This window comes from Acomys russatus, chromosome 32 (genome assembly GCF_903995435.1).
Source record: "Acomys russatus chromosome 32, mAcoRus1.1, whole genome shotgun sequence".
Taxonomy (NCBI): Eukaryota; Metazoa; Chordata; class Mammalia; order Rodentia; family Muridae; genus Acomys; species Acomys russatus.
In genome coordinates, this window is record NC_067168.1 from 6,506,967 (window position 1) to 6,578,187 (window position 71,221).

A 71,221-nucleotide genomic window follows, 5' to 3' on the forward strand; every position below is an offset into this window, starting at 1 on the left:
TCCAAAGATATGCTGGCTTGGTATTTACAAGTTGAGGAGTGACAGGAAAATATTAAACATCCTTGTTTTCTGTAAGTAAACTATTGTTTCTGTAAGAGCAAGCAGAAGGTCGTGCTTACAGCAGAAATGCAGTTTGTAATGTAACAGTCGTCTGGAGTCTGGGCGCGGAGGTGTTCCCAGTGGCATGATGGTGTGGGCAGTGCAGCATTCACATACCTTCAGAACCAAGGCAGCAGAGAGGAGTCACGGGGCAAGGGACGGGCGCTCAGGCAGAAGCGCCTTGGACTTACTCCACATTGAATGAGGAGTTAAGGTTTGGTCACTGTGCATTCAGAAACCTTTTACTGTTCCAGTTTGTTTTCAGGACTTCAGTGTTCAATTCTGGGACCTAGTTTAAGAAGGTGGGTCAGAGAGAAAACTTATATCTGCTTGGTATATGTCAGTCACTCAACATGACTCAAGCCTGAGTACAGTAAAGAGAGGTATTTAGCATGACATGTGTGGGGCAGTTGCCATTTACAGTAAATGTTTTTACAAATAGGAGGAGTGATTGCATATTCCAGTAACCATCCCTCCTGTTCTTTCTAGTATTTAACCTAAATTATTTTTTTTAACTTATATTACAGGTTCCCCCCCCCGCACCCTTTTATCTTTAAACCAATGCTTTCTTGATTTCCTGTTAAAACCAAAGCATAAACTTTGGGCCAGGCTAAAATCTTTACCATCAGATCTCAAAGGTGATTGCTTTCAGATATATCTGAAGAATTTATCAAGCCTCCTGACTCAGTAGAACACAGTGTCTTGTCTGTCTGGAGCTTCATCTCCAGCCACTGTCCGCGTTGCGGAGCAGAGGCAGGAGCCTATGGCTTGGGTTTCGCTGAGTGCTCAGTAGTTTGGCTCTGTCCTGAGACAGCCTCACCGCTTCCGTCAGCCTGTCAGCCTCTCCGTGACCCATGAATCTTGAAGCCCAGAAGCTGGCATGCACAGAAGTCTGCACCCTGGATGCGCTCCAGTCATTGTCCGGTTCTGCCACACTGGTTCCTCACCCAGCTTTCCTGTCTTGAGCTCAGTTTGTTGTCTCTTGGAGAATGTGTATACTGGCTCATCTACCTCAGGGCCTTCTTGGCTGTCCTGCCTGGGGTGGGGGATGAGTGATTTCCCTCCCTCTCTCCCTACAAAGTCTCACTCTGCAGCCCTGGTGGCTTTCCTGGAACTCTGGACCAGGCTGGCCTTGAACTCACAGAGATCTCTGCCTCCCAGCAGCTGGGATTGAAGGTGTGCACAACCATGTCTGGCCTGAGTCTCTCTCACACTTTTCAATTGTTCCTCCTATATTTTGAGTCCGGAGTCTCACTTCCTGGTTCCTCTGGTAGTTATGCCGTTAGCTCATGCCTGAAACACCCTTACCCCTTTCTGCTAGCCGTCCAACCTACCTAAGCTCTCAGTTTAGGATGCCACTTTCTCCAGAAGCTCCCCTGGTCTCCTAAGTGTCTGTGTGTTGCTGTGAATGACGCCCCACCCTCAACAGAACATGCTATTATAATCCTGCGTTAGCTAAACGCATACAGACATTGGGTCCCACAACAGCAGAGCTGCCCCTGCCACATGTCAGCTGACCTTTGACCTGAAATACTTCCTCCTCCCTCTGCCTCACAAGCCAGGTGCAGCCTCACCGCAGCCTAGAGCAGGGGTGCTGAACCTTCCTGATGCTGTGACACAGTTCCTTGTGTTGTGGTGACCTCCGATCATAAAATTATTTCATTGCTACCTCGTAACTGTAGTTTTGCTGCTATTATGAATTGTAAATGTCTGATATGTAACACACACACCCACATCACCCACCAGGGTTGCTACCCAGAGGCCGAGAACCGCTGATCTTGATTTTGCCCTATGCACTAATTCCGACTGGGGAGAAACTGCCTGTTCCCTTCACCAGTGACCAGACTCATACAGCTTAGCATTTGTGGTGAAAATACTGTCTGTAGACAAATTTTATTACTGACGTTCTGAGCCTTTTTTTTTTTTTTTTTTTTAGCCAGTGGCTTTTGCAGGCTGCATGGCTTTGTGGGTAGTCTGTGCAATCGAATGCCTACATTAAAAGGCTGACCTCTGACTCCCGTCCCCCCCTGTGCCCCCCCCCCCCCCCCCGTGGCCAATGGCTCTTGCTCATGCTCAGCTCCATCAGATGATTTAATGATTTAAGAAAAGGTGTTCTTGATGGTGGAAGGACCTGCTTTCCTCATGTGTGTCTGCTTTCCTCCTCACCTCATGCAGAGGCTCCTGCATTGCTTGCAATTTCTCACCGCTGACTCCTGTACCTGCGTATTTTTCTGCCCTTCTCAGTCTCCCCACCCCCACCCCCACCCTTAAAGCCCTAAGCACTCTGGTCCTGTGTCTTTTCCTTCTGACATCTTAAGCCTGTAAATGCAGCTGCTGCAGGGGGCCAGCCAAGGCCACTTGGGGTCAGAGGCAAAAAGCCTGTGTTGCTTAGATACCAGGCCACATCTGCGGCCTCACTTCTGATGATGGTACCCCTAATTTTTTTTTCTTTTTAATAGCGAAAGTAAGTGAAATGTAATTAGTAAGTTAAAATAAAACACAACCGGCAGTTCTGTGGCTCTTTGTTGCCTTTGTTCTGTGTGCTGCAAGGTTTTCCCAGGAGCCTCTCTGACTCTGGTCGTTAGTTCCTTCTCTGGGTAGCTCAAGGTCACAGTTTCTGCTCTCTGGGGTCAGCATTCTCTGGCCTAACCAGTGGAGTCAGGGAGGGAAGACATCACAGCTTGGAAGACGAGTGGAGGGAAATCGATGCTGCTGGTTTCATTTTCACATCTGTTTTAAAATTCTTGGTTTCTAAATCCTTTTGCTTTTTATAATTAAATTGATGTAGTGATTAGAACTAGTGTTTCCCAAGGAATGGGAGAAGAACCTTCTAGAGTGACCTTAGAGTGTTTTGGCATTAGAACTTATTTTCTCTGCCACCACGTTGCCTTTCTACCTGTCTGGAGATTTTAATAAAGTAGTTGCATGTGCCACACATGGAAATCACTTTAATTACAATCATCTTTACCTTCCTTTCCTCTCCAGAGAGGGAAATAGGACCGAAATGGGAGCCAAAGCACTCATAGGTGAGGAGCCTAATTTTCTGCTCCCTCTTTAACCCTTTGGTTTGCTTAAATATGATGTCTGTGTTTCAGAGGGTGGGTTGCCATTTGCAGTGGTCAGCATACCATGAGCTGGAGCCCCTAGCCGTGCTGCAAGCAGAGGCTGAGCTGGGATGTGGGGAGGGCCTGCTGTGCACTGCCAGTGTGTCCGCTGTATTCTCTATAAACAGTCAAGACGTTTTCTTCTATCTTCAAATCATTGTTTTCCCTTAATATGATAATGTACCTGGCTCATAGGCATCACTCTATAATGTTTTCCAAACCAAGAAAGCAAAGAGAAAACATCTTGTGTTGAGAAACCCTCAGGTGTCTGTTCCGTGGCTGTGCGGTGCCCAGCACAGCAGGGAGTGTGCACGCACAGGCGGTGTTTGCTCTGATGACACTGCGGTCCTGCAAAGGAGTACATTCCCAAAGCGTGAGAGCCATGCTCGGGGATATGAAATGCCACTTGCAGGTTATTATTTGGGGAAGGACAGTGTCATCTACGCTGCCCTGTCTTCTCCCCCGCCCCCCCCCCCCCCCCCGCTCCTTCCCCTCCTTCTCCTTCTCTCTCTCTAATCCCCTCTCTTTATTTTGTCTCCTTGTTCCATCTTCTCTTCCTTTTCTCCCTCCCCCGCACTCCTCTTTTGTCTTCCCATATATATGTTTGAATAGAAGCATTTCATGTATGCAATGGTTAGTAATTGAATACATTCCTTTTAAATTAAGTTAGCATACAGAGTAGTGAATTTTGTTAAAGCATTTTTATGAAGCAGAGTTTCCATATGTAGCCCTGGCTGATCTGGAACTTGCTCTGTAGACCAGGCTGGCCTGGAACTCAGAGATCCACCTGTCTCTGACTCCTGAGCGCTGGGACTAAAGGTGTGCGCCACTGCGCCTGGCTGTATAGCTTTGTCTTACATGTGTGCCATCGTACTGTGTTATTTCTCATCCTCCTTTGAATGTACTCTTTTTTTGCAATGGGAGTACATTAGCTACTGTAAGGTAGTTCAAGAAACTATCCAAGAGTGCCCTAATCCACAGGAGTTGGTGGTATTTTTTTTTTTTTTTACAAAAAAAAAAAAAAAAAAAAGAATTTTCAGATCTTATGCCCACACAGTAATATGAAAATCAGCTAACTATTGTTGATTGACCATATTGAATTTTTCTTAATCCTTTGTATGTAACTTCAGTCAGTAGGGAACTGGTAATGTGATTCTCTCACAGGTACCTTTAATCATAACATATTCAAGTTCTATTACTGCTAGTTTTATTTTCAAAACGATTACTTTGGTGAATTTAAAGTATTCGAGTGTTCAGTTTTTAAACTGTGCACCTTTAACTACTGAAGTCAGATATTACAAATCATTCTTGGGGGTAAAGGTGGCTGAACAGTTATGGTCACTTGCTGTTCGTGCCGGGGCCTAGAGTTTGGTTTCCAGCACCCGTGTCAGGCAGCTCACAACCCCCTCCAAGTTCAATTTCAGGGGATCCAAAACCCTCTTCTGGCCTCTGTAGGCACCTACACATGTGTGTGCACACATACAAAACTGACAAATAATAAAGTAAACCTTTAAAGAAGCCTCTTTAAAGAAGCCTCATTTTTTTTCCCTGAGTTTTCTTTTTTGGGGGGAATGAATATTTAACTTTAGAAAGTGCATTTTCAGTATCATTTGGAAATAAAACTTTGGGAGAGGAATCAGCATAGGTCCTCCTAACATAACAACTGTCAAGCGTTTGACCCACTTACATTTACTTTAAAAACTACTGAGCCTCAGAGAGTTTTAGCTTATATGGATTATATTGATTGATGTTTAGCCTGTCAGAAATTAATTTTAAATAACTTTGAAATTGAGTTTTTAAGATATTTTTTTTCATTACCTGACAACATAAACAACCTCTTTGTGGAAAATGTGCTTTATAAAACAATGACAAAAAAATTAATGCAAGCCAGAAAGCTTGATATTTTTGCCCATCTCTTAAATGCCTGCTTTAACAAAAGACACCTGGGTCCTCTCACTCTGCTGCATTCAGAAGGTTCACATCTTACATATGCAGTCTCTGTGAGAAGGAGATGGGGCAGGAGCCCTTTAGGATTAGGAAAGCAGTGTATATCTTCCTGAAAGGGGTCCAGAGGCTAGGGGTGACTGTACTGCATGTTGAGAGTCCTTCTGCAAAAGGCCGTACGTATTGTGTTTTTAAAGAGGATCCTTCCACTTAACTATTACAAAATCATTTTTCATTTCTTCTTGCCCTGGTTTCCTTCCACTTAGGGTTCTTGACATGTGCCTCAGGGTATGTGTGTACCTTCCTCACATTTGACCTTCATCGGGGACCTGATCACATGAGCATGTCTGTAGTATACCCTACTTAGGCAGGGTAAGATTTACTGTTAATATGTTCCAGTACTGGTCACTGGGTAAGTGCTGTATTACAGAACTGCGATAGAAAATATTTAAATGGAAATCTGAGCAGACAGGAGCAAGTACGAGTCAGGTCGCGATGTATGTGTGTTGGAGGTGCACTTATCAATCCCAGCCCGTGGGACACAGAGGTAGGTGTGTAACTGCGAGTTTGAGGCCAACCAGGGCTACATAGATAAACCCTGTCTAAAAACAAACAAACAAAAGATTCATGTAGCAGTAATAGTTTTTGGTTTTTAATATTCATCTTATTTTATTTTTTAATGTATCCCTTCCCATTGAATATTTTTGCTTTATAATCTTTGGACCTTAAAGTTGGCTGAAAATTGCTTAAAAATACATCCTCGTTTTCATATTCAGGCCTGGTATCTTTCACTGTTGATGTTGGAGGGTGCCTTTGTTTTAATACAGAACTGCTGCAGCATGTCCCTGTGATGTTGCTTTGTGTGACTGCTTAACCCTTGACTCCCTGTGTTACAGGGACTCCTGGTCCTTCTTGCAAGTCGGCCTGCTCTGCGCTGGCTCAGGCCCCAGGGCACTGATTTACAGTTTCTAGTTACTGGCTTTTCTGTTGGTTACATTTGCACTGTCCAGTCCAGTAGTCACCAGCCACATGTTGTCACCAAGACTTGAAAAGTGACTGAGGTAACTGAGGAACTGAATGAATTTTTACCTTATTTTTAATGATTTGTTATTGTTGTTGTTGTTGATTTTTTTTGAAACAGATATCTGTCTCTTGTTGTGTGACAAATTTCCTGGGGATTCAGAAAGAGTATAGGTTAAGGCTTTAAGGCCCGTGTGTGTCTCTCTCTCTCTGTCTGTCTGTCTCTCTCCCCCCCCCCCCCCCCCCCACCCCCCCCCCCGACACACACACACACAGAGAGAGACAGAGACAGGAGAGACAGAGACAGAGAAGAGAGAGTCTACTTACCCTAGTTAGGAAGCCCAGGACAGACCAAAGTACAGTTACCACCAAAGTCCAACTTGGTGAACCAAGTTTTACTATGATCACTCAAAGGGGCAGACATGACTCAGAGACAGCTGCATCACCAAAGCCTACCCTGGAATGAGTAACAGCTCAAAAAACAAAACAAACAAACAAAAAGCCCACTGGAAATGTGGAGCACACAGCAGCTCAGTGTGGAGCATAGGGCACAGGCCACAGGCAGCTCAACAGGTCAAGTCCTTTCAGGTGGCTCAGCTGATCTGAGCCCTTCCAGGCAGTTCACTTACTTCCACTTCTACTAAGTGGCTGGGCCTCTTTTTAAATCTCCTTTGGAGCACTCCTGAGAGTGCTCACTGTTTATACTCTTGGCAGAGGGAGGGGTCCAGTGACTCCCTGGCATTTTCAGGGACTTCCTGAAGTAATTTTGAGTTATTTCCTGTCTTAAGCTTTCCTGTAGGAGGAAATGTTTCAATGTCAAGAAAACTACATTTAACACTCCTCCATAAGGACCCCCATACCAGCGAAATATGTTTTGATGTTGTTGTTTTTAGATAGATTTTAGGGGCTGGAGAGATGGCTCAGTGTCTGCTCTTCTAGAGGTCCTGAGTTCAATTCCTAGCAACCACCTGGTAGCTCACAACCATCTATAATGAGGTCTGGTGCCCTCTTCTGGCCTGCAGGAGTACATGTAGATGGAGCACTGTATGCATAATAATAAATAAATTTAAAAAAATAAATGGATTTTAGTAGCCAAAGACTACCTAGTTATTTCTTTTCTAAAGTTTTAAGTAGCACTTAATTATTGTACATATTTAGAGATTATACTGTAAGAATTGGATAAATGTATTATGATCAAATGGTATTGGGAACCTTCAGACTCTTCTGGTCACTTAGGAATGTATGTAAGTTACTGTGGGTCACAGCCACCCTGCAGTGCTACAGGACACTAGAAGCTATTTTCTCCAGCTGACTGTCCTACAGTGCCTAGTGTCCAATCTGTGTCTGTCCCCTCTCCTGCCTGCTGTTACCTGGTTGACCTGCTGGGAGCACCAGGGAATCAAGGCCGTGACAGACACACGCGCACAGACAATCTGGGATCAGGCAGGACATGCATTCTGATGGAGACGCAGCAGGTCTCTGGAGAGGTGTAGTCACAGGCTGCAGGCATCCCAGAGGAGAGGAAGCTGTGCTTTGTACTTTCTGCACACACTGTCAACAGCCTTACCAGGACCTGGGGAAGGCCTGGCCATGCTCATGGCTGTGAGGCATCGGCCTCCCTGTCAACAGTGCATCCTTAGCAGCTCACCCACTCGTCTCCCTACCTTCCTACTTTTCTTTTTCTATGAGACCAACATTTAAAATCCTACAACTGAAAACACTAAGTAGTTTCCACTCTTCTTGCTGCGTGTGGCTTTGCTTATGGGTCCCATTTTTGTTGATTCTCCATCTTGGCTCTTGTGGATTCTGTTCTTGTAAGTGTGCATGTGTGTGCAGATGCATCTCTTGGATTTCCTGGTTTCTTGTTATTCTGCGTGCATGCATGCCTGTATCTTGCTGAGGATGCAGCCTAGGCCACCCTACATGCAGAGTGTAAACGTTCCATGACTGACTAATTTCTCAGCTACTTGGCATCAGGATCTCATCACCTTTGGAGATACGCCCAGGAATGGAGTTGCCAGCTCATACAGCAGTTCCGAGTTTAAGGTTTTGAGGAACATCTTTCTTGCCGTTTTCTATTAGTGACAGCATTATCTACATTACTACTAAGAATGTTTTTAGCATTCCCTTTTCCCTTGCCCACTATATATTTAACCACTGCCATTCTGATTGACAGGAGATGATTTCTTAGTTCTCTTGGTGACACCGAGAGTTTTTTCATGTGCTTCTTTGTCACTTTTGAGAAATGTCTGGTCAGAGTGTTTGCCCGCTTTTTGAAAAAAAGATTAATAAAAATGATGCATATTTTACAAATGAGCATTGTCTTTGCACAGAGGCTGAGCTGACCTCTGTTTCAGCGGGTTGTAGCACGCGCGCGGAGATGAGGGTTTCCACTCTTTTAAATTGAGAAATCTTGCTTTTTTTTGTTGAGTGTTTGAGTTCTCTGTACTTGGGGCAGCCCCGTGAGAAGTGTTTCCTTCAGTTTGGATGGTTGTCCCTAGCAACAGCTCTTTATGATGCACCCTTGTCTCATTACTGACCTCAGTTTCTTAAAGGCTTATCTTGCTCATCTGTCAGCCTCAGATGTACCAAAGCAGATGTGTTTTACTGTCGAGGTTGCTTTATTGACGCTATTTGCTTTTTTTTAATGTTGAGCAGGGTTTACACAGCTTTTGGGGGGAAGCAGTAAAGGTATAACATGGGAAGTGGGATATGAATGAATTCTTGACAGAGGAATAATGCAGACAAAAGTAGAAGGGTGAGAAGACACTTTATAAAAACAAGTTAGCAACCCTACACTGCTGTTGTGCAGAATAAAGGACACAGTGTGTTGAAGAGACCCTGTACTTGGGAGCTTATTGCTGCACTGTAAGCAAGCTGTCCGCCAGTTGAGCCAAGTAAAGCAAATAGGATATATTCACACGGGGTGATTCTGATTAGCCTCTTTGTAACACGTGTAGAACCGGAGAACGTTATGCTAAGAGAAGTAAGTCACGCACGTGCCCTCATGTCGACAAGGAAGCTAAAAGGCAAATCTCATAGACGTAAGTGCTGGTGAGGCTCCCAAGGGCTAGGAAGAGGAGGAGGGGGAGGGGCAGGGAGAGAATGTTCACAGGCGTTGGGGGGTGGGGCAGGAGGAGTGACTTGTCATGTTCTGTAGTGCAGAGCAGCTGTGGTTCGTGGTTGACAGCAATGAGGAATGTAAAGAAGCTACTAGAGAGGATTTTGAACATCCGTCGTATGGAGAAGTGATATGTGCAAGGTGATGCATAGGATTGCCACCACTGTGTCATCACAGGTTGCATATACGTGCAGAATGTCACACTATACCTTGTAAGTGTTTAGTTCTTCTGTCAGTTAAAAATGTTTTTAAAAGTCTTAAAGTGTTCACAATCAGACTTGCTTTGCATTTCCTGCCTCTCCAGTTCCATTCTCATCAGTAAAGCAAACTAGACGGTAAAACATGGCCGCTTTGCTACACCTGAGGTGAATTTCTACTGAAGTTTACAGAGTGTACAATTAATGGTTTTAAACTTTTAGTACTTGGGCGTGTCCTCGGTATTCCACAGACACTGCTGTGTTATTGCAGAACATTCCTTCTTCCCTGGGAGACTTGCACCATGGCCTTTCCCCTCTGCTCACCACCCTTGATCGCCTGCCTCACTTGTCTCCATCCATAGCTATGCAGACTCGCCTGCTGATGCTTCCGCACAGCGCACGGACAGTGTTTCTGTGACTCATCTGCTGGGTAAAGAGTGGTGCTTGAGGACAGAGTGCTGTTCATGTGGACACTGCACTAGTTATTTTTTCCTAGGAGGAAGACTCAGTGGGTGTGGCATCAGGAGTATGCCTGGAATGACCAGCTGGGATCCAGCCTGAATAGCGGGCCAAAGTTGGATGAGTGCAACCAAAGGTGTAGCTCTTGTGCGCACTCCCCGGAGCAGTCTGAATCCCTGAAGGGCTCAGGAGGGGAAGGGCTGGCTAGGAACTTGTGTTTAAAGAAAGAGAGAGGGCAGCAGGCGTGGTAGCGCACGCCTTTAATCCCAGCACTCGAGAGGCAGAGGCAGGTGGATCGCTGTGGGTTCGAGGCCAGCCTGGTCTACAAAAGCGAGTCCAGGATAGCCAAGACACAGAGAAACCCTGTCTCAAAAAACAACAACAACAACAATAATAATAGAAGAAGAAAGAAAGAGGAGTGTCCAGTTTCAGGATGAATAACGGAATTCTGAGTTAGAATGCCTGTGGACTCATAAACTCACCAAAATGGGATGACCCCCACTGTCTGCTGCGGTACACCGATGAGAACCTCAAGATTTAGAGAAGCTTGGGGGACAGCTCTGTGAGCTTGCTTGGAGGGCTTCCCAGTCAGTTGGAAGCAGTACAGTAGACAGTAGACCTGAGTTATTTTCTGCCCACTCTGATGAAGACAAGGAAAGCTGAGTCAACCATAGCTGCTGGTGCCTTTAGCCAACTGGTCAACCCTGTTGTGTTCCCAGTCTACTTTCTAGTGTTAACTGCACAGCTTACCATTCAGCCCATAGGCGATGTAGTGGGCATCCTTTTAGCTCGGGGTGGATCAGACAGCTACAGCTTTGCCTCCATGTTCACTAGTTTGTATCTAAAGTATGATTAGATAGTGGGACCTAACCTGGGCTGCAGCTTTCCAGAGGAGTCCCCAGTCCCAGTCTTGGCAGCTGGTAAATAAAGGCCAGCCTCTTACATATAGAAAATTCTAGGGCAGCAAAGGGAATATACTAGTCTTGTCTTGAAAAAAAAAAAAAGAAAGAAAGAAGGAAAATGTCCTTCTCTGTCTTATGATGATGCAGGTGGGAAGACTTGGGTTTTATAAAGTTCTTGGGAGATAGCATTACTAGGCCCATAGATAGTTCTATAACTGGTTCCTATGTCCTTCATACCACACTCTATTTATTTTGTGTGAAAAGGTTTATGTCCGCATGTCTATCTGTGCAGTACATGTACACAGTACCCACAGAAGCCAGAAGAGGCTGTTGGCTCCCCAGGACTGGAGTTGTAGATGGTTGTGAGTCACCGTGTGGGTGCTGGGAATACAACCCAGGTTCTCTCCAAGAGCAGCCCGTGCTCTCAAGCACTGATGCATCTCTCCAGCCCCTTTATAAAGCATTTTAAAGGGGTATAGGAGAGGCTTGTATCTCGTCCTGCATGCTGAGCACAGTGGACACCCTTATGTCAGAGTAGCGTCTACCACGCTCAGATGGGAACTCCCTGGAGACTCGTAGCAAAGCCTCACTAAAGGTACTCCATCGCTGTACGCACATAGGCACCATTTCAAAGCAGGTCTGCTGCGCAGGAATTGACCGGTAGATCCTGCCTCCTGCCTCCAGGGGAGCAGCGCCCCGTCTGATACTTCAATAGAATGGAAATTTAAAGTGAAGAGGCATGTGTGTGCCACCAGTGGCTAGTTCCCTGACATTTTTTAGAATCATCATCTTGGTGTTAAGTTGCTCTTTGTATAAAGCGCTCCTCACAAACCTTACACTGTTATTACTTGGATGCTGTAGCTTGTCATCTACAGGTTGCTAGTTTGATGCACTTTCCAATTTTCCTGGTAGACAAGATTAAACCTGTTCTAATTTTAGTGGCAATTAAGAGCTGAGCAGCCTGGGTTGGATCTGTTTTCCACCAGTACAGGCTCAATGGTTTCTAATGTGTGAGTCTCCACTTCTGTAAATAAGAAAAATAACCCTTTACAAGATTATAGAGAAGATTAAATTGAGCAGTTTGTGCGGTATTGTGCGCAGTCCTCAGTGCTCAGTGGTAGCTACGACTGGGATTGTCACTGGTGGGTTTCTGTTACTGATGGCCCCATCCTGAAGCAGAGTCACCAACGGAAGCCACATGCAGGCTTCATAATGAAATCGCCTCGACTCATTAGCAAAGCGTTACAGTCCACAATGATGCAGGATGTGTTTGATGCTGGGACAAGTTAGGCCAGTGTTAATGCCTCCTCATCCTATGAAGTCTAGAACAGCTTTTCTGTATACTTGCTAGACAGCTTTCTGCAGTGAGACAGTTCTCAGGCAGAGGGCCACTTGCCACTGTGAGGCCACTTTAACCTGGGTAGAAGTTAGTTGGTTATAAATGGAAGCTGTGTGTCCCAAGCCATGTTATTCTGTGTGTGGCAGGTAGAGGATGCCTCAGGGTGTGTTCTCTGACTCGCGTTATAAAATCTCTCAGTGATCAAGTCAAAATATTTTCCTGTTCGTTAGCACCTGCACAAGGATTGGAAAAACCCAGCTGTTTTATACCGCCTTAGTTCCTGTGATAACTGATAACGTAGTGGAATCTGGCTGGCTCAGCTGTTGATCACCAAGGCCCGTCTCCTGCAGAATGCTATGAACACAGTTAGGAAACCAACCAGAAGATGGTGTCCTCTTAAATACACAAAACATTTGACATTAAAAAATGGATCTATGACCCTCTCACAGACCAAATTAACTGTTGCTTCAAAGGACTGCTCCCCTTGAAGATGCGTTGTTGTTGTTTTTAAACAACAGTCCACATTTTCAAAGCCAGATAACGAATGAGGATCTGTAACACACCTTTACATAAAGGAGAGACTTGTGTATTTTTTTAAAAATTAGGGGGATTTAGATATAGCTCAGTTGTTAGAACAGCCCAGGCTGGCCTTGAACTCACAGAGATCCGCCTGCCTCTCCCAACCAAGCACTGGGATTAAAGGCATGCACCACCATATCCAGCTCAAAGTGAGTCCAAGACAGCCAAGGCTACACAGAGAAACCCTGTCTCAAAAAACCTAACCAAACCAAACCAACCCCCCCCAAAAAAAACTACTAGAGAAATATTTTTAATATGATACATGGCACCATAGGTCCTTAATCCTAGCACTCAGAAGTCATGGAGGCAGGTGATGAGTTCCAGGCAAGCCTGATCTACATAGTGAGTTCCAGTCCAACCACAGGCTACGTAGAGACCCTGTTTAAAAAAAAAAAAAAAAAAGCAATTTTACACGTGGAGGGATTCCTGTCATTATGTGACTCATTTGGCTCTGCATGGGGCTTTCTGTAATGGAGGACCCTCCACTGCAGAGCGAAAAGACTTCCAAAGCTGCCTCTGAAAACTCCAGCCTCTTCCAAGTAGTACTTTGGGGGGGGGGGATGTTTTAAGACAGGATTTCTCTGTGTAACAGCCCTGGCTGACCTGTATCAAAACGCCCCCCACCCCTCACAGCGCCCCCCCCCCCCCGAATCAGAGTTGGTAAGAAATTAACCAGACAATAGGAAATTTTTATTTTTATTTTTTATAATGCTAGGAATGGTGGTATTTTATTATTACAAACACCTAGGATGTTGCACTATAAAGCTGCTGAGGATTTTTGTTAGAGGGGCCTGAGCCTATAGCTAGACAGCAGAGCACTCTTACTGCATGTTAGACCCCAGAGTCAATCCACAGTAGAGGGAGGGGCTGAGAGGAGGGAAGGGTGTCCCACTCACTAGGGACCAGGTCACTCTGGCTCCTATGCACTGTTATGCAGAGCCCTGGGGCTGCTGTAGATTTATCCCAGTCATTTTTACCTCCTCCTCCTGCTCAGCCCTGTAAGGTGAAAGTTTGCATTTGTCATTATGACTGAGATCGCTCAGACCGCAGTGTGTTTCTGAATCTCAAAGATGAAATTTTATTCCAGGGGTGTTACTTGTTCCATGGGTTTCTTACTCTGAGAAGTAGCCTGAGTGTAGTGCAGCGCAAGGCTCCTGAGAAGAAGCAGAACGGACGCTGCAGGACACTGGCTCCCCACCCAACTGGTCTGGGGTGATGAGGTAAATGAAGCCAGTCAGACCGCCACGGAGCTAAGGGTCGTGGAAGCACCAGTGTTTGGGTGACACAAGCGCTGGGGTCACCTCAGAGGACCACCTCCCCTCCAACACCCACCCTTGTTTACTTTAATTGGACCCCCAAAGCTACCACCATGTAGACTAGATTGAGTGTGTGGGCATATGTTTATTTTAAAAAATGTTTAGCCTTGTTTATTGGTTTTTCTTCTAACAGTTAATGGATTTTTAAGAATTGAGCCTTTTGAGAGAGTTGTGCATTCATGTGCAGCCGTAAGAGAGTGTGCACACATACATGGAGGCCACTGATGTTGGGGCACAGGGAGAGGATGAACAGAAGAGGGAAAATGATGTAATTATATATTAATTTAAATAAGCGAAAGAGATAGTGCACAGATCCTAACTACCCTTTACCTAGTGTCTCAGGGGAAGCGCCTTGCAGACACTGACCTTGGTACAGTCTGGCATGGGTTGGCGCCATCAGTGCAAGCTTGCCTTGATTGCCACATCGTTCGCCTTCACCTCTAACCGTTGGCAACCACTAGGCTCTCCGCCATCTCTCTATAATTTAGTCATCACAGAAATGCCATATAACTGGATTGACCTCTTTGACTCAATTTAAATCTCTGGAGATTCAACTAGATTGCTGGTATATCAATAGATTGGTTTGTTTTTTTTTTGTTTTTTTTTTTTAAAGATTTATTTATTTTATTTATTGCATATGAGCGCTTTATCTGCACAAGAGGGCACCAGATCTCATTATAGATGCTTGTGAGGCACCGTGTGGTTGCTGGGAATTGAACTCAGGACCTCTGGAAAAATAGGCGATGCTTTTAACCACTGAGCCATCTCTCCAGCCCTGCTTTTTTTTTTTTTTTTTAATGTCTTTTATCTTTTGACAGTTTCAAACATGAGTACTGTATATCCTGATTCTTTCCACTCCCAACCCTCTTCTCCAATGACCTCTGGATGTCCCCAACATGTCCCTTTCCCACAGTCATGTCCTCTCCCGTTTTTGTTGTTGTTGTTGTTTTGTTTTGTTTTATCCTCTCTCTCTCTCCCTCCCTCTCTTCCTGTTTCTTCTGTAACTCAGCAAGTCTAGTTACTACTGCCTGCTGAGTGTTGACTGGTGATGTTGACATGGTCCTGCGCAGGTCTTGAGCAGGCAAGCACAGCTACAGAGAGTTTGTCACGTCCGCGCCACATCCAGGAGATCCCTCCACAGGACCCTCCTGGCTTTTACATTACTTTCTTTGGCTCTCCCTCATGGTTCCTGAGCGTTAGGGAGTGATATGTCCTATTTGGGGCTCAGCACTCAGTCACTTATTCTCAACACCATAACCAGTTGCCGCATTAACTGCAGAAAGAAACTTCCCTGGTCAGGGTTAAGAGCAGCGCTTACCTATGGATATAAACATAATCCATTTACCCCCGTTCTCCACCCAGAGGCTTGGGCATTTGACCAGAATCCCTCCTGTGGAGCAGGCCTCAAATGAGAAAGTGGTTGGTTGCCTCCATAACCCTCACGCACTGTGGTATGTAGGCATACCTAGTCAAGCTGGTTGGTGTTCTCCTTCAAGGTTCACTGCTGGACAAAACCATTGATAATGTTTCCTCTCCAGCAGCGCAAAGCACGCTCTGGTGTTACGAAAGCTAGCCAGCAGGGGAGAGATGTTTGGATCAGTTCCAGCTTGACTTCTCTCATATCCAACCAAAGTGTCCTCAGCAATAGTCTTACAGTGCAGCTCTTGGGCAACCAAGTACAACATGGAAATGGCTCGCTTGCATTGTTCAGGGGCCTCCCTGACTAACAGCTCATAGAAAGAAACCTACACCTGTTTTTTGTTTGTTTTGTTTTTGTGTGTTCTGTTTTTAATAACTGCTGAGCAATGTCCCATATAATGGACATATTGCTGTTTAACTGTCCACCTATTAAGTACATAGGTATCTGCATTCAAGGCTTACCATGATAAAAGCTGCTAAGTAGGTGTTTGTGTGAACATATGTTTTCATTTCTCCAAATGTTCAATAAATTCATTTTATTGATAGAGTAGCATGTAATTGTGGGCCTCTACCATAGTTTCTTTAGCTCATAATTTCCAGATAGAATTTTAAGTCAGCTCCTCTCAATATTTCTGCAGTTCTAAGCATTGTCTATATGGTAATCTCTAATTGTAGTATACATCTGCTTTTATTTCTTTAGTATTAATTTCTAGACATTTACATAAATACCAAAAAAAGTTTAAGCACTTAAGTATTTCCTTTCTAAAAAATCCTTTTTAAATTATTTAAGTGTATATACTTTTGGAGCATTTAATGTCCTGAAAAAGAAACTCTGAATACACAGTAGGCGCTTTCCTTTCCGCCCCCACCCCACCCCACCACTGGCAGCTGTGTTTTGTACTTTGTGTCTCTCTAGTCACTTGTCTGTTCTGGAAATTGAATGTAATGGGGCCAAGTGGTAGGTACTTTTTGTGAGTTGTACTAAGTAACATCTGTCATGTCTTTCTGTTCCATCTTGTCACGTCCCATTTTATTGACTCGTTGACTTGTTGGTGGGCTCTGGAGAAGTAGTATATCTCATAGATTCTCATTCTCTCGGGTGAGTATCTAGGATTGCTGGGCGACATGAAATTCTTTCTTGTTCTGAGGACTTGCTGAACTCTTCCATAACACATAAACCTTTACACAGCAGACCTGACAGTGACCTTGAGTATCTGAGCCCTGCAGAGGCAGGTGGATCCCTGGAAGTTTGAATCAGCCTGGTCTTTGTATGAGCTCTGGGCCACTGAACAATATCAAAACCTCACAAGCATCCAATTTCACCATATCTTTGCCAGCACCTGTTATTATCTGACTTTAGTATAGCTTATCATAGTGGCTATTGCATGGGTCTTTTTAAAGAGAGAGGGCTGGAGCTGTCACAGCAACCCTACTTGGTGGTGCCCTTGATGTGACCACCACAGTGACTCGGCTAGTGTTGAAAGTTCCTTGTGAACCCAGTTGACTGCCTATGGGCTTCTGGAAAAAAGGGAGGAGGGGACTTGTGAGATTTTTTTTTTTTTCTTGTTTAAAAAAGAAATGCTATTATAATACATAAGATTTGAATTTAAGACATAAGACGGACAGCTTTCTGTTCTCAAAATAGTTCAGACTTTCCTTTGTGGTCTAAAGAACTAATAGCCAGGGGCTGCTCATCACAGTCTGAGGACTGTGCAGGAGATAGCTGCGCTCTATAATGACTGCTGGGTATATGTCACGTGTGTGAGGCAGGGCAGAATTAGTGAGCATGAGACATAATTCCCACAGTGGTAGAGTTGTGTTTCATTTGGAGAGATGGTTTGAAGAGAAGTGGTCCTCCCTCCTCTTAGCTAGTGAAATTACAGCAAGCAAGGAATTGGGCTAGAACCTGTTGGGATAGAAACCAGCTTGTCCCTGAGCTGCTGTTTAGGCTTTATCAGTGTAATACAATATATGGATACAGTGTGGGTGACTAAGCATCAACAGCTGTAACTGTCGGGGATAAACTGTGCTCATCTGTGCACAATTCCAGTGAGGTGTAAGTTCTTCCAGAGTGAAACCTGGAGTTCACATCTGTATCTCTTATGGAGATTTTGGGGGGTGCATGTGACTGCCCGTGTGAGCCTGGATATGGACATCTGTTAGAGTTCAGAGGCACATTGATTCATGAGCCAGTTACTGAGGCAGACCGCTCCTCAGATACCCATGGAGCTGGTCGTGGGGGGCGGGCTTTCTCAGCCGCCAGAAGGGTGAGCCTGACCGTCTAGGCACAGGTTCCGGGCATCTGTGTTTTCCAGCCTCTGGGTGATCATGAAGCACCACCAGCTTTGAAAAGTTATGCTAGGAAATTGGGAAGTCAGGAGGCCATGTGTGTGTGTACTCACTTGACCAGGCAGTCAGGAGGCCATGTGTGTGTGTACTCACTTGACCAGGCAGTCAGGAGGCCATGTGTGTGTGTACTCACTTGGCCAGGCAGTCAGGAGGCCATGTGTGTGTGTGTACTCACTTGACCAGGCTGGCATGGCCAGGTTCTTTACAGAGACACAAATGCGAATTTAGCCGTTTCACTCTGGGAGAGCTTAGACCTAGTTGGAATTGTGGACAAATGGACAGATAGTTTTATTTTAAGTAACAGCTACATTTTACAAATAAAGCCACCATTTTATCATCGATTGAAATACAATGGACATGGCTGGGCCTAGTGGCATACAACTTTAATCCTAGCACTTAGGAGGCAAAGGTAGACAGATCTCTGAGTGTGAGGCCAGCCTCATCTACAGAGTGAGTTCCAGGATGGCTGGAGCTGCACAGAGAAACCCTGTCTCAAACAAAACAAAACTGTGGAAACGGTGATGGAGTTTGCATCTGAGGCCAAGGGAGGATCCTGGCCTCTTTCTCCTATCTAGTACTGCATTACAGAGGTTTCTGAGGCCTCTGTAACCATCGATCTTAGGGGAACACAGCTGTTTTGGGGGTGGTGTTCATATAGGTATATTATAAAGTAATATTTAAAATTGTATTAATATTGTTTATTCTCATAAAGATGTGTATCTAAGCAATACTGGAACCTGTTAACGTCATCGTAGAACATTCAAGATGGTGCTCCCTTGTAAGGCTGTGTTAGGTTTTAAGAGCAGTAGGCTGTAGAGCAGAAGACCCAGGTCTGTTTTGAGTGCATGACCACTGGCAGCTTAGTAGTCCTCTGGACCTGGACAGTAATGTCCAGATAAATCCATTGCAGCTTAGCAACGGAGCCTGCAAGCGTTTTCCCGAATGGTTGCATGGCTGACTGGTAGCCATGGCTCACTGCTCTTGCCCATCATCAGTGGTAGAGACTGTCACACTGCCTGTCACCAGGCCAGGGAAAGATGAAAATGAAAACATTATTTCTTCTGAAGATTTCTCTCACACCACCACAGTGTCAAAGAACTTGAATCCCCTTGGCTAGAGAGACGGCTCTGGTTAGAAGCACTCACTGTTTTATGGAAGTCCAAGGTTCAGTTCTCTGCACCCATATCAGCGGGCTTACAGCGGCCTTTAACTCTAGTTTTGACACCTGGTGTGAGAGGGCATCTCTGTAAGTGTAGTGCACATAAACTCCAGTCAGACACACAAGCATGCAAAGGCAAAACACCTGGACTTTAACTAATTAATTAAAATAATTTAACATGATAAATTAAGAAACTCATTGTGCATTTACCATTTGCTGGTTGTAAGGAGGAAGAGGCAGGTCAGACATGTGCATCTGCTCATTGCTAAGAATGAGGTGGGCCCTGTCCAGGCCCCATGATTTGAGCATCAATGTTGCCCATGATTCCATCTATAGGGGAGAATAACAGGGCCCTGAGGTTAAGCAAGTTTCACTGCTCACGACCTCATAGGGAATCCCAGTTTACGGCCTCACGAAGTTCACATACATCAGGTGTACAGCTGATCAGTGTCAAGTCTTTGTAACACTGGGGATTATAAATATATATATATATATATATATTTGTAGCACAGTGCGACATGCGCTATTCTAAGCATTTTGCCCACGTTGACTCACTGGGTCACGTCAATGTATATAATTATCCTCGTTTCACACTAAAAGATTAAGGTCATTCCATTGGCAGGACGGGCACTTGAGCGTTGGCTGGCTGGCTTCAGAGTATGTGCACCTCACCTCTGCTCTTCAGTCCTGATTGGCCAGCTCTGGGTTTTAAGAAGGGTGGAGTCCTGTCTGCCTGCGTCCTCGCTAATAAAACATTGTACTGCTTTGCACACAGCGACTCAAGAGAAACGTTAGCTTGAGTCAGCTGCATTTCAGAAGCCTGGGAGCGTGAAAGGCGGCCATGAAGCGCAGAAGCAAACTAGCCGTGGGTGGCTGCATTCCCACACTACTGTGCGGCTTGCATGGCTACACTGCAGCGTTGTGGGCCGTAGTGGGCTATGCGAGAGTGAGTTCTAAGCCCCGCAGCTGTCTGGCAGTCTGATGTTCACTTACCACAAGGAGGAGGATCCTGTGCATCAGTTATTGTTCTACCCCTCCCCCCCCCACACACACACACAGGGTTTCTCTGTGTAGCCCTGGCTGTCCTGGACTCGCTTTGTAGACCAGGCTGGCCTCAAACTCACAGCCATCTGCCTGCCTCTGCCTCCCAAGTGCTGAGATTAAAGGTGTGCGCCACTGTCTTATTCCAAGCAAGAGTGTGTTTGATGAAGCCGAAAGTCATCACCGGTTCTTGGGTTGAAAGTGGAAATGAAGTTGGTACTGTCGAGAGTAAATTTCTATAGCCACAAACTCATCTCTGTTTTCTGAATAAGCCGCCATGTGGAGTCCTTGTTAGAAGACGTGAAAGCTACAGTCCCTGCTAAGAAGCCCCTAGCATGGTATTCTAGGACCATTTTCCCTTCCCTTTCAGAGTGATGGTTTTCTTCCATCTGCGTTTCTTAGATTGTTTGCATATGACTTTTAAAGACCAGAAGTGCATCTTTAAACTTCTCTTTGTCCTGAGTGGAGAAGACCTCAATGTTGAAAGGTGTGTGTGTGTGTGTGTGTGTGTGTTAAGTATATATGTATGTATGTATTTTTAAAGTTGTTTCACATCTTAGATGATGTTTTTGCTGAGCATGTCAGCAAGATGAGAGCAGAGCACTGAAGTAGGGCTCCCTGGGACGTGCATCTGTAGCTGGGATTTTAAGCTGCTCTGTGGGTTAGTGGGTCTCCTCCTTCTTCCCTGTGTAATACCATGTGCTGTGCCATATGTAGTATCATGTTTGTGGACTCTCTGACTCAGAACAATTTGGAAGGATTAGAAGTCTAAAGTGGCACACTGTTAATGTTTCATAATACCTAACTTGAAATAAGCAAGTTCTGTCACAGAGAGGTTGCTGTGTGCTGAGTGAGTGGTCCAGATAGCAGAGCTACGAGAAGCTATGGGGAGGGCACCTGACGCGGCCCTCGGAGGAAGAAGAAAGAGCTGGAAGTGAGAATCAGAGAGCAGAGTACGGAGGAGGGTTACAGATGATTTGTTTGTTATGTTTTGATGATGCAGGGTCTCTCCCTGTAGCCTTCAGTGTCCTGGACTCACTTTGTAGTCCAGGCTGGCCTTGAGTCACGTTACTCTGCCTGCATCGGCCTCTCCCAGTGCTGGAACGAAAGGCATGAGTCACCATGGCCGGCTTCAGAGATGATTCCTTTACGAAGAGAACAACTGGGTGTGTGGAAACTCCTCGACCCCAGCTCCCCTGGAGGCTGAGGCAGGAGGATTATGAGGTTTGAGGCCAGTTTGGGTTACATAGTTAGACCTTGTCTCAAAAACAAACAAACAAACAAACAAATGAACAAACAAACCACCACTACCCAGACCACATACAAAACCAGAGCCAGTGGAGAGGCTGTTAGTTTAGAAAAGTGTCCTCCATCAGGGTTTAAAGGGACCCTCCTAGCCCTTCCCTTTTGTGGGCATGAGGTGGAGTAGTTCAGGGCTTCGTGCATGCCAGCCAAGTGCTCTGTCGATGCAGTATGCCCTCAGGGCCCAAAATAGGGCGGGGGTGAGGGGGCAACCTAACAGGAATGGGAGGTAGAAACTTCTCATTTGAAACCTCTAATGTATTTTAGTACAAAGGAGTGCTGGTTGTGGCATCATTTTAAATGTGTTTGGCCCAAAATTGCCCATTATATCTGAACACTACGGAGGCTTCTCCTTCTTAATAATGGCTTGACCTGTGACCTTGCTTTGAAAACCACTTCTGAGCCTTGCTCTTGTAGTTACTGAACTGAGAGCCGGAATGGGCTGTGCTGTTTTTCTTCATGGTTGTCAGAAAAAAAGGATGTCACTGGGTTGTAAGGAGAGTTATGTTCTTGAGTGAGATTAGAGCATGCGGGGACTCTACAGTAGAAAAAGACTGAGTGTAGATTTGTGTGTGCGGGAGCCATGGCGGCCACTGAGCTAATGGTGTGGGTTATTTTTTTGTAGCCATGATTTAACCCAAGTTTATTATTTATTTAAATGCCAGAATTTCTGAGGGGTTTTATTGTTACCTTACATTCATATTCTAAAGCTTGTTAGTGTGTTTTTCCCCTTATAGGCGTGTATTTAATATTTCTTTTTTTTTATTTTTGAGCAGGTTCTTAACTCTGTAGAGTAGGTTGGCTGGGAACTCACAGAGCATCACTGAGGACCTGATTTCTAAAAAGAATTGCTGTTCTTTCTCTCTCCTTAGAAACTAATATTCTCAGTGTAGAACAGCTCTAAAATTTAGGGGGGGAGTGTGTATGTGTGTGTGTATGTATGTATGTGTGTGTGTGCGTGCATGTGTGTGTGTATGAGTTTATGTGAGTGAGGTGTGTATGTGTGTATGTGTGCATGAGTGTGTGTGTGTGTGTGTGTGTGTGTGTGTGTGTGTGTGAGTGTTGGCAGCCAATATGAAAAGTGTTCCATGTTCATCCCAAGTTGACCATTAAAATGGATGGCCGAGCCCGGGTGCAGGTTGTTAGTGCCAACCTGGCACCTTGCAGGTCATAGGTTTGTTAGCCCAGCTTAGTTGGCTGTTTTTAAGTGAACTTTGACAGTTAAAATAAATAAATAAAACACAATGAGGTGCGGTAACGTGGTAGCCAGTTAACCTTCCATAATTTGTTTTTAAGGCAAAAGGAATTTGAGTAGACTGATTTCACAGAAAAGGAGGCTGCCACCTGTCAGGGTTACCTTTGCACAGCCAGAAACACAGGATTTCCAGAATGTCCTTGGCATGGATGGGTCAGCATGCATCCTGGTTGTATGTTTAGGGTATCAGCTGTGATCTCTATTACAACCCTTTATTGGTTTGTTAAGTCTTGCCTGTCCGGACAGACGCACTGTCCTGGCCCTTTTCCTTGCTTGGCGGCTTTCTTGTTTCCTCCAACAGGTGGGCTGTACCCAGAACATCCTGAGCACACTTCAGGCTTAGCTCCACCCTCTTGTGAACCTCAAGGGTCTTTCCTGTTGTTGCCATCCCAGCCGCACTGCCACACGGCTCCTCAGCAGCCCCGTGGGAAGAGGGAAGCAGGCTGACCTGTTGCAGCATCAGTTTTCATTTTTGAACATGTTTCTGGTAACTCTGCCATACCATTCACCCAGACTTCCTCTGCATTTGAAAGGAGCTAATGAGATCGGTTGAGGGCGAGTTTCCTCGGGAGCAGAGCTCGGGCTCTCTGTGGAGATATGGTTTGCGCCTTTGGGTTCACAGCATTTCATGCTATGGTGGTTCTGACCTTTGAATTCAGGCACAAGCATCCTAAGTTCTGGAAGTGCTTTAGATGGTGCGCTGAATGCTTCTCCCCTCATGTTGCCTTCAGCCATCCTTTTAAATAAAAGGGAGTTTCTTTCTTTCTTTCTTTCTTTCTTTCTTTCTTTCTTTCTTTCTTTCATTCATTCATTCTGGGTTTTGCCTGCATTTATGTCTGTGTGAGAGTGCTAGATCCCCTGGGACTGGAGAGCAACAGATAATTATGGGCTGCCATATTGGGGGGGGGGGTGTTGAACCCAGGTAAATAGAAGGGAGTTTATAAAGGGAAAGCTAGTGGCAGCCAGTTTTCCATAGGGTACTATTTAAAATGTGATACAATAATATACTCACATGATTAGCAACAGTGGTCTAGAATGTTACAGTGGGAAGTGAGGCAACTGAGGCTGTGTGTCCTGGGAAATACGCTGTGGGTAAAATGGGAGTTCTTAGCGCCACCTGGTGGCACTCGCCTGTTACCCTAGCACTTAGGCTGAGTCAAGAAGATCTCCAGTTTGAGGCCAGCCTGGGCTGCTTTTGTCTGTTACAAACAGAAAAGGAGATTCTCTGAGATCTGTTCTAACTTACTAACAGCCCTTGCTTACTGCCCCACCTTCCCCTTGTCCGTGTGTTTATGTGTGCTCTCAAACTCCTGAATAGCTTTAGGGGTACTGTTAGTGTTAGAATTTTAGAAAATGGATTCTGTTATGCCTAGCCATGGCCTTTGGTTTCCGAGAGGCTAGCTGGGTTGAGTGGAGGTCAGAGGCTGCTTAAAGAGGCTGTCACTTTGGTTTCCTGTCAGCAGGGCTTTAATTTCTGGGGATACTGATCCACTCTGGTCATGATTCTCTTGTCAGTTTGTGGGGAGCCAAGCAGAACAAAAAAGGCCATTGTTTGATACACAGAGGACCAAAGCCCCTCCTAGAGGGTCCGGTGCCTGGGTTGGTCCCTGCTAGCACCATGGTACAGAGTGGCTGTGTTCCCACTCGGCCCAGCATACTTGAGAAGTCGTGTCTCTGGGATTTACAGCTTGGAAGCTGGAAGCTGTAGCAGGCTGGCCGGCAGTGTGGTCGGACATCATTGCAAACTGGGTCATGGCCTTCTCATAATTCCAGACCCTTCAGGGTCCTGTGCCTATGCAAGAGCATATCCCAACGGCCTCTCCGCAGTGGGCCAGTCCAGCCTGGCGGGGAAGCCCTTTTGTGCCCCTGCGGCACAGCAGACGAAGGAGGTGAGAATGGAAAGCTCACAGTGCTGGCAGGTCGTCTACAGCCAGGAACACGAGGAGTCGGGAGGAGTCAGGGTGGCCCAAGCAGCTGAGGACAGCACCACTCTGCTCTCTCTGCAAGATGTGCCACGTGACTGCCCTCTGCTGAGCAAGGCCAAATGCCAAGCCTCGGAGCCTTTGTGCCCCTCTGTAGTGAGCACAGTGCCCTTTCTCTTGATGGATGCAGGGTTGGCTCTGGCACTATGACCCCCGCTGTACCCTGGGCTGTTATGTACTGACTCCGAGTGTTTCCACAGTGGCTAATACAGTTGATCCTGACCCTCTCGCTGACTGGCTTCCCTCCCTTCTCACTCCCCACCCCCACTCATGGTGCTTTGGGCGGGGGGGGGGATCACATGTTAAATAAACTGTTGATTTAAAAAAACAGTTGCCAGCTTCTCAAGGCAGCCCTCTCTCACTTTCTTTCTGACAATCTTCCTTGAAGGCTCATTTCGTTCCTTTTGCCCTGGTTTATTCTTCTTGTGAAGATGTATCGCGTTTCATGTATGTATCTGTCATTAATACAGTTGTTCCGTTATCCACTTGGATGTACTTCAAGACCCCCGCAGAATGCCTGTAGCCAGACACTATATGAAACCCTATATATACTATGTCTCTCTCTCCTGCCTCCTCTCCTTCTCTCCCTCCTCCCTTCTCCCATATACACAGCATAACAAACTTTGACCTTTTCACATAAAGCACACTTTAAAAGGCTTATTTTGACATCCCCCAAATTGTGACATTAATAAATAAAGGCTGTGTGAACAGCTGGTCTGATAAGTAGATGTCACTGTTTGTCCTGTTGGTAGCATGTAGCTGGTGGGGACGCCCTGGCCCAGGCAGGTGCTTTGACCCGTGCCGCTCTCCTCGGAGTATTGTACGCTCTAAAACCAGGAATTGCTTTAGCTATTTTCAGTTCAGTGTTTTCAGACTACAGTTGATTGCAGGTCATTGAGACCATTTGGCTTCGTTTTTATTTATAGTATTTCTTTCTCCTCAGCTTTGAATTCTGTTTTCTGAGCTATTGTATCTCTTAGTGTCGTAAGGCCTCAGGGCCCACCTAGTACGTGGCGTAGACAGTAAGTGTAGGTGTGAAATGAAAATAATGAATGGTGTAGATGAGTGAGTGGAGATAAAAGCATGGCGTTGTGGGTGCAGGTGATGTGAGGGAGCCTTGGGTGACAGCCTGTCTTTGTACCTTAGAAGAACAAGCAGCCTCGGCTGAGAAGAACACATAGACGCACCCAGTTGTGGGTGTGTTGGGAGAACATACCTGACATGTCAGAATCAGGCTGGTGAGTCATGGGTTACCCCCTGCATGGGGGCCCATGTCGCAGGAACACCTCTCCCCACTTCCCTTTCACTATATGAATAGCAAGCCGTTCTGTGAAGTATATCCCCCATGACCACTTCCTGTGTCTGTTCTTTCAAAGATGGTTTGTCTGCTTTTTTTTCTCCCCACTCTATTCCTAAGTTTGATTAGGAAAAGCAAACCCAGGAGAAGAAGAGTTGAGAAGAAAGGTGTCCTCAGAACAGATGTGGCTCTCTGGCAAAGTCTCCTGGGTGTGTTTTTGAAGAGAGCCCCCGTGTGCCAGCCTCTGTAGGCCTCCACAGCAGAGTAGTTTAGTCACAGATAAACCAGGACAGACGCTGTCTCCAGATAAACCCGGACAGACGCTGTCTCCAGATAAACCCGCAAGTCTTTTTGTTAGCCCTCTCCTCCTGGATTCAGTAGTCTCAGACTGAAATTTGACCGAACGTTTAATTGAGTTGCTTTTCTCTGGCCACGCACGTTAGCCTAGATTCTCACACTGGTCTCTGTCCTAGGCTGTTGTCGTTAGAATAATGGGTCATTCAGAGCAGTTCCCGGTCTGACTTTTTCCCCCCAAACCACTAATGGCTATCCTGCCTTGCCTACCTCACCTCGCCCACTACACACACACGCGCGCGCACACACACACGCACACAGCCAGTTAGCACTGTAGCATTTAAAGCCTTTTCTCTTCTCTTTGTTTCCAGCTTCCCTGTGGCCTCTACTTAGAACACCGAGCTTCCAGCCTTCTGAAAAGCCTCTTAGTCAAAGTCAGAGTGAACGATTCTTGTTTGGCCATACTTAGAAATAGTTTTGGAAGTTTTCAGAAGAAATGGAAGTTCAGTGATACTATTTGGTGAACAGGGACCAGGGAAGGGTTAGTGACCCATCATGCACAGGACAGCGCTCATTTCTCTCAGAATGTCAGTGGTACCCGTAGGAGCAGTACAGACAGCCGTGGCTGACTGGCAGTGATCCTCATAGAGCTGGTAGCAGACACAGGAGGGCTTAGTACCCACCCCAACAGGGCTTTAAATAAAGCCTGTCCATGATTGTCCAGTTTTCTAGGCAGTTACTTTACTGTTCCCCTCACTTCCTAGATAGTAGGTTAAACAGCTGCCTGCCACATTTTGAGTAAGTAGAGAAATGGGTTTCAGGGCTCTGCCCCACTCATTGGCCGCCTTACACCCGGCCTTTGACGCTCCGTGTGACCCAGCATTAACTAAGTGTGCCCATCAGGTAGTGCGATCTGGATGTAAGATGCCTCGAGGGAAGGAGACTTTGTCCAATAGTCACAGCCTTTGTTTCCGAACCAGGGCTTCCATCCCTGGGGATGGAGGGTAGAGTCGATGCCCTCAGTGTCTACCAAGGCTGAGGGAGTCAGTGCCTCCTCAGAGCAGGAGAGCCCAGAACTACTGCATTCCGTGCCATTACTGCCTCCTCCCAGCTCCACTTCATATCCCAGCTGTATTGACTTAGCCATAATTACTAGAGCTACTGGATATTTTCATGCCTAAAGTTATTCGTCTGGAAATCAGCCACAGAGCGCACACACTTGAGTGTAGCAAGCCAAGAGCGAGAAGGAGCGCTGAGTGATCAGCGATTACTGAAACTGCCTTTGCTTTTGCGCTTGAAAGTCAAAATGTTCAGTGGTGGTTTTTGTTTTTATACAATATTCTTCAAAATGCCATGCAGTGGTAGAGTAAGTATATTTTGATCATATCCATCCACCATTACCTCCACCAACTCAGGGGCTTTTACTGGAATAATAGAGAATAGAAAAATAAGAACAAAAAAGTCAAAAATGTATTCTTCCTAACTTTAACAGAGAGTTGAAACAATATCCACATGAAAAGATGCTTTGCCAGTCTCTAATGTAAGCTTATGTTAAAGAGAGATCACAAGCAGCTGTAGACTTTTGGAAGATGTCCCAGTCACTGGGACAGCAGCGTGTATTCACTCATTTATCATGACCTTTCTTGTGCTCAAAAGAGGAGTGGTTTCTGGAACGGTTTATTCAAGTACTGCCACTGGCCTCCTCCTGTGTGGAGCTGGTGGACCTGCTTTTGGAGGACATGGTGTTTAATATTTTAATTTTTTACTGCAAACATGAAATATTTAAAATAAAAACAAAGGTGACAAGTAATTTAAAGGCGGGAGCAGAATGAAAGAGGGCATTGGAGTTTATATGACTGGAAGAGACTAAGGGACCAGCAAGTGGAGTGACGGTGGGGAGGGTGTGTGTGTGTGTGTGTGTGTGTGTGTGTCATAGTAACAACATCAGGGGAAGGATTGGGCTGGCAAGATGGCTCCACAGGTAAAGGCACTTGATGCCAAGTGTGACATCCGGAGTTTGAGCCCTGTGGACTGACATGGTAGAAGGAAAGAACAGTTCCCAAACGTGTCCTCTGACCGCCACGTACATGTCTCCCCACACTCTAGCACAAGAATATTTAAAATTATTGCATTTAACATATACTATATATTATTTATAGTGTACATACTATATGCCCTGTGAGTCTAAATACTGTATACAGTATTATATATGATAACAAGCTAGGAAGCAACTCCTCTCCTCCTGTGTTTGCTGTTTTGAGTGCCGTTTCCCTGTGGAAATGGATGTCTGCCACCTTTCAATCTAGTTCATTCTTTCACACCAAGGCTCAGCATCACAGGGTGGGTTTTTATGGAACTGAGAAAAGAAGTTCAGAAAACTGGGACTTTATTTTTTTATGTGAATTCACGGGATTCTTGGTTGTTCCGATTTTCAAATTAGCCGTAGCACGTCAGTTGCATGGAGGAGTTAAGAACAGTTTTGGTTTTTTTGTGTGTGGAATTCAACCTTTCCCTTTGTACCTTTGAAAATGGCTTGTTCTTGTTCTTTTTTAAAAAATGCATATAAAAAGTATTTTGAGTAGGCACTAATCAATGTCTCCTTTTTCTTTAATAGGCTTTAAGATGGAGCACTTTGATGCATCGCTCAGTACCTATTTCAGAGCATTACTGGGCCCCCGAGGTAAGGCGGCTTTGGTTTGCTCATCATCTGTGGCTCCCCTCCCATCTCTTTATAGCCTCTTGTAAATATTGCATGAGGAGATCTTAGAAAACGCTTTCTGTGATGAGATCAAAACTTTACCTCCAGTAACAAGAGACCTTGCGAAGTTCTCTGGTAGTTGAATGCTCTCCCCTGGCTCGTGGGACATCTTTCTGCTGGCTTTAGCTTCCATACTGGCAGCCTGTGAATACCAATGATTTAACACTGCTTAACGGGCGTACGCTTTTCTTAAATCTTCACTCTAGAAGAAACCAAGCCAGGGCGTTCTGACCACACTCAGCCTGAGGATAAGTGGTCCAGCTTTGGCAGAGTTCAAAGGGCTTTTTCCTCTAACAGCTGGGTCTTGATGGATTGCCCAGGCTGGCCTCGAACCCCTAGGATCCTCTTGTTTTAGCAGCTACCCAAGTGCTGGACTGTAAGTGTGTGACACCACACCCAAATAGAAGTACATGCACACGGTGCTGTGCATGAAACCCAGAGCTTCATGTTTACTGGGTAAGTGCTCAGTTGTTGAGCTATAATGTAAATAAGCCCTTAAGGACTTTTACTCTCGTTTTTCTAATTTTAATTTTTAAAAATTATCCTGCTTATTTCAGCATATGTTAATTGCACAGCGTAATGGGCTTCATTTTGACATTTCCATGTCTACAGAATATACTGGGTTTCTGTTCTTTCCCTCTGTTCCTTCTCTTTTGTGTCCTCCCCATCACCTGTCCTCTTCTGTGGGGCTGAGGAGTCCTGAGACCCCGGGAGCTGACCCAGAGCAAGAGTGAGGCTGAGGTTAAAGCCCAGCAGGAGTAGGACTGTCCCTCTGTGCCCTGGGCCTGCACACCCCTCGAGGTGGTCACATAGCCTGGCAGCCAAATTGCAGGTTAAACTTTTTTTCTCCTTATAAGGTCATGTCCAGAACGCACCTGGAATTCCTTTTGATGCAAATAAGGCATTCCTAGCACCCTGGCCCCAGCCAGTGATGTACACACATTCCAAAAGCCTCTACCCATTCCCCAAAGGGTTAAATGGCCTTTGTTGTCCCCATTAGACAAACTATCTCACTGAAGCTGTCTCCTGAGAAGGCTGTTTCCTGTGCTTTCACCACTGACCGCTCACTGCCAGCTGAGATGCTGCATTGTACCCACCCAATCCAGCTAAGTTTCCCTCCCTCCAGTACAGCTTGAGGCTTGATACTCCAAGGGGGAGGCTGAAATGGGGCGCCATTCTTCCACGTCTCTAATAGTCCTTTAAGGGTGTTGGCCTTGAGCCCAGAGACCTGCCTGCCTCTGCCTCCTAAGTGCTGGGGTTAAAGGCATGCACCGCCACTGCCTTTTTTTTTTTAAGTGACTCATTTACTTCATGTCATAGACTTGAAATCCCTTGTCATACTGCTATTAGTCTTCATATTCTGTTTTTTTTTTTTTTTTTTTTTTTTAGTGAAGTAATTCTGTATGGCCTTTTAATATTATCTATAATGTCTTTATTAGAAAAGAAATTCTGACAGGTGCACAGAAATGCTTTAGAATTCTGCAACTGACAAAATAAATGAGAAAATTTAAACTTAAAGGAAGAAAGATTTATTTTTGTCTCCTGGTTACAGAGGCCCCAGTCCATGGTCTCCTGGCCCTCTTTCTGGACCTGAGAGAAGGCTGAGTGTCATCAGAAAAGCACGACAGAGTAAATCTGTGGCTTTTGAAACAGGGAAGAGGCAGACAGTGTGAGGACAGACCCAGGGAAGCCTTACTGATCCGTCCTCTCTGCCAGGCCCCACCTTCTGCAGTTTTCAGTACCACGAGGGAGCAAAGTCCACTAACTTTCCCCCAAAGTCCTAACTAGGAAGCTGCTTGCAAACAGCCGCTTATCAGACCAAAAGGGTCTCAGTTTCCCTTGTGATTTATAAAACACAGAAGAAAATGACAAAAGAACGTCATCTATCAGCAGGTCAAAGATGAAACGGTGTTTGGTACCATCTGTGATAAGAATAAGGGTTGGGGATTGAACCTGGTGCCATCTCTGTGCTTCTGTGACTAGTGACCCTATGCAAAGATGCATGAAGGATGCCCTCTTCAGAACTGATGAGGCCAGGTATCCATACATTTCCCCTCCATTAGGAACGGGTTAAACTCGAAGGTGGTCAGTTGAAAGAATAGGTTAGGTTGGCAGTGGTGGCACGCACCTGTGATTCTCACACTCAGGGAGCCGAAACAGGAGCATCCTGGTTTTGAGAGTAGCATGAGCTGTGTACCAAGGCCCAGACCATATCAGCTGTATAGCGAGAGTCAGAGAAAGAAGCGTTAAAGCACCTGCGTCTGCTTGCATTGAGACACTGCCTTCTTACTTGGCTATAAGAGGCAGAGAATCCAACTCCTGGCTGTCTGAAGTAATAATAATGATTATCTTACTTTGTAAGGAAGAGTAGCCCCTGTCCTTCTGCAGGGGTTCTGTGATATAACCAGGAACACTGTTCTTAGTTTCCTCTTTGCCATCCTCCCCTGTCGGCTCTGTCCGCAGTGTGGCCACCTTCATGATTACGTCATCTCCAGGCTGTACAGCCAGCACAGGAAGGAGGTCATTACATGAGCCTAGCTTTCCACTTAAAGGCTCAGTGCTCACAACTGTTCCACATCTCCGTTTCTGAACTGGCCACCACACAGAGCAGGGAGCCACCCAGATTGGCTGGATCCTGAGGAACTCTTTCCTGGGGCCTGGGGTTGTGACTAGATACTGTGGGTGCTCTCAGGGAGGATGGGTACTTGTTGAAAATACATAATACAAAAGGGTAAGATGTTAAACAACTTTAAGTAAAAGGGCATGGAAAATTTGTAGGTAAATACGTATATTCATTGTGTTTATTTTACGCGAGCGCGCACACACACACACACACACACACACACACAGTGAGAGAGGACAGAGAACATGTTAACTTACTTTTTCAAAATGGACTGCTAAGGGCCCAGAACAAAAGGTGTTAGGAATTTCTTTGTTGCAGTCTTTGGGCCCAGCCGCTTCCCTGAAGGACTTCAGAGACCCCTCAGTTCTGAGACTCAGTTGTACTGTCTGCCACTCCTCTGGCATAACTGCTGGGGAGGATATGGAGGCAGCATCTGTTTCTGAAGCCAAAGAAAGCAAGCCATGCCAGACATGCTAGGTGGGATCAGAGTGTCTGCACGGAAGGAAGGCTGACATGTAGTTCCCCAAAAGGAGTGTGTGTTTTATTGAGAAAATGAGGGAAGATGAGCAAGGCAGGCCATTCAGAGGGCTGTTGGCTATTAGCAGCAGGTGCTTGGGTCTCTTCTCTCATTGTCCTGCCTAGGTGAGAGGGAGGGAGTGTGGTGTCCTCTTCTACACAGGCAGCCCCTCTGAGTCAGTGTGAGTCTCAAGTTCCTGTTAGTGCTCTAAGTATTTTAACTCGGTGCTTCTTGACCTGTAGGTTGCGACCCCTTTTGGGGTGAGGGTCAAATGACCTTTTCACAGGAGTCACATATCAGATATCCTACATGTCAGGTATTTACATTACCATTCATAACAGTAGCAAAATTACAGAAGTAGCAATGAAAATAATTTTATGGTTGGGGGTCACCACAACATGAAGAGCTGTACTAAAGGGTCACTGCCTTAAATAGTCCCTGTGTGATAATGGCGGAGCCAATAGCATTTCATTTTTACTCATTGGCCCTCTACCGCTGGCCTTCGAGTTGGGCACAGTGTCCCTAACCTGGCTAAAAGGCACATTGCTTATGCCTGCCTATGCTGGGCTCATGCAGGGTGCTCACAGAGCTCAAGGGATTTCGAGTGCAGACTGCCATCTCCTGTGGTTCACAATTCCATGTTAATTCAATAAACATAATAAGTTTGGTGGATGATTTAGCTTTCTCCTCATTTTCTCTCAGATTTTTCAAAAGCATGTTTTTCCTGATTTACATAGCAAAACCCAAGTAATAAATTACTCTAAACCTGGATCAAAAAGCTTTGCCTTGTTTGATGTGCATTTGTGTGTATTCTGCTTTGTGCAGACTAAATGCGACACGAATGTCATGGCTTTGGAAGTGGTTTTCCATATGTGCACCTTATTAATGAATTTTTCTTCTGGTGTCTTTCAGATACAAGAGTTAAAGGATGGTTTCTTCTGGACAATTACATACCTACTTTTGTCTGCTCTGTCATTTATTTACTAATTGTATGGCTGGGACCAAAATACATGAAGAATAGGCAGCCGTTCTCTTGCCGGAGAATTCTAGTGGTGTATAACCTCGGACTCACCTTGCTGTCTCTCTATATGTTCCATGAGGTACGTCAGTGGCTGTGAGGGATTGTTTCCAGCAAGCTGTACTGCTGATGCTGCCCTGATTTGTGTCCCTAAGTGAGGAAAGACACCCAGTTCACTCGGGGAGAGAATGGGGCAGCAAGTCTGTTGATGCATTTTGAATAGGCTTTAAAATTGTTGATCTTTTAAAAACAAAAAAAAGTCGTTTGTACAATGTCTCCCTGAGTACCTAAAGTAGAAGCCTTTGCCGCAGATTCCTCGGTTACTCATGTGACATGTGACATTCAGAGCTAAACATCTTCAAAAGCATTCTTATGCATGCAGAATACAAGCTAGAAAATGAACGACATGTGAAAAGCAGACCTGTGCATATCTTGTTATTAAGTGCGTAATGAACACTTGTTTCTTGTGTGGAGGTGGAGGAGGAAGGAAATAGGTGGCACGTTGGCAAATTCTGTGGCAACTCAGCCTTTGTTCTGATCTGGTAACTGGTCAAATCTCCTAAGTTTCCTTTTTTGTTTTTGTTTCTTAATTTTGCTGTATATACTCATTGTATGTAGTGCTGCATTACGCGAGGGGCGCTGCGTTGCATGAAGGTACTCTCACATAGTCCTTCCCAAAGCCAGACAAACTGCTTAGCAGTGCAGGACACCTTCTCCCTTTTCCTCCTGGCTTTACCAGCTATATTAATGTTCCTTGTAAAATAGAAAGAACTGAAATATCGATTCTGATTATTTGCTTCTGAAGCCAAAACACCAGATTTGAGCATTCTAGTCATGTAAAAGAAATTATTGGGCCTGAGCTTACACAGACTGTTAAGATCCTGAACAAGGATCATATCATTCATGTGTCTTAGCTTTTAAAGGCAGCTTATGCACAGCCCAGTGGAGACTGCAGGCCTGAAGGTCAGCAAATGAGCCCCAGCGCTGGGCACTGCCCGCGGTGCGCAAGGACAACCCAAAGCAGCCGGCAGGTCCCAGAGCGAACTTGTCTCTCACGTAATGGAAAGACGATAGAGCCATTTCTTTAAGGAAACCTCTATAGACTTTCTATTGTACATATTTTTTTTTTTTAATTAATGTAAGGTGATTAAATTTTAGAGCACCTAGGTGCTTGTTTGCCTTGGATGCTTCATGTTTCACACGCCCCAATGACATAGCTATGATATCACTTAACTTTGTATACAGCTATCTCAGAAGTAAAGAAAAGAAAATTGCTGTTTAAACTCACAGTTTGTGTAGCTGGTTAGGGGCTTCCGGACAGCATGTAATCAAAAGCACAGATACCACTCTGGCAGCATGGTACAAATGGTAGAGTGCTTTGAAATCTACAGAGGGAAAGCCTACCCTTCACCTTCCAGCTTTCAGGCTATACAGGGCAACACAGCAGAAAGCAGTTACTTATATTAAATCAGGTCTGTACGTGTATTCAGATCACGTACGTCTGACTGAGAAGCCCCTGTCACGCCAGTGCGACTGTCGCGTCTGGTTGTTGTCTCTGTTCATCAGTGATGTGACTATAGTCTGTTTCTTGTCAGGCTTGGGATTTCAGTTCGGTTCCAGGTTTTTTTCTGGAACTAGCATTTGTATTCCATTGATTAACAGTGCATGGAGGGCAGCCATGAGCCTCAGCAGGCAGACTGAGGACATCGTGAGGCCCTTGGGGAGCAGTGTCAGACACACCAGCCTCTAGCTACCTTCCCGTTTATGTACATATTTGAGGCTGTAAAGGATTTTTAAAGCATGTATGTAGTCCTTTGTATTTTTGTTTGTTAATTACAAACGTGCCTTGAAAAGTTCTGGGTCAGTACAAGGAAAAGCAATAGGCACTTAAAAGAAATGTGAAAGTCTTATTAAAAGGAGAGTAATAAGAAAATGAAAGAGGAGCCACAGAAACAGTAAAAGGGGTGGAGTAAAAATAACTAAATTAATTTTGAAAGTGAAACTCAAGTTTAAGATGTAGAAGCAATATAGGTGTATTTATAGTTCATGCATTTGGTAGGGGAAAAAGTTAAAAGAGGAGAAGAGGTTGTGCTTTTAGTTACTGATTGACCCTACGCTTACTTCCAGGCAAAAGTCAGAGGTCCCTGATTTTTAAGTGTATTTGAGGTTCGGAACAGACTAGTTTGAAAGTACTGGGTGCTTCAGGCTTCTCTCAGTGATGCAGGCACTGTCTGGCATCCCAGACAAGGGTGAGGATGTGAGTGAGATTCCAAGTTGTAGAAGAGAAACCATTTGCCTTAGCACCTGAGCATCGTGAAACTGCTGTTACAGAAGCACAGCGTCTGCGTGCCACCTGCCCTCTGAGAGTGAGTCTCACCAGCGCAGTGCTGCTGTCGGTCAGCCTGCCCACGTCACCCTCTGTGAGTCTCACCAGCGCAGTGCTGCTGTCGGTCAGCCTGCCCACGTCACCCTCTGTGAGTCTCACCAGTGCAGTGCTGCTGTCGGTCAGCCTGCCCACGTCACCCTCTGTGAGTCTCACCAGCGCAGTGCTGCTGTCGGTCAGCCTGCCCACGTCACCCTCTGTGAGTCTCACCAGTGCAGTGCTGCTGTCGGTCAGCCTGCCCACATCACCCTCTGTGAGTCTCAACAGCACAGTGCTGCTGTCGGTCAGACTGCCCACGTCAGTCTTCTTGGTGAGAATCCAGTGATCGGGGATGGTATATTCTGAACATCAGCTTGCTTGTTTGAATTAGGCACCACCTAGGCCCTTGGTCCTCAGGCATTAGCGAAGCATACTTTTGGGTTTGTTTGCAGACAGGGTTATCTGAGGGAAGCCCCGTCCTGACCGTGGGTGCCAGTAACCCTGACCTGGATAAAAAGTAGGGAAGGAGCCAGGCATGGTGGTGCACGCCTTTAATCCCAGAACTCAAGGAGGCAGAGGCAGGCAGATCGCTGTGAGTTCGAGGCCAGCCTGGTCTACAAAGCAGTCCAAGACAGCCAGGGCTTCACAGAGAGACCCTGTCTCAAACAAAACAAAACAAAGCAAAACAAAAAAATAGGGCAGGGGAAGGCCAGATATAAGTGATGATGATTTCCTGTCCCTGCTTCCAGAGGGAAGTAGCCCTATCAGAGCACCAGAAGGGAGTGCATCCTCTGAGCTGGGGTAACTCTTCCTTCCTGGAGTTGATTTTTGTAAAGTAAAAAGAACCAATACAAACCCATGCCTTCAAGACAGAGTGGCTTTCCCGTCTTTCTGCACCTCCCTGTCAGCCGAGCAGCAAGCTATCAAAGCGTCTTCTGATCCTTTGTTACAATGTCACACAAGGTGTCCCTCTCAGTCAGCTGCTTGGCTCTGATGTGGAGCTGTTTTGATGTGTCCGCTCTTTTCCTTCCCACTATGCTCTGACCTCTGAGGCCCTGCACAGAGAGCATCTTACTGTGTGGTTTGATGTAATCCAAAAAGGGGCGTGTTCGCCTTGCGCAGTCTGCGCTTCACACACTGAGCTGGACCCCGGCGCAGCTGTCTGAGAGCAGGGTGGGTGCTTTACAGCGCCTGTGCTCGCCCCAACGATGCTGCTCTTTAGGGGAGACACTGGGCTCCTCCAGGCTGTCCTGCCCAGCATTGTTTAACCCTACCAACGCCAGCTGTCTGATTATTCTTTTCCCTCCCTTCCCCCTTGCCTCTTCTGTATCTCTGTTCCCGTCCCCGTCCAGCACAGACCCACAGACCACTGTAATGAAGAGGGTCCCTCTGCATCTTTCCATTGTTATTTTGGCTGTTTACACCACAAAGTCTGTCCAGTATAGGGATAGGAAAAAGGCAAACGCCAGAACCATATTTTTATACTATTTAACAATCATATATAAATCATAGGTTACTTTTTATGTTTTCTTCTCTAGTAGTTGTATGTAGAACTGTGTTATGGGGGGAAAAGTGACAAAATTATCTTTTAAACATCCAGGCCTGGTTTAGCCTAAGTCCAAGCTCCTGCTTTACCTCTCTCCTCCAGAACAGGCCTTACATATGTCCGCTTCTATGCCTGTCTTTCCCGTGGGCCCTTGGGGTCTGGACTCAGGTCCTCAGGTTTATACAGCAAGCATTCCAGCGCCTAACCCGTCTCCTCATCTCCTGAAGCAGCTTTTAGAGGGACTGATGCTGAAGCTGGGCATGGTGGCCTGTAGTAGCAGGAGGGTCAGTTCATAGTCATCCTGGTTACATACCAGGTGTGAAGCCAGCCCTCCGAGACACACGAAACCCTGTCTCGAAACGAAGCCTTAAAAAAATGCCCTACAGCGACAGCTCTTCTGAGGTAATGATTTTAGCCTACGCTGATTCTTTTTTACTTTAAAAACAAAAGCGTTGGCGGAACGTCCCAGGTGAGCATCCCATACTAGCATTTCTCGGGTTATATGAGATGAGTGTCCTCCCCCAAACATCCAAAAGATTGTGGAAGAGCTTGAATACAGACTTCTGAAGAACTAAGGGGTAGAGGGGAAAAAAAAAAAAAAAAGCTTACCCTTCCTGGTTGGCACTGACGATGGTAGAGCTGGCTATGCATTGTGCCCCGGGTGTTCACCCTAAGAGGCGCCCGCCTTTGTGCAGGCTGCCAGGAGCTCATACTGCTGTGTCTTTGAATTGTGCTTTGAAAATCCTGGTGCTTTATTGGGAAGATGGAAGGTGCCATATTTGATTGACTGGTTTTGTACTGGAGCCTCCTGTCCTCTGAAATTGGGGACTGCTAAGCACCACCCGAGGCACCTCTGGCCTCTCTGCCTTGCTTGGGGCTCTGATGTGGCCCGGGAGCAGTTGCTAGGGAACTCTTATATTGCAAGCTGCTTTTCTTTTGGTTCACGCTTTGCTAAAATGATAGCATTATTGTGGGATGCCAGGGTTTGGAGAAAGTGTTTTGTTTTCCAGAATACTTTGAAGAGGCTGTCTGCTCTTTGCCTTCCTGTTAAGGAGAGTGTAAAGAAGTCGACTCTGCTGGAGAGACCAGTATTTGTAAGAAAGCTCTGCTAGCTTTGCCAGCCTGGGTCAGACGTTGTGTGTCAGCCTGTGTCCAGACATTGTCACCTGCGGAGTTCACACCAGGAAATCATCACCTCTCCCCCTGTGAAAAAGTTTGAATATTTTGAGTTCATGGTTTATGTCAGTGCCCGTTTATAGCTATCCTGGGGTGTATGATTGTAAGTTGGATATTCCTGGCTCATTGCCCAAAATAGGTGGCATTTTGTTCTCTTACACCCAAAGTTTCTTGCTCAGAAAAACTCTCCTGAGGGATCATAAGGAATAGTTACTTGCCCTTCAGTGTATCTGGCCTCCTGCGAGGATTGTACACAGTGGAGAGAGGAAGGGGGGAGGCAACACAGTCCAAGCACCTCCTCCCTACTCTTACACACAGCCGGAGGGAGGGAGGGAGGGAGGGAGGGCGGGCCTTTGCCAGAGGAAGCCTTGGACCTGATTCTGCAGACTCGTCATAGTCTACTGAAGTAATGAAGTGTATCTTTTTTCCTTCCTTCCTTCCTTCTTTTCTTTTCTTTTTTTCCTTAGATAAGGCCCCTCTGGGTAGACCTGGCTAGCCTGAAACAGAAATCCTCGTGCTCAGCCTTCCAGCACATGTTATGTACCTCCCTGCCCCACCTTACAAGTTGTTGGTTTTAGCCAGGTTTTGCAAAGCAAGGCTAAAGTAGGTTGGCTGGAGAGTTTTAACCTATGCAAAGGGAACAGGGGCTCCTGTTTCCACCCTCGTTGTAGATTTTCTGTATTAGAATTAGACATCCCACACCTTTGACTGGAATCATATCAGACGCACATGGTACCTGCCAAGTGCTGTGCAGTGGACTTCCTCATGCAGTGCTCTGTGTCAGTACGCCTGTCCTGTGTGCAGAGGAAGTGCGAACAGTAAAAAGACCTTCCGCATAGGAGGGCAAGAGCTGTGCTTAGAAGATTCCAGGCATACCTGCCTCAGGTGAGCCTGTTTGCTCCGTGCTGAAGGTTTGTCAAGTGTACAGGAGCAGTCCTTTTGACTTAAACAAGGGAGGTGCCTTCAGGGAAACAAAACAAAACACTTCTGAAGGGCGTGGATGTGAGAGTTTCTTCACTGGCTTCCTCATGATCTGGACTTGATTGCTGATGGAAAGCCATCTACCTGTGTGACTCCATTCAAAACAGCAGTGCCAAAAGTAGCCTGCTGCACCAGAGAGGAGAGGGGTGCTTTTGACTTCGGAATAGCTTATGCCTCGTATAAATCAGATGTCTGTCAAGAAGATAGATAAATACAGTAGAGGTCTGATTTCCCCAGCATCCTTCACGGAGAGACTTACCAAGAACTTAGGACCAGGCATGGAAGGCAGGGGGCCTAGAAGTGCCGTGTGACGCGTGCTTGGGCTCACCGGAACTTTTCTTTGTCTCTGTTCCCTCACTTAACATACTCCGTTCTACCAGATAGAGAAACACGCAGCCAGCAAGTCTGAAACGCCTTCGTGGCTCTTAGGAACGCTCCTTAGCTGTGCTCTCCTTGTATTCAAGCATTGACAGCCTTTCACTCACCTCTGCTGAGCGAATGATGTCCACTAAACCTTCCCACCTCATCACCAAAGCCAGCCAGTCCTTCTGGCATCTCAGGGTGCTGGGGTAGCAGTGGTCAGACCGTGAGGATGGAGCTTTTCCCGTCAGACTCAAATAGTTCAGATGACCTTGTTTCCTAAGAGGCTTTGGTAGCATTCCAGAAAGAACTACACAGAAGGCAGTGCTCCGCTGTTGGCTACAAGTCAGTTCTCACCATTAAAGATCATTCACTCTGCGGCTGCTGCATCACCCAGACCTCACTGTGATGCTCACCTGTATTTTCTTAAGGTGAAAAGATGCATAAAACCTCCATTGGCTGTTGAACTTGTCTCCTAAGCAGAGAAGGAAGCATCCTGCTGTGTTTTAATTATAGCTCTTCACAGGCTGCCGCCCTAATTAAGGTTTGCTTTACTTCAAGGAAGGAGAAAGCACATAGGGGTTTACAGTGGTACTGCCCCTGTCTTGGCTACTTGGGGAAAGCTACATAAATAATCCTCTTTGTTGTCCTTGGACCAGTTAGTGGTAAAGGGGGTGTGAGGAGAGAAGCAAGCTGTGTGTTGTGGCCTGCTTTTTCACTCTGGAGCAGGAGTAGGCGGCAGGCTTTCTCTCCACCTCACCGTGTCCATCCTCCCAGGCCCTCTTGTCCCAGCGAGTCTCCGTTGTGCAGCATCATGACCAGAGCAGCTTGTTGGAGAAAAACTGCACCTAAGCCCTGAAGAGAAGCAGCAGCGACAGGGCTTTGTAGCAGCGTCTTCTCCAGTGTGCTCTCTGTAACACTGGGGATGCCAGCCTTCGCATTGAGAGTTGTCATCATCATGGTGTGTGTGTGTGTGTGTGTGTGTGTGTGTGTGTGTGTGTGTGTGTGTGTGTGTGTGTCTTGTCCATCCCTCACCCCGCTAACAGACATCCCATTTTCCTCTCCCAGTAGCAAAGGGTGCAGAAGCCTCCAGTTGTGGGCTCATTTGTGGAGACTTGGAGACCCAGACAAATGAATGCTAAGCTGAGTTCTGAGTTTGGGGTGTTAAATTATTACAGCCTTTCTGACATTTTCCACAGCCCCCTATGATGTTTGATAAATGGTTTTCTTCTTATGAACAGAAGTCAGAAGCCTGCCATAAAATGTAAGCCTCTTCAAAATACTTTGGTCTGTTTGTTTGTTTGTTTGTTTGTTTTTCTTCATCTGCAAAGCAAAAATGAACTGGAGTTCTTCCTCAAATTAGACCTGGAGACTGTGTCCTGCAAATATAACCTGATGGCTAGAGTTAGGGCAGTTCTCAACCTGTGGGTCGCGACCCCCCACAGAGGTCACATATCAGGCAGGCATCCTACACATCAGATGGTTCATTATGGTTCATAACCGTACCAAAATGACAGTCATGACATAGCAATGAGATAATCTTATGGTCGAGGGTCCCCACCACATGAGGAAGTGTGTCAAAGGGCTGCAGCACTAGGAAGGCTGAGGACCACTGGTTTAGGGGGGTGGAGCATGATGCTTTGAACTTACTCCATCAGTCATTTCATAGAATTGATTTGCCCTCTCTCATGCACAAGGCCTCGTGCCAAGGTCTCCCCCAGAGTTTATCAACAAGCATGAGACCTGTTAACAAGTGCTGATCAAATTAAGAGAACCCACAGAAGGTCGGGCTTACAGGAAGGAGACTGGAGCTCAGGCTGCAGTGCTCGGGGGGCAGTCATGGAGAACACAGAATCTTAGCTGAACTCCAAAAGATAGACGTTTGAGATCTGGAGCCCTAGGGTACCCGGAGACAGGATTCTAGTTGATAAGAATAAGATAAGAATATTGTGCTCATATTATGAGCCGTATTGGGTGAGATGAGCAGGGTACATTTCATATCACCAACTTCTCCAGACAACCTTTCTGAAGCAAGACCACGTCTGCTCCACTTGAGCTGTGGGACCTGAGGCTTAACGGAATGGAGATACTAAAGCCAGTGCCCCTGTCTCAGCGTAGGCTTTAAGGTGAATGCAGCCCTTTGGTCTCGGTGGCTAAGGAAATGTGCATCTGGAGAAAGCGGGGAGGATAAGTGATGTGTAGGTGCAGAAGTTAGAGGGAGGCTTGGAGGCTCATTTTAGAACGTAAAGTCTTTAGCACTGCACCTGGGATTTGGCAAGAGAAAAATCCTTGAAGGGCTTTAAATATGGAATTTAGTATGTTGAGAGGCTCAGTGGCCCCGGTAAAAGTGGTTAGTGACAGTCCCAGGGGAGGAAAGGCTGCCACAAGGACCTCGAGAGGTAGGAGAGGTATGCTGGGCTCAGGCCAAGAGCATGGCTACCAGATGTGCAGCTTCTGGAGTCTGTCACCAGTTGATGCAGACAAAGCCCGCCACCCAGTGCCTGGTCTTGAGCCCTATCCTCCAAAGGTAGTGTTTTACATAGAGGTTTCCTGCTTCTGTCCCAGGCTGTAGGAAAGGGCAAGTAGGATTTTGAGTTAGTTTGCTTATAGAAGGAAGTTCCCACCCATATGAAAAAGAGGCACATGTCAGGAGGGGCCCGCTGCAAAGGTAACAAGAGCCTTCCTTGTTAAGAGTCACCTGCAGGATTATAAGGGGTGGACATTTGCCCTCTGTGCTACACAGCAGCCCCACCCCTGCACAAGGGTCTAGGATTACAGTCTTCTTAAGTGGTACCAACCCAGGTACCAAGAGAGGAGCTACAAAAAACAGTGATGACGTTCCTTGTTTGCTTGATTTTTATTTTACTTTATTTTTATTTATTTATTTTGAGATAGAGTCTCACTATGTACCTTGGCTGGTGTGGAACTTGTTATATAGATCAGGCTGTTGACAAACTCACAGAGATCTGCCTGCCTCTGTCTCTCAAAGGAAATTAAAAGTGTGTGCCACCATACCCACAATGAAGATAACCATATTCGCAAATTTGTTCTTGTACACATTTACTCTCGTGGAAACTGCACTGCATTATCTGTGACATTTTGACAAGAAGCATTTCCTTCTCGTATCTCAGGAGACACTTTGCATTTATGTCCTGGGATGGAGGAAGGACAGTGAACAGTGCACTCTAATGTCACAGCACTCTCCAGTCAGTTCTCCTAAGGACCCCAAGTCTGGGCCTCCTCACTCCACTTCCTGCTCCTCTATTCACTCTGGTTTTGTATCTTGACGCTTCAGAGTGCTGATAGGTCTGTGGCAACAGACTTAACTGGCCTTGAAAGAGGACATAAGGCCAAAAAGAAACGTGCCTGGATGCCACGGCAAGGTGCCAGTCTAGAAAAAATAGCATTGTGTATGGTCTGTTAGGAAGTCTAGCATAAAAACTATTGAAAACTAGGACAGAAAAACCACTGGAGATAATTTAGTCCAGTCTCACTTTTGACAGTAAAACCCGTGGGATCCCATGGTCTCCCGTCTCCCCCGGCCCCATCAAACCTTCCCAAGCACAGCACTCCTCATCCAATGGCATTCCAGATTCCTGTGCTGTTCTTTGGCCATAAAATGAATGTTTCCATGTAGAGAAAGTAACAGAATAGAAGGAAAACAGTGGAAAGGAAGTTAAAAGAAACATTAAATGCTAAACTCTGTATTCATGCGAGTGTACCATGCCTGCAATTTATTTCTGCTAGATTGGATGAAAATGTGACGGTGTGTCTTCCAATCCTTGTCCATACATGCTGCTTCTCTGTAGGGCATCTGTGCTGTTCACCAGGCCAAGTAATTGTCCAAAGACAATGGGAGACCAACCTGAGCCTCCTGGGTCCCCCCACCACCACCACCCCCCGACACTTCCTTACTGAGGTCCATATTGGGAAGCCACTGGTCTACAGTCTGGGCTGCACCCTGCGTTCTCCTGAGAACTTCCTAAGAGGCCCCTTGAGGTCTTGTTTCATGGTCAGGGTGAGGCCAGGCAGGCATTAGTAATTCTCTAAAAGCTCCCAGGGTGATTGTGCTGTGCAGCTACAACAGAACCCACAGCCGCCATGCCCAAATTTCATCTGACCAAAGTCACCTGATTAAACACTGGCCAGCTGGGAAAATCACAGCGCTCAAGAGGTCGAGGCAGGAGGATCAGGATTTCAACCTGCTCATAAACTTCAGGGTCACAAGATCTAGGGAAGGGCCTAAGCTTAATTAACAAGTTGGTGTCAGCCCTGCTGGGTAGGGGACAATATTTTGAAGTAACATCATTAGATTCTCTTGTGAATGTGGACTCTGAGTGCCAGCCTTGGCGATCTACCACAGGGTTTTAGAGTCCAAAGGTGTGCAGTAGTTCAAGAATGCATTTCTCAGGGGCCCTGGGTGATGCTGGTGGCTTGGAAGGAGGCACACCGGTGACTGGGTCCGTGTGTGTGTGTGTGTGTGTGTGTGTGTGTGTGTGTGTGTGTGTGTGTGTGTGTTGGATGGCATGAGACTCAAAGTATACCATCTCAGGCACATCCTGGCATTCTTTGATCAACAGGAACAGTCAGGATTATTCTAGAATGTAGAAGAAAGCAAACAAGCAGGGAGCTGTGGTTTTCATAGACAAATAGCTTCCTGTAGGTGTTAGGAACATAGTGGGTGGGCAGTATGGAAATAAAGAGTTAACTTTCTATCCTGACTGTTAGAGTGGGTGCTAAGGTCTGCCCACCATAGGCTCCTCACCTCACTGTGCTGATGAGGAAACAGGCTCTGTCTGCGAGCCAGTGAGAACTGCAGCTTGCACCCCAGGTTTGGGGTCCTTTCTGAGACACCACAGTTTCTGCAGATGGCTAGTGTGAGTCTACAGGTCGGCCCAGCAACAGGAAGTGCTATTAGAACTACAGATCCTTGGGCCCCCATGCCCTGGATAGTCCATGACTGGCGCGCTCCAATGGCTGCAAACTGTGCCCTCAGGCTGGAGGAGCCGGGGCTTAGGGAAAGTGGCATGAGGAGACAGGATGACACCTTGAAGGTGGATAGGTCTGGGCATGCGGAAGCAACAGGCAAAGCGGGTTCTGAAGGCAGCAGCCCAGGAGCGAGCGGCTTCAAGCTCCTTTTGAGCCTTGCAGTGTGAGGACCTGTGTGCCTGAAGGTGCATTGTTCCATCCAGACTTTTCTCCTCACAGTGGCCTGTGACCATTTTACTTTGAGTGAACTTGAAGTTAATCTTCATATACTCCAGACAATTCATAAACTTCGGTCTTTATGAACAGAGTTCTGATGTAGCAACTAACTGTTCTCTTTTTCAGTTGGTGACAGGTGTGTGGGAAGGCAAATACAACTTCTTCTGCCAGGGAACACGCAGTGCAGGAGAATCAGATATGAAGGTATTGTTTCAGGGCGGTGTGGGGGTGGGAGTGTCTGTTGTGTATTTGTGTTTTCAATAAAGAACTTACACAAAAAGCATAAATAAAAAGACAGTAGCCTCTCCGTCAAGATCAGTCCTGCTGACATCTTGAAAACAGAAAGAAGTGCTGGTTGTGGTATGAAAATCTGAACATGAAAAGCATCAATAAAATGTGAAAGAAGAGGGGGCTGGAGAGATGGCTCAGCAGTTAAGAGCACTGACTGTTCTTCCAGAGGTCATGAGTTCAGTTCCCAGCAACCACATGGTAGCTCACGGTTATGATCTGATACCCTTCTCTGGCCTGCAGATGTACATGCAGGCAGAGCTCTGTACACATAATAATAAATAATAAATCTTTCTTTAAAAATGTGAAAGAAGAAACCCCTGTGAGCAGTTGGCAGGGGACATTGTGTCTAGCAGGTTTTCGTAGAAGATCATTTGGATTTAAAATCACTCTTGTAAGTGCCCTCTGAGTGGTGATAGTAAAGGCAAAATCCAACTTAAACTCTGAGAAACGAGCTTTTTTTTTTTTTTTTAAACAGAAGGCTGACAGCCAAAGCTCAGTGTGGTCAATATTTCCTTTGGGCATATTGGTTGGACCAGGACCAGGTACTGGATGTGCTGGTCCAATCCCTCCATGAGTCACACTACCTCACTCCCATCCCTCCAGCCCCAAGCACCCTTCGAGCAGCTCTGCAGACCACATAAAGGTACTGCTGGCCCAAAGCTTCCCAGGATTTTAAAATTTTGATTTAGTTTTGCTTTGAGACTGGGTCTTTCCCCGCCTTTGGTTTTTCAAGACAGGCTTTCTGTGTGGAGCCTTGGAGCCTTGGAGCCTTGGCTGTCCTGGACTCACTTTGTAGACCTTGAACTCACAGTGCTGGCCTTGAACTCACAGTGCTCTGTCTGCCTCTGCCTCCCTGAGTGGACAGGGTCTTTTGTAGCCTCAACTTCTACGTAGCTGAAGATGCTCCTGAACTCGAGAGCCTCTGCCTTCTACCGCCAAGTCCCAGAATTGTAGATGCACCTCTTGCTGTTCTTGTTGGAGCGTGCAAGAGTGTCAGGGGCCCTTGCAGGATGTTACCTGCTGTTTCAATACTCCCAGTGTAGTATGCTCATTGACTAACGGCGCTCCCAGTGGCTGGAATTCAGTCACTGGAAGGCACCAGGGCACAGGGTGTGGGCCTCTCCAGCTCTGTGTTGACTGCAGCGTGTCACAGGTGACTTTCCAGAAAAGCACTGGACCTAAATCATGAACTCTTTGCCCTTAGATCATCCGTGTCCTCTGGTGGTACTACTTCTCCAAACTCATAGAATTTATGGACACCTTCTTCTTCATCCTTCGCAAGAATAACCACCAGATCACAGTCCTGCATGTCTACCACCATGCTACCATGTTAAACATCTGGTGGTTTGTGATGAACTGGGTTCCCTGCGGCCATTGTAAGTAATGGGTGTTTGGGGAGCATGTGACATAGACTGGAAACTTAGGCCTCAGGAAAGGTGTTCCCTCTGTAAATCTTAAGGTTAAGCTATTGAATTTGTGTTCAGGTTTATTTATTATTATTATTATTATTATTATTATTATTATTATTATTATTATTAATAATAATAGCATGCACTGTAAAGGGTTTCATTGTGAGTTTTTTCCTATCATACTTTTTTCTCATTTGTCCCTTCTCCCACCACCTTCTCATGTCCCCTTTACCCCTTACTAATGTCCTTCCTTCTTTCTGTTTTCATGTCACTTACATTAGACACAGTAATCCTAAGCAGAAAGAACAATGCTAAAGACATCACGAGACTGGATCCCAAATTACACCACAGAGCCATAGGAACAAGAACAGTATGGTGCAGGCCCAAGAGGGAACGTGTAGGCTAGAGGAACAGAGTAGAAGACCAGAAAGTAAATCAATACTCAGTTCATTAAAGGAAACACACATGTCCAATAGGTACTTGAAAAAGGTGTTCAGCCTTCTGTAGCTGTCATGAAAATGTAAGTTAAACTGCTTTGAGACCCCGTCTCTTTTTAGTCACATGGACACCATGAAGAAAAGAAACCACACTGGGGATGTAGCTCAGTGGCAGAGCACTTGACCAGCCGAGGAAGTCATAGATTCAGAATGCCGGCAAGGATATATACTATAAACGGATGGAGCTGCTGTGGAAGGCAGTACGGAGGTTCCTCAAAAAATGAAATTAAAACTACTTTTAGACCTTGCTATACTGCCCTTGAGTAAATAGCCAATGACTCCAAGTCAGCATACCACAGGGATGCAAGCACGTTCGGGGTTATTGCTGTTCTTGTCACAACAGCCAACAGATGGAACCAGCCTGGATGGCCACACACAGAGGAAAATACACAACACACAATGAAATTTTATGCAAATATAAATCATGGCGTTTGCAAGAAACTGGAGGCAGCTAGACATTACGTTAAGTGAAATGAGCCAAGGTTACATACTGCATATTGTATCTCATAGGTGAGCCTAAATATAAAATTGTATATGTGCATGATATTTATATGTAGGTTGCAAAACTAGAAAAAAGATCATGAGAGGGAAGGAAGAGATCTTAAGGGGTGTAGGAAATAGTGGGGGTGAGGGGGTGTATGTAAGAGCAGAGGGGACTGGTTACTGGGGAGGACAGGAGAGGGCTTCCTAGGAAAGGGGAGCAAATGGTCACAAAGCACAATGACAGGACTGCAGGAAGCTGTCACCATGAAACCTGTTACACTGTATGCTAATTTAAAAGTTAAAATAAATAACACAAGCCTCTTCAACAGATAGTTTTGGAAAAACTAGATATCCACATGTAAAACACTGAAACAAAACATAGATTTCTCACTCTGAAAAAAAAAAAATCAATTCTAAGTAGGTCAGAGACTTTGAAACCAATGGCTTCAAGACACAGATTTAGGCTAGGACTTCTGGAAGAGGACCTGGGTTGCTTTTAATGATAGTTTGTGTGGCCTGAGCTCAAAGAACCTTTCTCTGGTAGTCGGTGGTGCCCTACGCTGATTGAGTAAGATGAAGGCCTTGCCAGCCTGCGGCACATTAACAAGTGGAGGATGGACAGGCAGGTGAAGGTGCTTGCTGCCAAGCCTGATGCCTGAGTCCATCCCTAGAAGCCATGTGGTGGAAGGAGAGCACCAGCCCTCACAGCCATCGTTCTGTCTGGTGTGGAAGGCGCATGCTGAGCCGCGCTGGGGAGAAAGGCATTCTTGGCTACCCTGTCCACTCTGACAGTGTGGCCACCAGGGTGGCTTCTACAACACACACTAACATTCGCTACTTTTGAGAGTGTGGTTGGGCTCCACTTTGGAGTCCAGCGTCCTCTCAGCCACGAGTTTTCTCATCCTAACATTGAAGAGTTTGCCTGGGAATCTTTGTGTCTGCTCACGGATTCGCCCTGCTCCTGGCAGAGTTGACTGTCTCTGCCCACCAAGATTCAGAGGTCTATCAGGTTTATAACTAGAAAAGATTTTCTCAATACAGTGCCTTTGGGGTTGGGGGAGAAGCAAAACCCTAGAAGAGCGGGTTGAGCTCCAACACCCTCGAACTAGTGTGTTTTCCTCATCACCTGTGGATGAGCGAGCCCAGATTCTAGTAGGGGCAGCCCTCCACTTGATTGTATTTGGAGAGTATTTTCCATTTCAAGATAGCTCATAGAACAGCTAGCCCCATCCGGCCCGTGGAAAACTAGAAAGTGTGCATGCCCTGTAGCAAGGCTACTAGGAACTCCTCCTAACGTAACCCCGAATGCCTGAAAAGCTGATGGCTCTGCTCTGCTTCATTATTCACTGTTGAGGATGCAAGTACTTTAAAAAAAAAAAAAAAGATTCTACTGGAAATTGAAAGTCATGAGTCTTTTATCCCTAAAGAACTGGCTCTAGAGTGGCCTCTTTTCAGCACCTGGGAGAAGGAGCCTCCCTGCCAATCTCCCAGACACGCCTGCAGGTGCCAGGTCTAGTTGACCCCTGGGTTTCAGCTGCCCCGGTGGCTGCTGCCTGCCGTGCCCACCCAAGTGGAAACTGACTTTTCATGACACGTCCATGCAGTGCTTAGGGCGGCAGTTGTCTCCCTCTGTTGAGAAGAATTTCTCTAGCTCCGAAGCTGTCTCGTGTTTCCTCCACCTGTTATTCGCAAAGCTCTAACGCATCTTCCCGGCGCCTTTGCTCCCGCAGCTTATTTTGGTGCGACCCTCAACAGCTTCATCCACGTCCTCATGTACTCCTACTATGGCCTGTCCTCTGTCCCCTCCATGCGTCCTTACCTCTGGTGGAAAAAGTACATCACTCAGGGGCAGCTGGTGAGTAGCCTGCTCGCTGTGCCCGGAGCTTGTTCCCTGCCGGGTACGGTCTCGTTCCAGGCCTTACTGTTGCTGAATGGAATCCAGTTGATCCGCTTAAACTCCTCATGGCACATCCGAGAATGCTCTTGTCTCTCACAGATGGAGAAACTGCTCTGGACTGGGGGTGCCTCAAGTCCTAGGCTCCCAACTTCCTGATGGGCTTTGTCCTTACTTTGTGCCTGTAAGCACACAGCGTGCACACATGTAACTGTGTGTGCTTTCTCATGTCCAACATGAAGACGAAAACTGCTTTGTGTGCTCCCAGGAGATTCAGGTAGACCTTTCCGAGTGCTAAGCCCAGAGCCTTTGTAGCTGACAGTGAGTCTATTGGCTGAGATGGGTACCAGGTGACTACTGAGTGGGAGCAGAGCTCTTGGTGAGAATGGCCTCCGCTGACAGAGGCAGGCCAACAGCTGCCTGGTCTTGATGATCTTATTCACCACTTTCTTAAGCCTTGCCCAGTTGTCGGTAGCTTATAGGTACGCATTCCTTCCCCTCACGAAATCTTGCTGAGCTGATTAGTAATGCTGCTGCTGATAAACACTGGCCTATTCTGTGCTGTGTGTCAGGCCCTCCGGTTAACTAAGTGATTCCTGTATGAGTTGTCTCAAATACTTCCTGCATTTTGTAGGTGAACACATTGAAGCAGGAGGCTGAGGGGACAGGCACTAACCTCTCCAGCCATGTTCATTTGTCCCAAATGAATCTAATTTAGATCCCCTGAATCAATCTTGATTTTTTTTTTTTTTCAAATTTTAAAAATAACATTCTGAGAAGTTGGAGCTCCCTCTGGGTCTGGTGTTTCATTATCACCTCTGCCAGCCACACTGCGCTCCTTGTTAATCTTTTTTTCACCTGTGAGGGAGAATAATTGTTCTTTAGCCTTCTCTGATACGGAGGAGAAAGGATGCAGAAATGGATTTACTGTAGCTATAGCTCTGGCAGACAGGATGCAGAAGAACACCGTAGGCATAGGCGACCTGCTGGGCCGAGTGCCATCTGCTGAGCTCTTAGCTTGGAGGACCAGCCGAGGAAAACAGAGATGGCAGAAGATGGTGGGTCCTCGGGAGCCTGATGGTGCTCACATAGCCAGGTTGCCATAACTAACACCTTTGCAGTGCATCTGTCTGCAGGCCCACCTGCTTGCCACGGAAGTCATCTGTGGACCTAGCATTTTGCTAAAGAAGAGTTTAAATGTTCATGACAGCTTTCACCACACCAGAGTCAACACAGATACTGAGTAGGAAGCAAATCAGTCAGACCATGCGTCACAGGTGACATCACTGGCCCCTTGAAACACCACCTCACTTCTCTCTTGCTTCTCGCTGATGACTCCTAGAATTTTGGAGAAAGGAAGTTTAAGTAGGGGAGAAGCTTAAAGAAGACACATCCATACAGAGGTTAGAATAAAGTGTGGTTCAGAAACTTGGGGGGAGGGGTGGACACTGAAGTACAGGCCCCTGGGTGGAACCCCTTCTGTGTGCCGCCACTGCTCAGCCCTGCCCTGTCTCCTTCAGGCGCAGTTTGTGCTAACGATCATCCAGACGAGCTGCGGAGTCATCTGGCCTTGCTCCTTCCCCCTCGGGTGGTTGTATTTCCAGATCGGATACATGATCTCCCTGATTTCCCTCTTCACAAACTTCTACATTCAAGTAAGTCTCATCCGTCACCGGCACCCGCCCGGCCTTCATCCTTCCCTCCGGAGGGCTGTGTGGACCACGGCTGGATGCTGGCACTGTGCTCTGAAGGGGCCTCTGTAGGGATGGCGAGACCACAGGCTCTGCTCTAGATACTGGGCCTGCGTCTCGGGATCAGGTGGGAAACGACGCCACGTGTAGCAGGGCGCTTTTTTCCTTCCCTCTGGCCTCATGCAGGGAAATCAAAAGGTGGTTTTCAGTCAAACTCTCAGCCCCACTGCCCTGCTTGTCACAGCTAAGTGCAATTTCCATCACAGCCCTCTGATGGAATTGAAACCTACCTTTTTGTCCCACTCTTCTTAGATTCCCACTGGTCGAGGTTGGGGCTTGAGTTTGGTCCCCTGATGTGATAGAGACATTTGCCTGTCTCCAGCGGCACCTGACCACTGGGCTGACACTGATGAGCCTCTTGCTTATGTGGGCATCATCAAGAAGCTTCCATCCCCACTAGCCTGGTCAGGAGCAAGGGCATAGGCCAGTAGTGTGTAACAGCCCCCTGGAAGCTCAGCCACTGTTTCTTTTCTGTGTCCCCATGTGATTTGTGGACTCATGTTTTCCTGGGCCATGACGGGTCGTTTTTCTAGTTCCTCCATCGGCATAGTACCAGTACATGAGGTCTGAAATAGTTGCTCTTTTTAAAGATAAGCATTGGCCCATGTGTTAGAGGAGCTAATGTCCACTGGAGAGGCCAGTTTGGTCACATAGCCCATCACTCCACCATCCACGTCCTGAAGACACAACAGAGTGAACACAAACTCCGTGTACTCTTGTGAATGTCTATTTGTGGCCTAGGAGTCAAAGGACATAGGAGCTAAGCCTCCAGAAACCTGGAAGAGTGGCTGAAACAGGAAGTGGTTATTTGAGCGCAGGAGTTATCTGGTGAGCTTTGTCATACAGGGAAAGCAGGCCTAGTTAGATGCAGACCAGCACAGCTCATCTGGCCAGCGGGCACTTATCTGTCTTGTACCTTTCAGACTTACAACAAGAAAGGTGCCTCTCGGAGGAAAGAGCACCTGAAGGGCCACCAGAACGGGTCTACGGCTGCTGTCAACGGGCACACCAACAGCTTCCCTTCCCTGGACAGCAGCGTGAAGACAAGGAAGCAGAGGAAGGATTGACACGGCGGAGCCGAACCCTCTAGACCACGGCGTGTGATTGTAAGCACAGTATAGGTTGTGCCCGACGCTCGTAACAGCTGCTGTCACTAGTCTGGCCTACTGTAGTGTGATTTATGTAGAACCTTTTTCATCAGTTCAAAACCCCTAGAATATGTACACAGATTATACAAGTAGGCATAGGATCTTCTCACATTTCTGGGCTCTCATCGACCCCTGCGCTAGACTGTGGAAAGGGAATGTTATTGTAGTATATGACACTGCTGTTGCCTTATTAGCTATAACACGATAGGTGCTGAATTGTGGTTCACAATTTAAAACACTGTAATCCAAACTTTTCTTTTTAACTTGTAGACCATGCATGTGATTGTTAATGTAAATTTGTACAATGTTGTTAACGGTAGACAAACACACATGCCTTAAGACTTCAAAAGCAGGGCCCAAAGCTTATTAGTTTAATTAGGGTATGTTTCCATTTTGTATTCATTTGTAATAGCTCTGTTTGGAAAAAATCAAATATGTGATTTATGAAACTGGTGTGTGATATGTAGCTTCAAGAGACTTGGAGATGCAAACTCTGACAGCACCTTCGGTTTTATAATGCTGGCTTTTAATAAGCAGGCTCAAGTCTAATGGAACAGTCAGCTTAACTTTTTAACAGATCTTATTTTTTTATTTTGAGTGCCACTATTAATGTGTTAAAAGAGGGGGGAAGGGTCCAAAGCAGTCTTGAGACACTTACATATCTACTCTTAGTCCCCCAGAGTCTGGGGCGCCTGTAGGGTGAGTAGGCCACTTTTCATTTCTGAAGTGCTTAGTGTTTTTATACAAGAGACAAAAAGTCCACTCCACTTCCCACCACTTGGAGAGAGGAGAAAGACCTTTTAGGAAAGGCGATTAGGCATTTACCACGTGTCAGTCACACAGACCAGCAATGGGGAACTGGTTGCCTGGGTCCAAAAATTTTTTTAATTTCTGTAGTGCTATTTTGACATATACTTCCTTTTAAAATGTGCCTAATTTACCAAGAGGCCAGGAAGCACCTTAAGCATTTTGAGGTAAAATTAAAGAGGTTGCTGGAACACGAAGGAACTGGGCATTTGGAGAGTGACCGCTTTATTCAGTGTAAATCTTGGCAGCATCTGTAATTTTTTTCTGCTTAGCATCTAGAGATTGGTTTAAAGCGCTTGTTTAAAAGTAACAGATTGCTTATCGTAAAGTTGTGTCTCGTGCACTTGAGGCATTGGTCATATAAGCAGGGACTCCTACATGTGTCATTTTTAAAGTGTTGAAAGTTTAGCCTTTGAATACCTTCTGCATTGAAAAAAATTCATTGAACCACTTACGATACATCTTAGAAGATGATTGACAATGTATAAACTAATTGTGGGTTTGATATTTATGTAAATACCAGTTTACCATGCTTTAATTTTGCACATACATATTATAAGGAGCCAATTGGTCCTAATTAGTCTTGTGGGTTTTCTGTTTGGAAGGAGTTGCAGCATCTGTTTACATTTTACCTTATCAAATCTAGAATGTGTATATTTGTGTGTGTCTTCATCCTAGGTACCAGTTTGCAGGTGTCTTTACATATTTCAGTACGAAAACTATAGCATTCAATAGTGTGCTGTCAAAGTGTGCTTAGCTCATCTCGGTATACCCACACTGTTAAATAATGTCTAAACATTAATCATTAAAACATTTTTGATTACCGGTTTCATGTTTTCTATTATTCGATGTGCTGCCAGTTCTGAAAGACTGAAGGATGGTCACCTCACCTTGCAGGAGCTTGGGGCGTGGGTGTGAGTAATGCAGCACGGAAAATGGTTGTCTGAGTCAGGGTTATAGTCTAAAGGAACGGAACTTACAGGATGAATCTTTAAAGCAGATTGATTAGAATGGCTTGTAGGTTGTAGTCCAGTGATGGTTGTCTGCAAACAGAAGCTCCAAGAATCCAGTAGTTTTCTGGTCCACAAGGTTCGGTGTCTCCGCTGCTCTTGAGTATATACTAGAGTCTTGAAGCAGTGGGATCTAATGCCAGGGAAAGCATGGACTGAGAGAGAGAGAGAGAGAGAGAGAGAGAGAGAGAGAGAGAGAGAGAGAGAGAGAGAGAGAGAGAGGGAGGGAGGGAGGGAGAGGAGAGGGAGAGGAGAGAGAAGGAGAGGGAGAGAGAGCAAAGAGAAGAACTTCTGTGTCCTTTACAGAGACTGCCAACAGAAGGCGTGGCCTGGATTAGAGGTGGGTCTTCCCACCTCACACATCCGGATTAGAAGTGCTTCTTCCCACTTGAAATGATTAAAAAAAGAAAGAAAAAAACCAACCAAGGACCTGGAACAGACTGGACCCAGGCTCCCTATAAAGATGAAGCTGATGGAGCTCAGGATTCATGTGGGTCCTCTAATAAGGGGAGCAGGGGCTCTCTCTGACATGGACTCTCTTGCCAGCTTTTTAATTACTCCCCCAATAGGAATGCCTTGCCAGGCCACAGGGGAAGGGGACTTGATGAGCTGGGATGGATGGGAAGGGGGCACCCCTTTTCTGAGGAATGGAGAAGGAGGGGTTGAGGGAGGGAGGGTAGACCTGGGAGGTGAGGAGGGATGCAGCTACAATCAGAATGTAAAGTGAATGAATGAATCAGTCAATCAATAAATAAACTTTTTTTAAAAATCCCTTACTGATATGCCCTGCCATTTGGGTTTTGTTAATTCCACGCATAGTCAAGTTGATGACCACGAATTGCCCTCACAGTGGTGCTGTCATCTTCCATGACAAAGGACCCTATTGGATAAAGCATGGTGTCTTCCAACCCTAGCTCCTCCTTCCGCACCCCAACTAGTGGTTCCAGCTTTGAACACACTCCTTGGTCCATCCATCCTTCCTTCCTCCCTTCCTTCCTTCCTCCCTTCCTTCCTTCCTCCCTTCCTTCCTTCCTCCCTTCCTTCCTCCTTCCTAGCATTCCACTGTCTCCTTCACCTTCGGGCTGTTAGAATTACTTTTCTCATTGTAGAAATAAAGCCTGCACGTTCTTCTGTGAACAGCAAGATAGAAAACATTTCAGTCCACGTGGAAGCTACTCAACTGAGCCACTGTAGAGGACAAAACAGCCGCCGGCACGTAAGTGAACGGGTGTGGCCGTCATGAAACTGTACAAAACAGAAGACCTATGCTGTGAATTGTTGAGCCTGCTGGAGAACAATATGTTCCTTCCTTCATCCCAAAATTTCATCACTTTCCTAACAACAACAACAACAAAAAATTCCAAGTCCTGCCCCTCCCAGCTGCCCCAGGCTTTTATCTTCCATCCATGTCTACAGTGAGATGGATAATCTAACTGCTTCATCTTCTCTCACAGTGAGACTGATGATGGCCTAAATGCCCCATGTGCTCCTTTACTCCACAGCCGGAAGTAAGAGGCTGGAGCTTTTGTATATGTAAATAACACGTTAAAATATCACCTGACAACTATATTCGTCAATGGCATGTTAAATGCTAGCAACCAGTTAGTAACCAAGGTTACCAAGGGGATTGCTGGAGATTGGTTAATGGTGATAAAGATTTCAAATTAACATTGTTCCCTTAAGTCCAGAACTAAGGTAAAATGTAAGACACAGAAATCAGAGTAGTAGAAATGAAAATAGCCTGGTGTGCTGGCACTCAGGAGGCAGTAGGAAAGACTGTGGCAAAGAAGGTCAGCTTAGAGTTCCAGGCCAACCAGGATCGTGTAGAAAACAGCTTTCATCAAAAAGGAAAAGTGAGGAGGAGAAAGAGAAGACAGGGGAGAGAGAGAAATGAAAGTAACAAATCTCAATGAAAAGGCTGATTGTTGAGCAGCAATTTAGAGCTCTCCGGAGCTAACAACTGTCCTGGACTGAACTCAGGGCTGGCAGCTCCACCCCGGTGGTGATTGTGGTTTTTTGGTCCTCTGCTGAACTGGTCACTAACACATTTGGGAGGTCAGCCCTGGTGCTTGCATAGTCTCCCCTCCATGCAGATTCTGACCTGCTGACCTTGACCTCACCAAGACAGCATTTGGTTTCATGTCCTGGTGTTAGCTGTCAGTGTCCCTCCTCCTCTGGGAGGAACAAGTGAAGAGAGCAAGGCCAGGCGTGTCCCTTTTCTGTTTCCTGGGTTCTCGTGCCTGTGTAGACATGAGCATCCTCCACGGCAGCCTTTCTACTCATGTGGAAGGTGGTGTGGCCTAATCTGAGAAGTACAACTTAGGGGTCACAGGGGCTCTCTCAGCCTATAAGACTTTGATCTACTCCATGCCCCTCACCCCCACTCATTTCTGTCAAGTACTGTTGAGGCCCTGATTGGCTGCTTCAATAACTCTATCTCAAAGACGTGGCTTTCTTTTGTTGAGTCAGAGTTGAAAGTGAAAGCCTTACAAGTCAAAACGTTCGCAGTCTGCCTCCCCAGTTTTGCCAGATTTTCCTTTTTATTAATTTGAAATTTTTTCATACAAGTATAAGGCATTGACCACATTCCCTTATCCCACCTGTCTGCCCTTCCTTTGTGGTCCCTTTTGTTTCCCCAAGCAGTGTGATTCTACTTTCATGCTGCATTCATGATTTTATTTATCATCTATGCAAAAATCTAAGAAACAAATCAGAGGAAAATAATAGAATATTAGTCTTTCTGAGATTAGCTTATTCCACTTAACATAACTCTTTTCAGTTATATCCATTTCCCTAAAAGTGACATGACTTCATTCTTTATGGCCAATTTAAAAAAAAAATGTCTATATGCTACCTTTTCAACGCTCAGGTTGCCTTCATAACACATGTGTGTGAATGCTGCTGCATGGGATATACATAGCTCTGTCAAACACTGACTTGGAATCTTCTGGTTAAACACCCAGGAGTGGTGCAGCTAGGTCTCATGGAAAATCTGCTGTTGGAGGCTAGGGTGATGGTGGTGGAGGAGGATGTGAATTTCTTTCAGCTCACTGTTTTTCAGTGTTGAGGAAGGGCATTATAATTTTCACTGGGGTTGCATTGCATGCACACAGTGCTTTTTTAATAGTGCAGCCAGGTTCCGTTCTTCCGGTTCTTAAGCACAGTGTTTTTTAACCTTCACTTCCTTGGTTGTTTATATTCCAAGTTGGATGTTTTGTTTCGTGAATGAGATTGTTACCCTGAATTCTTTCTTAGTGTGCTTCCCTTTGGAATATAGGAAGGCTGCTGATTTTTTTTTTTTTTCCTGCTTTCTTGTCTTAAAGCACTACATTGAATAAGAATGAGAAAGCGCATGCCGTTGGCTTGTTTCTCATTGTACTGAAAGTGCATTGAGTTTCCACCCATTTAATATAATGACGGCTATAGGTTTGTTGTGTAAAGCCTTTATGATACTGAGATAAGTTCCTTCTTGCCCTAGTCTCATGGGGACATTTATCATGAAGAGAATGTTGGATTTTATCAAAAAGCCTTTCTTGTATGTGTTGAGGGGATCCCTTGAGTACATTTATGTGGTGTAGGACATTTTGAAGCCAACGTGATCGTGATGAATGATCTCTTTGATTTGTTCTTGAGTTCAGTTTGCAAGTGTTGAGAATTTTTGCCTTTATCTCCATCGGGGAGATTACTGGGTAATTTCCACTGTGTGTGTGTGTGTGTGTGTGTGTGTGTGTGTGTGTGTGTGTGTGTCCCCGTCCCCGTCCCCGTCCGTCCGTCCATCCGTCCGTCTGTCCATCTGTCCGTCCTTTTGGTTTAGGCATTAGGACAATTCTAGCTCTACAAAAGTCTTGGTAGTATTTCTGCCTTTTCTGGTGTGTAGAGTACTTTGAGAGGTATTGGCACTGTTTCTTCTTTAAAGGTCTGGTATATCTGGGCTACAGGTCTGTCTGGTTCAGGTTTGGCTGGGAGATTGTTTCTTACTCACCACGTGTTACAGATCTGTTCAAATTCTGTCCACTCTGGGCTTTGATTTGATAGATCAGTATGCATCTAGAAATTCATTATTTCTTTGAGGTTTTCCATCTTCATGGAATATTTCTAACTTAAGTGTTTATGGTTTTCTGAATCTCACTGGCGTCTGTTGTAATGTCTCCCTTGATCCCTTGGCGTGGTTTGCATAAGGGCTCACTGATGTTGTTTGTCCTTTCAACAAACCAGCTTTGCTTCATTGATTCCTTCCCGCTTTATTTCTGTCTCTTTTAATTTCTTCCCTGGTCTTATTTCGTTCCATTTACTGCTTTGGGGTTTTGCTGAGAAAGATTATGTGATGAAAATTTTTCACGGGCCCATTTGCTCTATGGTGTCGTTTAATATTGATGTTCGTCTGTTAGTAAGATTGGGGTGCTGACGTCACCCACTTTTATTATATTAGGGTTAATCTGTGACTTAGTAGCTAATAGTATTTTTTAACGAAATTGGTGATTTAAAAAAAAAAAAAAATTCAACCATTGACCTAACCTTGTATTCACAAGGCCAATGCAAGAACTCAAGAAACAGTAAAAACTAGGACATTGTGACTTCTCCAGAAATGGCATCGATCCCAGAGAAATGACCTCCAATGGAAGTAAATTAGAAGATATATATAAATTTTTTTATATAAATATGGACTTTCTTATTTGGTGTCATTTTTCTCTGCTAGAGTGGTGTTCAAGGCAGCAGGCTCAATCTCCAGGACTCTGTGAGAGTAGAATACTACCTGTAAAAAACCCAAAACAACAAAAAACACTTATCAAAAGTGTTGGCCTCTTATAAAAATACAGTCAAATAGAAAATAATCACCGAGTAGCAGCCAGTCATTTTATAAAGTAAGGAGCACTGCTAGCATTGTGTGACTGTTACTTACCTCAGGCATGGGTAGGAAGGGGAAAAGCAGAGGGAGACTGGTCATTAATACAGGTTCATACAGACAAAGCATAGGGAGAAAATCGAAATACAAGGGGGGAGCAGCTGGGACTGAGTCCGGGAGGTGAAGCCATTTGCGCTAAAAGTAGAATGGAAAGAGCTAAAGAGACAGCTAGGTTTGGGGGGAGGCTGGGCTGCACGCCCCTCACAACCTGGACAGGCCTCCATTTCTCTGGGAAAGCTGTTTAAATGAGGAAGGGAGGAGGAGACCACTGGAGCAGAGCGGAACAACTGCGCTGCCAAAGCTGACACTGGATAGTAAACACTGTTACGTAAAGGAGAGGTGAAAGTGAAAAGTGCAGAGCCGCCCCGGGCTGCAGACCATGACACGGTTGACCTGCTGACTGGGTGGGTGCAGTAGGAGCCCCTGCATTCCCTCCTGGTTTCCAGATGCCACACCCTTGGGTGTTCCCTTGTAGGTTGACAACTTCTCAGAGGATTCCGGAGTCCGGTTAAAACTGTTCTCACTGCTGGGCTGGCTTTGTGGGGTCCTGTCACTGGTGCTGGGCACACCTTTGGGTAGTCCCTCAGGAGTCTGGTTGGGCATGCTGGCACAGCCCCAGGCGGGCCATTACAAGGATGGGTTCACCCGTGGTGTTCCTGTCTTCACCAATGAGGTTAGCAGTCAGTGTTGACCCTGCCCCCGGCAGTCGTTCCTGCTTTGGGGGGTACTATGTGGACCCCAAGTCTAAATCCCCCTGCAGATTCTGGCTTTAGCCAGGCTTCTACCTCACTGAACACTGCCTGGTTTTCATGCAGACCTTTTTCCCACTTGCTCTGTGTCTGCTAAGAGTATGTATGGGTCCCAGGCTCACCAGATACCTAGTTGCCAACTCGACAAGGGGTTTTATTAAGGTGGCATGCCCAATCAAGAGCTGAGAAAGGGGTTTTTCCTGGTATCTCTCTTCCCTCTGCCAGTGTCACTGATGCTGTCTTTCCCACTCTCTTCCTTTTTCTGATCTGTAAAATGTCCCTTACTGAAAGAGCAGATTCTCTGGGCCTCTCTAGCTTAAGCCACAGTTCCCACGCTCTGTGCCAGGCATTCCCTTCCTCAGGGAGTGGGGCCTTCACCAACTGAGACAACCCCTTGGGATGCATTTAAACGTTCTCGCTTTTAGAAGTTCTGTTTTTGCCTGGGTTTAAAACCCTAGAGCTATCTGGGTATCATCTCTTGTAAAAGCTGCTATCTAATTTTGTTCAGTTTTGTTTTGTTTTGTTTTGTTTTTTCCTGAAGACTGTGCGTTTTTGTTTTGCCTTTGTGAGTATATGGGTGTCATGCATGTGGGAACCCACAGAGGCCAGAGGAGGGCGTTTAAACCTCTGGACAGGAGCGCTAAGTGGTTGTGAGCTGCCATGTGAGTGCTGGAAACAGAACCCAGGCCCCTTTTTTTTTTTTTTTTTTTTGAGACAGGGTTTCTCTGTGTAGCCTTGGCTGTCCTGAACTGGCTTTGTAGACGAGCCTGGCCTCGAACTCACAGCGATCCACCTGCCTCTGCCTCCGGAGTGCTGGGATTAAAGGCGTGCGCCACCACGCCCGGCTAATTCTTTATAATTTCAAACTTGAGGGTGATCCCAGTGAGGAGACAGCAGGGCAGCGGTGGTTGTTCTCCACTCTGTACTATCCCTTCGGCTACCACCTTTTCCTGGAAGATTTAAAGCTCACGTTTGTCGTCCTTAATGAGTATTTATGAGGGTTTTTTGTTTTGTTTTGTTTTTTTGTTTTGTTTTGTTTTGCTTTTGCATCTCATCTGTCACTCTCGCCGCTATGTTTATGACTCCCATCTCTGAGAGCTTATGCCCATCTTTGCCAGAATCCATGTGGGACATCTGGGCTTGGCTTTGGTCTGAGGTCATGGCAGCTGTCCAGGGTAGAACTTATAGGAACAAGAAAGAAGCAGCGACGGAGAGCTTGTGATGTGGAAACAGTTGTTCTCAGATAATCTGGACTCTGTAATGATGCCCAGTTTCATGGCTGTGGTGACTAGACGTTTGTGGCTGTTTATTGGGGGAGAAAGTAGTACCAGGGGCTGAGTTAAGTGCGTGAAGTATCTGTGAGAAATCATGTCAGTCCCCAGTGGAGCTTTTGCTCAGGATCAAAAGCTTATATACACCGACGCTCTACGTGTAAGAAGGCTGCTGGCTCGTGCCAGCTCCTGAGAGTAAAGGGAGGGAGGGCTCTTCCAGAGAAGATGACGATGAGCTGCTTTTCAGCTGAGCCTTTAGACAGTCTGGATTTCCATATGAAGATGGAGGCTGGAGGTTGCCTGGGAGTCAGCATTTCAAGCCCAGGAGCCTACAGTAGCAAATTTGTTGAAGGCGGAGACAGCACATTGCCCTGAGTTAGTGTGTATAGGGGTAAAACTATTAGTTTTTTAAATTGAGTGGAAGGGGGCGAAGAGGGTGGAATTTGGGTGTTCTCGTTAATAGAAGGTTGGAGGGGAGGGAATAATTATGCTGTAAAAGACTCATTCTGCCCTTACCTTCTGTCCTTACCACCAGTGCTGAGGAGGAGCATACAATTGATGCTGACATTTGGGATGGCTGGTCCATCCGCTGTAAACTGACAGCAGGCCTGTCAGAGCCTGAAAATGCCTCCTGACCCAAGAGGTGGCATTTGAAGTCTGAATCCATGGGACACCTGAAGGGGGAAGAGTTGGAATATGGGGGGAGCTTGTAAATATGCCAGCTCCCATGTTGACTGTAACCAAAATATCATTCAGCGATTATGTCAATACACCATTGGCATTATTGGCTGAAGTAACGGACATAGATTCGGCTTTCCCTTCATAAGTGAGTTTGACAAGGGTTTAGCCAAGTTAGCTAGCACTTCTCAGCAAACTCCATGCCTTCCGCTGTGAGTGTTCACAGGGAAGTGGCTGCTCATTTGTGACAGTGCGTCAACACCAAGTCCCATCACACGGGCCCTACCCTGCTCCCTCAGGCGTCACTTCTGCGTCCTGAGGAAGCTGTGTGCTTGGGTTGGCCAACTGTAAAGCTCTGGCTCTCTGCCCTATGCTACTTGGGTTTAAAGTATTTTAAGAACAAAGCCAAAAGTCACTGCATGCCCGTACAAGGAAACAGTCAGAAACCAAGTCCTAAACCCAGAGCAGTTTCCTTGAGGAGTGGAGCAGAGAGATCATGATGGCCTCAAGTGAGATGCAAGATTACACCCTGAGTTCACACGGGGTTGAAAGAACACATACTAGATGGGGCTCGTCCGTTCAGGTTTGGTGGCAGCGTAGCATCCTATAGGGTAGAGGCCTTGCTACTCATCACGGTGGGGACCTCAGGAGAGCTACCTTGCTTTTCTATTCAGCTATGACAGAGATCTGAATGCTTACCCAGCTGGCTGAGGTTAAGGTAGGAGACAGAAGGCTTGTAACACAGCCTATGGGAACCATCACAGGTCATTTCTTGTCATTCCTTATATTTGCCAAGAACATAGAAGTTAGTCCCCTTTGTCCAAAGCAAATTATTAATCTAAATTATCATTGAAATTTAGTTAATACTACCTTTTTTCATAGAGGAGTTTTAGATACCTTAAACTTAGTTGACTCACAATATGTGAACGTGAAATTTGCCTAATCAGAGATGGATATTGGAAAACAAGCTGTTCTTGCAGTAACTGGCATGCTGCGTAATTGTAAAACTGAATCCGAACTCTGGGATCTATTGTGTGGATGAGGGGGTTCCCTTCTAGCGTCTTTCCCTGCAAGGCGTGAGAGGTCATGCTCCCACATGCTCCTGACATTGAGGTACCATAAGCTAAGGGGCCCTGCTCATGGCACATGTCCTTACCACACTGGACAGCAGTCCCTCCTGGAGTTGCCAGAGCACTTCTCAGGAAAGCAGCCAGGATGACCACCTGAAAAACCAACCACCTCATTTGTATTAAACAATTCAAAATATAATTACACTAGAATTGAACCATTAATTAATTAAAATGTCTTTCTTCCATGTATGGGTGTGCATATGTATGCATGTTCCTGTGTGGAGATGCTTGTGTGTGCAGACATGTGTACATGTATGTGCATGTGTGTATGAAAGCTTGTAGGTGGCATTGGTCATCTCCCTCAGTTGCTGTCTACCATGTTTAGTTAGTATGTTCTCTCTTTTAAATCCATGGTTTGCCTATCTGGCTAGCCTGGAGTGCTTGCTTGCTCTGGGGTTCCCCTAGCTCTACTTGCCCAGAACTGGAATTACAGGTGGGCCACCATGTCTATCTGGCATATGTCCTAGAGACCCAAACTCTATTCCCTGACAAGCACTTTAACTATGGACCCATCCCCCTGCCTAGATGTCTTTCAGTTAATTGCTCTCGTCTCAATTCATTTTTATTATTTTGTAAAATACACTTTATGGAAAGTTTTATATAGCTTAGTCATCGTGTTTTGTTTTTAAAAGAGTCTCATGTAATGTAGCTAAGGTAGCTTTGGATTTCTGTCCATGGAAGATGGGCAGGTGGCCTTGAGCTCTGAGGGTCTAAGCCGCTTAGATATTTAACATGGCCAACTTACAGATGCTTCTTGCTCCTCAGGACAGACTTGGTGGGCTTCTCCCTATGGAGGGAAGTGTTCAATAGGATTTCCAAGTGGTGTGTGTGAGGGGGGCTGCTGTGGTAGGAACCAATCAACTTCCCTTTGGTCTGGATTATGCAATTCAAATAGCCCAAACCAGCCTCCTCAGGGAGAGCAAGAGGACTCATTCTCAAATAGGTAAAAGTCCCGGCTGACTGGGCTTCCTGCCCTGGGTCCTCTTCTGTCCGGGAAGTCTGTCTGTGTGTGCTCTGCTGTGTGTTCCTGCTTTCAGGCCTTAGTTGTTGCCATTTTAGTCTCTAAATCATAAGAGGGGGGGGGAAAAAAAGCCGAAACCTTAGCCCTAACCCTGACAGCACCTGTTTGACCTGGTTGCCGTGTTACCAAGATGGGACCGAGTAGTCCAGTCTGGTCTTGAACTTGTGATCTTCCTGCCTCAGCCTTTCAACTGCTAGATTGCTGGTGTGTGTGCTCCGCCTGTAGGCTGTAAGTGTTGTCCTTGGGAATGTGATGAAAAGGGGCTACAGAGCAAGGGAACGTAGACTGGGTCCCAGCACTTTTACTAATGGGATTTGCCATGAGGTTCCTGAAGGCCCAGGTGGGGCTGGAGTAGTGTGGAGAAAGGTTCAGAGTGTTTGAGTTCAGTGCTGGAGTAGACATGAGAAAGTGTCCTAGGGACAGGAACTTCCCTCAGATCTGCATTCAGCAGAGGCCTTCCAAGTCACTGGGGGCACTCACTGACTCACACAGAAAATTGGTAGACGAGAATTGGGCAGGCACACGCTCCCAATGAGGGTGATGCAGATGCACCTTTCTTTCTGTACCTACTGTCTAGACCAGCAGTTCTCAAGCTGTGGGTCTTGCCCGCCCTGTGAAGTTGAACTACCCTTTTATGGGGGCCACCTATTCATATTACAATTCATAACAGCAGCAATGAAAATGATTTTATGGTGGGGGTCACCACAATGTGAGGAACTGTATTAAAGCATCCCAGCATCAGGAAGATTGAGACCACGGCTCTCAGTACTGGTTCCAACCCACTGTGGATGAGGAAATGGAGGTTGGAGGTAATCGCAGAGTGGTTCATGTTCTGATGGTGGCGAGAGAAAGAAGCCAGCCGACCGGTGCCTCTGCTCACATCAGAGCTGTACTTGCTCCAGTCAACCTGGCAATGTCCACTCCAGCCGAGGAAAGTCCACATCACCTCACCGAATGAGTGTGCCTGTTCCACGGATGAAAGAGAATCACTCAGATACCCAAATCCTATAATACCCGATTTAAAGCTTTGACGTCTTGTGAGCTACGCTGTATCTCGATGCATATGTACAAGAGAAACCAGCCAAATCATAATAAACACTTTAGTCTCATGAGATATTAGTCATTCTTACGCTTTGGGGATTTTGTGTTGCTCAAGTACAGCAGACTGTTACACCAAAAGTTGCCCTACTATGCTGCAGAAACCCAGACCTAGCTGGGCGTGCTGGTACACGTCTAAACTAGCACCAGCACCAGCGAAAAGATCACAAGTTCGGTTTGTTTTTTAAAAATAATGGCTGAAATCTATTCCTCTGTGCTCCGTGGTGTGTGTGTGTGTGTGTGTGTGTGTGTGTGTGTGAGTCTACATTCCGTAGTTTCCTTCCCCAGTCAACTGCTACAAGACATCACGTACAGAACTGCTGTACAGCCACGTGCTATCTCTGCTACGCTTTCATTTCATGGCCAGGGGTGCTCAGGAGTGGGAGCTTTTGGTCCCTCTCTTTTCAGCTTGTTGGGGGGCTCTCCCTACAGTTCCCCATCGCTGGCTGCACCGCCTTGTACACTCTTCCACAGTGGACAAGGAACCCCCCCCCCCTTTTCTCAAATCATTGACCTGCATTTTTTTTTATTTAAAATTTGTTTTAATTGCATACATTGATTTATGTGGAGAACAGAGGAGAACTTGCAAAGGTCAAGTCTCTCCTCTCACAGTGCAGGTCCCAGGGGGTTGACCTTGGGGCTTCTGAACTTTGAGGCAAGCACTGCTGCCTACTGAGCCATCTGGCCACCACCACAGTTGTGGTCTTGACTTCTCTTTTCCCCTTGATTAGAGAGGGATAGCATTTCCTCATACAGCAGCCATTAAGACTGTTGCACTGTTTTTAAAATTGGATTCTTTGGGGGAGTGGTTTCTGGCTTTTGTTGTGAAGGATTTGTTTTGGCCAGTTTCATGGGTTCTTATACATGTGGGGCATTAACCTTCCTATAGATGAGTAGTTGGCAAACAATTTTCTCTCATTCTTCAGGTTGCCAGTTAACTCTATTTCCTTTGCTATGTAAAAGCTAATTAGCTTCATCTGACTTGTCTACCTTTGCTTTTGTTTCCTGTACTTTGGGATCCTGTCTACCAAGGTATCACCTGTAGGAAGTGCCTTGCTGTACTTCCTGCATCCCTAAGCACCGCAGATGTTCAGCAAGAACACTTGGAAGCAGGGTCGTGCAGCTGGCCTCACACCACAGATCCTCCGGCTTCTACCTCCTAAACTCTAGAATGAATAGGCTTTGAGTCACCCCTCCGGCTTCACAGAATGCTGAGAATGAACAGGGAGGCATTTGGGAAATACTAGACACCATTGTGCATATCAAGAAAGAGGCTTTCTTGCCAATTAGAGCTGAGTTTCAATGCCTCCATCCCTCAGAAACCATGGGACCTTGCTTGTCAATCTGCTGAACCTCCTTGACAAAGATCTCCGGCATATTTGACAAGAGAGGGCCCCACCTCATATGGGTGGAGTCAAGGTCTATGACCCCCACCCCACCCCTGCCCCCGTGCAGCAGTTGGCGGTACATGAGATGGATAGAAACTAGTCAGTGGCACAGAGGAGGATACAGTTGGCTTCCAGTTGAGCGGCTCACCTGATTGGTGGAAGCCTCCAGAAGCGGGGGTCAACAGCACCTGGAACCTTTCCTTACAGTTCCTGAGAGGCTTCTTTCTGCCTCCCAGCCACCGTGGACCATTGCTTCCCGGGGAATAAGGCCTTTTTCAGTCCATCCTTCCCCGGGTGCTGTCCACTGCTCACACATTCAGCCACACTCAGCTGCTGGCTGTCTAGAGGGGTTGCCTGCAGTGTTGGAGCCTCTGCCCTGCTCATCGGTGGACACCTGGATGGCCTATCTCTGTATTGGAAATGCCACCTGCCCAACGAGCCCTTCCCTGGTGACCAACTCTAAAAGCATGTTCTTGCTCACCTCCTGTCCCTCCTTGCATTTCTACTCCTCGCGACATTTCCCTTGCGCTGGGTTTTTGGTTTCCTCCTGGAAGGCCTTGGCCTGGTGCATTTGAGTCCTAAACACTAGAGAAGATTAACTTACGGATGCGTGAGCTGGGTGGTCTATGTAGCTGTCACCTACACCCTCCCTCGGGGACACACAACCTTGTCTCAGATATGAAGGGTGTTGTGCTTTTAATAGCCCTGAAGTTGTCAGTAAAACAACTTACTCATCTCAGAAGATTGTGCCCAGGTTTATTTCAGAGCGAGCACATGATGGTGACAGTCAGAGCTGGCCAGTGTTCAGATTAATGAGCTTTCTGTTTTCCTCTAAACAATGCACAGACTCTGCTGCTCTGGGCCCTTCACATTTAGAACCGAAGACAAAAATAATTGTGAAGGTGAAGGAGAGCACTGGAAACTATTTTTAGAACCTGCGGCAAACGAGATGTCGAGATGGCTGGACAGTAGGAGGTTGTTAACAGTTACTGATGCTCAGACACTCAGTTGGGGTTTGTTGGCTTTTATTACCTCTCTCATTCTCATTGTAGTTTGACAGTGATTTTCACCCCAGATTTCTTTTTTTGAGGTTCTTAGAATCAACAAAACAACTCCTGAGAAGAAGAGAGACTTGGAGGATAGTAACTCAATCCAGTGAGAAATGCCAAGGGCTAGGCACATGATTGTGGATAGAGGTTGTGGATAGAGTGCGTGCCTCACACGCATGAACTGCTAGGTTCCATCCCCACATCATGTAAGGTGGAATAGTGGTACATCCCTATAACTCCAACCCTCTGGTGGAGGGTCTGGAGTTCAGAATTATCCTCAGTAAGTTCAAGGCCAACATTGATTACGTGGGGTCCAATAGAGAGCTGAAAGAACTCCAAAGATCCCGTCGTTGTCAGTTATCGTGAATAATTGTAGCTGAGTCATGGAAAAGTACTCAGGGCAGAATGGTGCAAAGGATTTGTCAAAACTCATGGCCACAACCTCAGAGACATGGCGCCTTCGTTTGCTGTCCTTAGAAATACCCTCCCAGTCCCTGTGTGGAGACACAAAACATTTGGCAACAGTTTCAGGGAGCAGGAAGGTGTGTTTAAGGGGGAAAACCTGGCAGGGTGGAGTCTGGGAGGTGACAGCAGAAGTGGGGTCGATAAGCTGAGCTAGGAAAGGACAGAATGGACAGCAAACAGGAAACAAGTCCCTTGGAGACTTGAAACCAGCAGCCTCAGCTGGTCCTTCTCCAGCAGTCCAGCCGAAGTTGAGCTCATGTGTGTTAGCTGGCTTTTTCCTCTATTTTCAGTGTCCTCAAATCAAAGGCCCAAGCAAATCAATGACTGGGTGAAAACATCATTAGATTTTTTAAAAAGATGATGGATGCATATGTACTTTTGTTTATAATTAAAGAGCCAGTAACAACTTTAGAGGCCAACTGAGTCACATAATACAGTGCATTATAATACAGTATGGCATATGCACTTTGAAAGAAGTTTGTGGTATTTTTATCACAGCAATAGAAAAGTAACCAAGACACATGGATGGATGGATGGATGGATGGATGGATGGATGGATGGATGCATGGATGCATGGAGGGAAGGAGGCATGGTTGGATGGGTAGGTAGATGGATGGATGCATGCATGCATGCATGATGGAGACATGGATGGATTGGTAGAATGATGGAGGGAGCCATGGACAGATGAAGGAAGGTAATTGTAAATAAATGCAATTTGCCTACATGCTTTCTCTTGAAGGAAGACGTGAATGGTTTCCAGTATGAGCTCTTGCGGTTGTCTGCTCTTCACCTCCGTGTCCACTGTCCCTTCCTTTCCTTCTCTTTCTTGTCCTGCTCATCTCCTGGCTTTCTTGCTGGCCAGAACTCCTGCCCCCTAGAGCAAGTCCTATCTCTTGCCCATCTTCCATGACCCCTGAAGTTGCAGATGGCTGTGAGTCTGGTCTCTTGCTCCAGGTGCAGATTGGCCACGGAAGTAAGTTTGTCTGAAAGCAAACTGCTCTCCACAGTGCAGCTGAACTCAGATCACCTCCTCGGGGCAGGTTTTAATTTGGAAAAAAAAGAGAGGGGGACAAACACTCTTTCTTTTATATAAAGCAGTGGCTCTCAACCTTCCTAATGGTGTGACCCTTTAACACCATTCCTCATGTTGTGGCGACCCTCAGCCATAAAATTATTTTAGTTGCTACTTCATAACTAGTTTTTCTACTGTTCTAAATCATAATGTAAATATCTGTGTTTTCCTGTGGTCTTATGCCACCCCCGGGAAAGGGTCACAACTCACAGGTTGAGAACCACTGGTATAAAGCAACATTGGACAGAAAGATTGTTTTTTAAAGTTTACCAGAATGGAACTGGGGGTGAACTAACGTTTTAGTCAGGCTGGTGCCTTCATCAGCATGCATGCCGCTCAGCCCTAGGCTACCTTTTGGATGATTGGCAGCCCCACGGCTGTCAGCTCCCTTCCCCACCAGTCATCCAAAGAACACTCAGCCAAGGCTTCCGCCTTCTTCACAGCCAGTGCGGTTCAGAGATGACTCATTAGGCCAGCATCCCACTGCCATGGAAGCCTGAATCTGAGATGCCAGGGGACGTAGCATCAGTCCTGGTGGAGGACTGTGCTTCCTCCCTGTGGGTCACACTCATGCACCTGGTGGAGGAAGTACTGCACTAGCTAGAAAATGAGGCTTGTGGTCCTGTAAGCAGCCAAATTGCTCCTGCAGAGCCCTCTGATTAACCTGGGCTCTTGCATACAAGGTGGAATCCATGCCTTGTATTTGGGTCAGATCAATGGCAAGGACACATGACTTGCTTTAAAATTAGCCTCAAGATGCATTGTATAATAGTTCTGGTTTTCACGAAGTAGAATGGTTGGGTTTTATAAGGACACATACACAGTATTTTTATTAAGTGTATCTGATTGAATTGTCTAGAGAAAATCCTTTCGATTCACCGAAGCGCCGTGTTTCCACCTATAAAATGATGATGTGTATTTTGTATGAGAGAAAAGATTAGCAAAAATGAACCGTCTTATCCTGACCTATACACACAGAGACAGCCTTTGAGCTTGTCAACGAAGAGAACAGTCTCCTTCCTGCCCCGAAGGACAAGGTGACACTAGAGAGGAAAGAAATGATTACCTCCTAAATCATGCGGTCAGCCAGAGCCCAGGGCTAACGTTTTAGGAGGCTCCTGGGCTCGAGAACATTTTACAGCTTAAGAAAACAGCTCTTCCCGCCCTCCCCACCCGAATATTTCCACTGTGACAGTGAGATAGTCCTCACACAAATTCAAAATCAGCAAAAACAGTCACCAGTGAAAGCCATCTTTCTTGTCGTCCTCTTCAAGGGCATCTTGTTTCCCCAGATTTCTGACTCACCTTGGCGGCATCTGCAGATAAGCCCAAGTGACCTAGAGGCCAAGGAGGAGATGCAAAGAGCTCTTTGTGGCTGCAGAAAATGTTTCCCAACAGGAGAATGCAGGGGTCCGGTTGAATAGGAATGGCCCGTCCCCCATAGACTCCTGTGGTTGATTGCTTGGCCACAGGGAGTGGCATGGTTAGGAGGTGTGGCCTAGTTAGAGGAAGGGTGTCATTGTATTGGGGGGGGGGGGCTTTGAGGTCATACACGCCCCAGCTAAAACACAGAAGGAGGCAGGACAATCAAGATCTCCAGGCCAGCCTCAGGGACACAGTGAGTTGTGACACTCCCTCTCAAATCAAAAACAAAACCACCATACAGCAAGAAAACCATCCACGGAGCTAAACAGATGCTTGATTATCACTTAACATCTCCGACTTCGTGTGACTATAAAGAGCCGAGGGCCAGGGATGGGGTGCTTGAGAAACCAGACCTTGGACTGGCCAGATGACTCAGTGGGTCAGGGCGCTTGTCACCAGGCCAGACAACCTGAGTGGGATCCTTAGGACTCACATGGTGAAGGAAGAAGGGAAATGACTCCTGTGGGCTGGGCTCTCACTGCCACACGAGGAGTGTCATGCCGTGTGCGCACCAGCATATGCACACACATACACAAGTAATAAAAGCTTAAGAAGAAAAAGCTGGACCTCTCTAAGTAGAGGGGCAAAGAAGTAAAACAACCAGCAAGAAGCCACAAGCACTGGCTTTGTTTCTCACAAGGATGTGGGGACCAAGTGGAGAGGCTTTTGTGGATGACAGGCACGCTGGTTTCAAATAACGCCTCTGCCACTTACTGGCCATGTGGTCAAGCCCTTTAGCCTGTTAGAAACTCATTTCATCGGGTCAGCTGAGCATAATGGGTTAGCAATTACAAGGGTTTAATGAGATAAGGCTTGCAACATGCCCTTAACAGAGTGGCTGCAGTCAGGCCCGGTAAACACCATTGGTGACGGTCATAAGTGACTCCAAGTGCCTCAGACAGTGATGACACAAACTTAGTGGCTTAAGACAACAGAAAACTATGCTACATACCTGATG

At 46.2% G+C, this 71,221-nt stretch overlaps 1 protein-coding gene across 2 annotated transcripts; it reads left to right on the forward strand.

The window, feature by feature from the left end:
* The first annotated feature begins 28,792 nt into the window (after positions 1-28,792).
* Positions 28,793-53,831, forward strand: Elovl5 (ELOVL fatty acid elongase 5). 2 transcript variants are annotated; one of them, XM_051140137.1, is made up of 7 exons: positions 28,793-28,858; positions 32,989-33,176; positions 44,851-44,928; positions 46,220-46,391; positions 49,135-49,259; positions 50,819-50,953; positions 51,973-53,831. In XM_051140137.1, the coding sequence occupies exons 1-7, from the start codon at positions 28,801-28,803 to the stop codon at positions 52,114-52,116; spliced, it is 900 nt and encodes a 299-aa protein (XP_050996094.1). In that variant the 5' UTR covers positions 28,793-28,800; the 3' UTR covers positions 52,117-53,831. The 2 variants fall into 2 exon arrangements, with proteins under 2 accessions (XP_050996094.1, XP_050996095.1); XM_051140138.1 differs by lacking the exon at positions 49,135-49,259.
* The last annotated feature ends 17,390 nt before the right edge of the window (positions 53,832-71,221 follow it).

Bases quoted from the DNA above. Each gene is read 5' to 3' on its own strand.
- Elovl5 (XM_051140137.1), top strand. From the start codon at position 28,801: ATGGAGCACTTTGATGCATCGCTCAGTACCTATTTCAGAGCATTACTG. The intron at 49,260-50,818 runs GTGAGTAGCCTG...TGTCTCCTTCAG, and splicing joins ACATCACTCAGGGGCAGCTG to GCGCAGTTTGTGCTAACGAT. The intron at 50,954-51,972 runs GTAAGTCTCATC...TGTACCTTTCAG, and splicing joins TCACAAACTTCTACATTCAA to ACTTACAACAAGAAAGGTGC.